Source organism: Limanda limanda, chromosome 6 (assembly GCF_963576545.1).
Source record: "Limanda limanda chromosome 6, fLimLim1.1, whole genome shotgun sequence".
Lineage (NCBI taxonomy): Eukaryota > Metazoa > Chordata > Actinopteri > Pleuronectiformes > Pleuronectidae > Limanda > Limanda limanda.
Window position 1 is genome coordinate 6,949,716 of NC_083641.1, and position 72,089 is coordinate 7,021,804.

General features: G+C 42.7%; 1 protein-coding gene across 2 annotated transcripts; it reads left to right on the top strand.

Moving 5' to 3' along the window:
* The first annotated feature begins 965 nt into the window (after nucleotides 1-965).
* Nucleotides 966-39,474, top strand: ets1 (v-ets avian erythroblastosis virus E26 oncogene homolog 1). 2 transcript variants are annotated; one of them, XM_061073208.1, is made up of 10 exons: nucleotides 966-1,047; nucleotides 2,389-2,487; nucleotides 6,869-7,016; nucleotides 27,489-27,608; nucleotides 28,346-28,546; nucleotides 28,834-28,911; nucleotides 29,323-29,568; nucleotides 30,904-31,164; nucleotides 35,872-35,990; nucleotides 36,338-39,474. In XM_061073208.1, exons 2-10 carry the CDS (start codon nucleotides 2,419-2,421, stop codon nucleotides 36,551-36,553), a joined length of 1,458 nt encoding a protein of 485 aa, XP_060929191.1. In that variant the 5' UTR covers nucleotides 966-1,047; nucleotides 2,389-2,418; the 3' UTR covers nucleotides 36,554-39,474. The 2 variants fall into 2 exon arrangements, with proteins under 2 accessions (XP_060929191.1, XP_060929192.1); XM_061073209.1 differs by lacking the exons at nucleotides 966-1,047; nucleotides 2,389-2,487; nucleotides 6,869-7,016 and adding an exon at nucleotides 15,524-15,976.
* Nucleotides 39,475-72,089: the final 32,615 nt, after the last annotated feature.

The window sequence follows — 72,089 nt, forward strand, 5'->3', positions numbered from 1 at the left end:
CTCTCATTTCGCAGAAGACTGGTCAACGCCTCTGTGCCAGCCTTAATCAGCGGCCCACATGCATTGGCTGCTGGTTGGGGTTCAGGGGTAGGAGAGTTGGGGGGGGATGATGTGATAGTCAGTGATGTACAGCAAATAAATTCTCACATGCTTCTCAGGTGCAATCAGGCAACCCTTGTGACGAATTGGTTTGACGGCTACAGCTCCTCAAATGGTTCGTTATAGCCTGGTTTGGGGCCAGGACTCAGAGGTACTTCATCCAGGACAACACTATAGAGAAAGGAGATATTTTAAAATAGGAAGTGATTGAAATGTAACTGACACAAATGTTCAAAAATGGCATATCGGTGCATTAAAAAAACACAGGCACGTCTTTTTTTTCTTTCTTTTTTTAGATGATAGCATCAAAGGGAGATCAGCTATTGTCATCACAGCCGTCTGTATGTGATGTTTTCCTCCCTCTTTCCTGCTATTTTTCCCAGTAAGACTGAGACGAGAAGAACAACAGACTGACAGATAAACAAACTTAATTCAGATTTAGCATCAAAACAGTTGCATTAACACAAAACAAGGAGAGAATAGTTCTGACTTATTTAAGGAATGAGTCTAATGATAAATGGCACTTGCACAGTACTTGCTTTATTTTTCTATCTATACATACACTGCAAAATGCGTTGAATAAACTTCCCAGACACTGGTATTGGATGAAAATACACATATTAAATGTAAAGTAAAGTTCCACGGCTAACCAAACCCACTGCTGACCACCACATGGTTTTCTACACCTGTACTGCGGCTGCATGCAAACCACAAGTGGTGCGTAAAAAAAATCCCCAGGGAGACTACATGCCAAAAGGAAAAACAGGATTTGGAGAGGATCACCGTGCGATTGGAGGGAGGGACTAAAAGTGTGCATAATATCTCTCCTCTGTGGGACTCCGCTGCTGCGAGCAGGTACAGCATCTCTCTGTGCAGTCCACCGCTCAGCTGTCACACTCCGCTGCCCGGCGCGTCCGCTTCACAGGGAAACTTCTCACCCCGCAGACGGTAGGTGCCTAAACTTTATTCTTTCTATTATTAATACTATTATTTGAACCAGCAATGAAGCATAACTCATTGATGTTTGAAAGGAAGCAGTGCTTGTCACCGGTGCTCCTCTGATGCACAGGGACGGGGGAAGTGTTGCGTTCAAAGTTTCTCCTCTTCCCGGCAGGAATGCGCGTTAAGAGCGCAACGTCCCATTTTAAATTGAGACGCGCTGCTCTCCTTACCTGCTTCATCTTGCGATCATCATTCTAATGCTCCAAACCAGAGGAACTTACATGCACGGCTTTATCTCTTTATCAATAAGGAACTTTACGTCAAGATTTGTATTTATTTTTTACACTGTTGCAGCTTGGATGTGCCTCCAAATGGCAAAATATGTACTGCATGTTCATACAGCCTATATGATGTGTTATAGAATTTAAATGCCACTACATGATACGGGTTATTTGAATGCTTACTCTTTTTTAATTTAGCAATCATTTATTGTATATTACCCCCCCCAAAAAAATGAATGATATGAAAGTAAAAGCCCAAAGGTAGAGCATGAATTTAGCTGATTTGCACATTATTCACGTTGTGTATGGGTATTTTTCCTGAAACAAGAGCCTCTCACTCTCTTTGAGCGGCTGAACATCTGCAACCATTGAGCTCTGGTGCATCCTCCCTCAGTCTGTCAGCAGCTGCTTGCCTGGAACTAAATATTCCACGTTGCTTAACATATGAATGTGAGGAAGAGGATGATGGGGACCTGCCACTGCCCATATACACTACCCCTCCTCTAATGTAATCCTTCAGCTCAGTTTCCAGGCTCTTTTGTTGATGCTGTCTCGAGTAAACAATGTTAAGTGATAAGTAAAGTGTGTAGGAGGGCAGGAACGAGGGGAAGAGGAAGGAGGAGGAGTGGGAGGAACATGTGGGGCGGCTCAAAGGAGGAGGCCGTTTTCTACATGATGAGGAGAAGGGAGGGAGACGGTGAGTGAGGAGTGATGGAAATGTTGGGTTGACAAGCCTTTGGATTGATGGATTAGCTTCAGTTTAAAATACTTTTTTCACATAAATAATCTTAAATCACAAGAAAATAACTCCTTTAAACCTTGAAACTTTCCTAGGAGTTTTCACCCATCTTAACTCTGCAGCTGATGTTACAGGTTGTTGAAACTCAGCTCAAATTTCTCACACTTTTCCTTTCTTTCTCCTCCCTCAAGAAAACCTACATATACACAAACCCCCCACCAGACACACATGGAGTATATATATACCACACACTTGCACACAAATTGTAAACAGTGTGTGATAGATAGTGCGCTCCACCCTGACACCGTGTGTTGATTCCTTCAGCAGGCCCTGCTTCTCCTGTCCACGGCGTCCGTGATGAGTTACTACATGGATCCAGTTTCTTCCTACCCGGCCCTTCACCCCAGTGACCGTCTGGGCGCGATGGTAAGACCCTGCTCGTAAATTACCCCCGTGTTAAGGCTGCCTCGGCTACCTACCACACAGCTGGGTCAGGAGTGTGAGGGAATGAGCGTATATATGTGTAAGTGTTATAGGCTCTCAGGCACATGACAGTGCAGGAATGTGTGCAGGACCATATACGAGCGCCGGGCTCGAACGTGTGTTCCTAACTCTGGATTCCTTCAGCTCACGGAAGCACACGCTATCTCTCAACATTTCTCCTGCTGACTTGTGGTGTCTCTGTCTGTACACGGCGTTCCTTGTGATTTCGTCAAAAGTTAGGAAACAGAGCTGTTGAGCCAGACGATTTTCTACAAGGCTACGAAATCACCCTTGTGAACACCCCCACCCACCCCCCGCCTGCTGTTGCACAACCGGCCACCGCCAAAATGCACTTCTCTTTGGCGAGTATTGTAAATATTGAGACCCGCAGGCCTCCAACCTCGCCACTAACCAATCGTATCGGAGTCAGACCATAACTACTGAATAACACTTTTCTCAGCTAAGCCGCCCGCACAGTGCTTTGCAGCAGTCTGTTTGCGGGAACACCAAGGCTCTAAATGCTTTCCAAATGAGAGAGCCGAACACGGAGTCAGAGGCGCTGGTAGCCGGGAACATTGGGATTCCTGTCAGGAGAACATTTGAAGGGTGAAGGCCAAGGAGCGGGAAAATAAATGCCTCCATTTGTATGCAGAGCGCTGGCACATTAGGATAAGAGACTGAGGTTATATGCAAATGGCAACCCCTCCCTGGCCTGATAGACAACATAGAAGGATACGGCTCCCCGGGTCCTAATTGGCTCAGGTGGTGGGGCTTGCCTTTGAAATTGAGACTACCGTATACCACGACAGACCTGGTCAGAAAGGTGATCCTGGGTCAGCTCGCTAGCTCTATTTACATGAATTATCAGCAAAGAGCCGAGGGCCTGGTGCGTTTTATATTTTCATGTTGACAATTTAGCCTGTGTGTGTACATAGAGAGCACCTCAGGTTTTTGAACTCCCTGCACCAGCGGAGAATAAAAACCAGAAGCCACCTCACTGCAAAGGTGATCACCATTTCCATGGAGAGAATGTATAGAACCTTCTCACACGTGTAAAGTCACAGCAGAGCACTCTTCCTCATGCGGCTTTGGTGTGGAATGATTCATTGCCGTTCTGCGTCATCACTGACACATACAAATAGATGTAATTTTTTGCATTCATAAAAAGTAATGCATTACATTGAGGGGTTGAAAGCAGGCTTACTAATGATCACTATATAGCAAATTATAGTGATTTTAGGGGCAGGCCTTTAAAGGGTACATTTGTCATTGTGTTGCAGGAAAAGAACAGTTTTTATACACTACACAGGGGGCCCTGCTGCTGAGTTACCTCTTTGAACCACCAGTTACACTTGTGTACACTGTGTATAAAGATGGACGACTTGCCTGCTCCCCAAAAGAGAAGCGAAAGCATTTTGATTGCCACTTGATGATTGGCTGCAGTATAAGTTATTCATCCTGCTTCCTCCATGTTAGTCCTTAAAGATGGTTTCAGCCATTTTAGGTTGTTCTTATCACATTGATGTTTATTCCAAGTGCTTATTTTTCTGGTGAGTTTGGTTTTAGTTTGTTGTTTTGTGGCTATACATCTGAGGTGAGAGGGCACACTTTAAAGCTGAGACTGGTTGAACAAGTGTATCAACGGGACCTCAATGCCCCGGCTCTATCCCCTACTGTTCAGACTCTGGCTCCAAATACGCAAGACGACGGCACTCAGATCTGTGACATTTTGATTTGATATCAAGAGAAAGTGGAGACGTATCGTGCATCTTTATACGCTGTCTATGGTCACAACAGAAGAATGTTGTTAATATGAAACACTTGACCATATCAAATTAAAGTGGGTCCTTAGTACATTTGGAAATTCTGTCTTTTTTTACGTGTGTTTTCCCATATTGTAAAATACATTGAGTGATTTAAAAACCCTGCTCCTTTCTATATATGGTATTGCACTTATTTTGTGGGTTGAACTGTCAGGTCCTGGAAATGTTAATAAGTAATGTTCAAATCTTAACGCAGGCTGTAAACGTTTTGGGTAGGAGGCACAACATCAAATACACTAACCTATTTATAGTTTATATAGACAGTCATAGACATCAATCAGATCTTTTCACAGGAGGAGGGAGAATTTATGCCTCAGATCTCAGTGCCTGCTTGCCTTCTCCTGTTTTAATGTACTGTATTGTAACAATGTCTCGGTACTTTCTATATGTTTTACCACGGTTTGATCATTGTTCGAATTGGGCCATTGACTCGTTCTGTCACAAATAAGTGGCTTGTAATACACTAATCCTTGTATATGAGAAATATTGGTTAAAGCTGTAAAAATTTAGCTTTTTCTCTTTAGCACTTGAAAAAAACAATATGATTCATTTTGCGTATTTGAACTTAGATAAAAGTTAAAGGTGTTTTCCTTCTGAATTACATACTGACCTCTGCATTTAAAGTTACTCTACATTTGAGCAGATCAAAGAATATCAGAGTGTCGATGTTATCTTTGCTGTTATCTATATCTGCCTAACTGTGTATTCCATAAATCACCGATGTGGCTCCCTCCATGCCTATCTAACTTTTCCGACCACCTTGCTGATTGGCCTGATACGATGTGGCAGCGTTTGGAAAGATCCAAAGAGCCTCGTAAACTGACCTGATCCTGATCTGGTCATAATAGCCATCCATGAAGCTGCATGGCCGCGTCCTGATAAATGCTGCTGTGCTTAAACAGGGGCTGGTTATCAGATCGACAGTCACTCCTTCAGCCAGCATGTCAGCTGCTCACATGACATGTAACAAATGTCGGGCTAATGCGACTTTGTGTGACGGCTGCATTGGCAAGAATAGATATGGCATTGCTCTTAAACTCCTTTGACGTGTTAAAACATAAATAAAGGTGAAATTGTCACTGCTGTTTTTATAACATTTTGGGGGGATTTCTCATCGACATCAAAAAACAAAACCCACAATCGGATACAAAACTATGAGGGCTCTCTGAAATTGTATACCTCCACCAAGGCTAATGCCCTATCTTTCCCTGACAAAGCAGTGTTTACCATTAATTATCAAGACTGCTTTATTCCAATTTGGGCCACCATTAATAATGAACCCAAAAATGATTTTATACTTCACATAATAACGTAAGAAATCTCTAACTTGGTGTTGTGCTCCGATGCTGCATTGCATATCTGCGTGCAGCGCTATTTTCTGCGTGCTAGCTCGAGCTATCATGTGCTCCCACCACAAAGGTTTTACCAACCATGCAGACAGTCAGACCTCATAGATTCTGCTCCAGTTAATACGCAAACCAATGCAATGAAACTCTCTCTCTCTCTCTCTCTCTCTCTCTCTCTCTCTCTCTCTCTCTCTCTCATGCACAACCTTGTCTTCTACTCTTTAGTCTGTGTATTAGTCACTCAGAATCTGTTGCTTGTGAGAGCGACCTTTGTGCTCTTGTGGCAAAGAAAATCAAAAAAGAAATTCCTTGGTCAGCGCATTTATTCAGATCTGCTCCAGCAGGTCAATGAGTTCTTCCCATAGACTGCATATTAAAAAAGGTTCTTGCTCGGGCCATGTCTCAGCCCTCCGCAAAATGTGACAGAAAGTTACACAGTATGTTTAGTTAGGCCCATGCCTGTGAGAAAAAGTCAATCTGCCGTTCACATCGGTTTCAAACTGAAACATCCAACAATATCTATTGAGCTTTTTGTTTGTTGTCAAATGAAGGTTCTGACATGCTATAAATGGCCAAGTGGCTATCTCCTCCCCTCAGCCCCCCCCCCCCCCCCCCGCTTACTATCTCTTGTATCCACATGGAATTTCATATCTCCTCTGGCTCCCCCTGTCAAGTGCTGACTTCAGACTTCCCCCCACAGCGCAACCTCTTACGTGAACAGCTCAGAGATAAGCAGGATAAAACAACACAGCAAAGATAAACTAAATGAGTCAAATTTAGCCGCATGGGTTATCTGTTAGGGAAAACAATGAAAAAAAAACATTTTCAAAAATCCAAGGTTGCACTGTCGTCCAAAGCCACTCGTTAGTTTGATCAAGTGTTTTGAGCCTGAGTTGTCCCTACACCCCAAGACACAGAAATAAAGCTTTTTGAATTCGTTAACAAATATCACTCATGGCTAAAAATAATTGTCACACTCTGATTTATTTTGAAAACAATAAAGCTCTGGTATGTTGTGACCTTGTTAGAAAAGTTCCAATGTAATTTTCCTCTTGGAACTCAAGCCTTAATTCAATTCTTAGCTTGAATTACATGATATAGAAATTTCTCAGCTGTGTGACATAAACAACATGCAACTGTGCTGTGTGTCTCCAGAGGCAGAGCGGTGGGGTGGCACTGGGCCCTCAGACCCATCTACCAGGCGTGGTTCACCCTCAGCAGCAGTACTACCCCTCCCAGCCCCTTTACCCCCAGGACATCCCCCTGCAGGAGGTGCCCAACGGACACGATGTGTGCCCCACAGGTAAGAGACGCACACACGAAGCCCCACCTCAAACATGGGACAAGGTTTTAGAAGAAGACCCTATTTGTTCACATATTATCTTATAAAAATCCATAACTTCCTTTTACACTTCCATCCTACTTCCATTGCACTTCTTTTTCGATCATGTTGCACACCTACATGCTTCGATGCATGATGTTCAAAATGAAACAGTCAATTGTTCATTGTGGATTTAACGGCCTAGAGCAAACAAACAAAAGACTTTGAAATGGTCATTCACACTCATGTGACATTCATGTCTGCAATCTTGACACACGCATTTAAACTCCCTAATCTAGTTTTCTAGAACAGAAACAGAAACACACACACACATGCAAACACACACACACACACACACACACACACACACACACACACACACACACACACACACACACACACACACACACACACACACACACAGACACACACAGTCTCAACTTAGCCTGTTGTTCGGCGTCTGCTGCATGAGGGATGTTTGTGATGCTGACCCCGAGGGCAATGCCTTTACCAGATACCCCCTCTTGTTCTCTTTTTACCCTCTGTGTCCTCCCTACTTCTGGGGACATTTAAATACCCTGCATATTTCTGCTTCCAATTCTGATCCTCCATTTTTCTTCTGTTTTTTTATAAATTAGTTTTATTTTAAACTGGAACATTCCTTCCAGTTCACTGCGCTTGACTCTGGCCTCTACTCGTCCTCAAAAGTGATTGATGCTGGCGGACTGGGACGCACGCCACAGGAGTTGGGTAGGGGTGCTGCAGGGGCACAAGCTTCCTTCCGTCATCTCCCTGAGCTGGATGCAGGGGGCAAGACACGGGGGCAAAGGGCGGCCATCTTTTTCCCAAGCCTCTGGTTTGGTCCCTGGAGAGGTGGAGGGGACTGAGTGTGCATGTGTGTGTGTGTGTGTGTGAATGAGAGGGAGATTTGATGGGATTTACTTATGTTTGTTGCCAGAGACACACTCCTTTTCGGAGCCCTCTCTTCATTGCTCCCAATGCTAAACCGTTGACATAAACATTGCTGAGTGGAAAAAGATGACCGAGCGTTGACCTTCATTTTTTCTTTCTCATCCTTCTCCTCAATCCTCCACAGCGCAGACCCCAGGTCGAGGAGTGTTGAGCCACCTGGAGATGTGGTTAGAGTCATTTAGCTCTATTTAGGTTTTTGAGCTGACATCATATGGCGTTATGAGTCTTTTAAAACCTCAAATGCACTCAGTAACCTCTGACACAGTCTCGACACCCTTCAGCCATCGCTTTGACTCATTTCTCTCACGGAAAAAACAAAGTCTCCTCTTGAATGTTTTGCACTTGGAATTTGATTTAAATTCAATTTGTGAGTGGAAAAAATAAAACCACTAATAATCGAGGCATCCAAGTGATTTGGCAATCTCTGCTTTGAAGTCACATGTGCATACCATTAATGCTTAACCATTGAAGTTGCAGCTGTTTTGAACAATTCGTTTTGGCTCATTAACTGCAAATTAAGGTTTTATTTAATCTCTGGCCATCAAATGAAAATTCGCTGGGATTTAATAGATTATTATGACTTCACCACTTGACGTACAGTATGTATAAGGCCCCTTTTTAAGTTTATTCTGCTTTAGTTACTAAAGTCAGATTTTCAGTGAAACTAGACTGAAAATGAAATTCTACCCAGATAAATCAGACCTGGCTAAATAGTTCACAGGCCAAACAGTGGTTTTCAAGAGGTTTCTAAAGCAAAGCAGGTAAGGCCAACATTGACATCATTCCTTACAATGTCACAAGCTGAATCCAGTGTGCTTGACATATGGGATCATATATTTTGTTTAAGTTTTAAAGTGATTTCATAACTGAGGTTTGTACAACTGAGCTCACTCTTGTTTTTCTTTAAGAGTGGATAGGTAGTTGTTAAACTGAAACGTGCGAGTGTGAGAAAGAAAGAGTACGGAGCAGATGTGAGGTCGGGGATGTTCTATGTTAAAGGACCATCGCATGTTTGGCCCAGAGCCCAATGTCACACACACTGCTTCCTGACAACAGCCATGCCACGGTAATGTTTACACTAACCCGACTCCGCTCCTCGCTGTCCACCGCTCCTCACACCACAGGAGCTGCTGTAAACTTCCATTGTGGAAATTCTCAATGTGTGTGTATGTGTGTGAAAAAAAAGGAGTGAGTGTGTATTTCTGTGCGATCTCATTGAAACCCAGGCACAGATCTCTCTCTCACACACACACACACACACACACACACACACACACACACACACACACACACACACACACACACACACACACACACACACACACACACACACACACACACACACACACATACACATCCCACCAACATCCTGCAGTGATGCACACTCCACATATTCATTCATTAAATTCACACCCTGCACTCTGGTGTGTATTGGTGGTGTGTATTGTATTACAGCATCCTCCCATTCAGTAAAACAGGCACACACACACACACACACACACACACACACACTTACACACACACACGCACTCCCAGGCACTCGTGGGTTCACTGTACATTTAAACATGCACTCCCATTCAGTACACACAGACGCAGCTGTGATCTGGCACTTGGGGACCATTGGCCTGTGTTTTATTTGATGTGATTTGACAGCTGGACAGTTGGAAGAGGAGGGGAACGGGTGGAAAGCGAAGGAGAGTGGGCGGAATACGGTTTGAGGAGAGAGGACGGATAAGGAGAGGGATAAGTCACAGGGCTCGCACTGGCGTTGATGGGAGGAGAGGAGCCGAGGGGAGGGTTTGAGGGGAGGAGGATCCTACAGAGAGAGGTGGGGGGGTTCGCCTCTGATGAGGGGCACGTCCTCACGGGCGCAGGCCCATTTTTTATTTCTAAAAGTAAACAGGCGGCCTGCGGGGGTCCAGGGGGTTATGGGAAAGAAGGAAGCAGTGATGCTAATCAGGCCGGCGCACACTTCCCCCTCCAACAATAAAACAAAACAAGAGTGGAAACACGGAAAAGCGACAGACAACTGCAGAGGAATGGGCTGCACTGCTGCCATGGGCCTGGATTTGAACTGTACAGTGGGATTAGAGTTCTGAGACATGTGGTGTTTGTTAATAGACAGAGGAAAGAGCTGAGGTTCAACTATGTGTTTTTTGTACATTTTAAAGAAATCTTAAAGGATTTGAGTGAGTTAATGTGAGAAGCGGTTGCTTTGGAATCAGTTTACAGTAGAGTCCCTCTGGAATTCCAGTCCCGTTGCTCAAATTACTGCTTTACTGAGCAAAAAGAAATCCATATTTCTGTGTTTTCATAGGACATTTATTTGAATATTTTTCTAAATAAATACCTTTGACCTCATAACATTTCTCAGGATTTTTCCCTCACTAAATGGCTTGAGGAATGACCCCATTGCTTCCTGTTAGCTTTGTAACGATTTTTTTCAAGATCCCTTTAACAGGGCTCTACAAGTTTGATTTCTGGGAAGTGTGAGCGTAGTTAGTTCCTCATGATGGCACGGTGACTAATTACAAAACCCCTTCAGTTGGAGAACAAACAGTTCTGAAACAAATGCAATCACTGACGGGGTATGATGCAACAGATTACAGCTCATCAGGAAAGGTGGCGCTTTAATGAATCCTAAGAGAGACCTCCCATTGTTTTAATGTTTATATCGTGGGCTTAGTAATATTCACAGACTGTTAACTACAATGAGTGTACACTGCATGGTAATACTAAGAGTGACTCTTACTGTGTCTCATTTTACGCATTCGCAGTCTTATAAAATCCATTCTTTAACAGTTGAGCTAAATTCTTCTATATAGTCCCTCAATAATAGAGCATTTATTTAACATTTAACAAAATACAGGAGTCGGCCTCTGTTTTTTCACAGGCAGAGCATTGTCTTTTCAGACTTACATTTATTCAGTGAGAAACAAATGAAAACCACAGAGCGATGTACTTTCCCTTCAGCTGAGAGAGGATGAGCGCAGCTTTATCTGAAAGTGTGGTGGTAACAGAGGGGAGGGAGGGCAAGACGAGGAGAGGGAGGATTGGGAGGCAAAGAGACCATGAGGGGGGTGGGGATAATTGAATTATCTTCACAATGGACTGATGGGGGGCACGTGGTGCCACTAATGGAGGAAGAGATGTCCTTTTTAGCGGAGCTAATTGTTCAGAAAAGAGCTGAGCCTTGTTCAGGGAGGCCCTGCTACTTAGTAGCGCGTGCACACACGCACACACACACGCACACACGCACACACACACGCACACACATGCACACACTCATACACACACATACTCTCAGAAGAGACTTTGGAATGTGAGGCACAGGAACAAGAGAGAGAGAGGGAGATGTACATAAGCACAGTACATTAGCGCACACACACACACACACACACACACACACACACACACACACACACACACACACGCCGGGGGTACACCGCTCATGTCCCAGCTAGCCCTCTGATCTCAGCAGGGGAGCATCCAGCCTGTGGCACCTTCAGACAGCATCCACCACAGATAGAGCTGAGACTGAGCTACTAGACAGAGGCCACAAGGACCCCACTGTTTTACTGTTTCACTGTCTGCTCTCTGGCTCTCTCTCTGGCTCTCTCTCTGTCTCTCTCTCTCTCTCTCTCTCTCTCTCTCTCTCTCTCTCTCTCTCTCTCTCTCTCTCTCGCTCTCTCTCTCTTGCTCTCTCTCTCTCTATCTGTGTGTGTGTGTGTCCCATCTGTGTGTCTGCCTGAGTGCCTGTAAATGAGTGACTGATTGATTACATGCTAAATGCTGTCCATTCACTCACCATACCAAACCTGTCGGGCCACATCCATTATCTGAGATGATTTACACTTTGACAAATTTATATAAATTTTTTTTGTAAAATGTGGAAAAGAAAATGAAGCTTAAAAAATTCAAATACTCTCTGCAACCAAAACTCTTGTGACTCGTTGCGAGGGAAACCAGGAGCAAAGACAAATATCTTTTGACAGCTGAATGGATTGCTCTAAATCGAATAACCTTTCAGTTAACTCTGTGAAAAGTAGCAGGTGCAGCGGTTACATCTGAGGATTATAGTCAGGCACACAAGCACAGATGTGCCGGTGAGAGACAGGCAGCAGGCAGGAGAGGTCGGTGAGCAGAGAGAGAGAGAGAGAGAGAGAGAGAGAGAGAGAGAGAGAGAGAGAGAGAGAGAGAGAGAGAGAGAGAGAGAGAGAGAGGGCGAGAGTAGCTCTAGCTTGGGGTGGTAGACTGCGACGCAAATGAGTGTAGCCAGCTAACTGTCAAAACCATGGCAACAGCATTTACCAGGTGAAGAAAAGAGACAGTGAAACCAAAACTTGTTTGATCTGGGACACGTGTTTCCAAGCAAACTGGTTCATACTCCAGGTCGCTCGCTCGTTGTTTATGAGAGTGTGACGGTTAACAATCCGTCTTCTCAGAAGGAAATGGTGCAATTTGCTTCGGCAATAGTTATTTTCGGGGGGTTTGCAAAACTTTGACAAAGGCAGCTGATACACACTGATCTCCATATAGATAAACTCGGTGTCAGATTTGTATGAAAACTGTTTTTCGCCGTGTCAGTGTGCTGTTCATAAAAACATGTTTGTCGTCAGGGTCACACAAGGCTGTCTCAGGGCAAGAAAGAATTGCTCCGAGAAGAAGAAATCAACTGAGAAACAGAAATGTATTCACATGTTTCCCGGCAGCAGGAATATAAAGCAACAATGTTTTCTTGCGGTTACTTTACTGCTGCCTATTTACGGGACTTGTTTCTACAATTTCACTATACCAACCCTGCACTCTGAACATTCATTTGTGAAAAAACTGCTAAAAAGTTTCTGATTAAGCTGAAAAACAATTAGTGTCAAGAAGTGGCGATGGGAAGACGGGAACCAAATTTGAAAGATTGTTGCCGTGACGCCAGCCCAGATATTAGTCAGCAACACCATTAAACCTCTAATGGCCGCCCTGAGGCACAAAGGGACGTGGGCCGTCCTTTTAAGGACAGATATGAGGGAGTTCATTAACAGAAAACAAAGAGGTCCAGTCAGATAGAGTGAGAGACTGACTGACTAAAGTGACGTGAGAGGTACTGCCCCCCCACCGCCCGCCCCCACCACCTCTTATTCTTCTCTTCGATCACCCCCCCCTACACACTACTTTGCCCCTGGTGAGGCAGCTCCTCTCACCGCAGAACCCAGCAGCGCTCTTCCCAGACGAGGCTCCTATCAGGCCAATGAAACCTGATCCAGGGCTGCTAATGGAGCCAGTGAAGTACCACCGGTCTGAAAAATCCATGTGTGATCAATATCCCTGGCTCCCCAGCCTCCATCCAGATCATCCCATTTAGAAATACATGAGTACAGTACACGCAGTATCATATTGATGTGCATCATAGGTTGCGCCCCTATGGTTGCGCCTCATGACTCACTCTAATAAGGTTGCTTCTGATAAGCATGGATCTATGGAAAATGCACAAAAGAAAGGTTGCGTTTTCGTAACATGAGTCCAAACTACGTCTCTTTGCTGGAACCTGATTTCCTTGATGTTTTTATGAAAAGCATTTGGTTCCAGTGCAACTTGTGTGTGAGATTCACTGTTATAATCTGTTATTAATGTTCCTGCTGCCCTGGGAGGTGTTCCCTAATAGCCGCAGTTTGCCCAGAGTGGAGCCGTACTGTGTCTAAAATGCCCAGTCATTCTCTTGTCTTTGTCTATTTTTTTCCAGTGACAGAACAAACAATTGATTCAATTTCCAGCAAGGCATGGTCATTGTTCCTGATTATTTTAAGATAAGAAAGGACAAATATCTGAGAGAACAATAAAGCAACGTGAGGTTTACAACAGGCACAATGCCTTATTTTAGGTTTTCATTGATGGTTTTGATGAGAACAAGTTTGTTTAACTTGTGACTTGTATTTAAACCTTGCACTTTTAACCCTCTGGTGGATCCAAAGTGTTGATATGATATGTCGAAATTTTAAAATGTATTGTCTGGTCACATATAGGCAATGTTTGGCAAGGAAAACGTATTTATTGTGGTATGTAAAGGATAAATTAACAACATCCTCAAATGGCTATAATAGCCTCAAACTCTCAAAGATCTAAATACATTATATCTACATGGGGATGATTTTACAGGTAATACTGTATCTTTTCTAAGATTTACTCTAGTACGCTATGGAGACAGTTAAAGAAGGAAAAGGACATGGCTGTTTTTTATTGATCAGTACAAGGTGAGCAGGAAATACTCTGAGGTGTTTATGAGGGTGAGCTACAAGTTACGAGGAAGCCTGGACTTGTAGAGTATGGGACACTGACAGGCCAGACTCTCCATTCAGCTTTTAGTCTGTGTTTCTTCTTCTTCCTAAATCTAAACTCTTTTGTACTCAGCAATTTTTGTAATCTAAAACCATCTCCGAAAGACATATTGTTTCTTACTCACAGAGACAGGTCCTATAATGTTCCTAAAGTGGACCAGTGTGTCTAATATGCCTGCAATATCTCTACTTTATGTTTTCTTTCCAAGTGAAATGATGTAGTCCTAGAATGAACAGCTTGCTGTTATCTCTGGACAGTAGATAGTAGGGGTTAGGAATCTCATGGTAACTCACAATACTCAATACATAACCCACAATAACAATAATATCACAATCCAGCGATACTGCAATATCTGCGTGTTATCTCTCTAACTGAAGAATACAAAATGCCCTTGAAGAGGTAAAGTGCAGGATTCATGCATTTATTCATTACACTTTGGTGTCAGTTTCACACAAACTGAGATAAAACAATGTAGAACAAAAGTCCATAAAGTGCTAGTGTCTCTTTATTCCACACACCGTGACATGTCCACACGTGCCATCGTTCAAATGTAAATTCATTATAAACTGGCAGAAGCAAAATAAAACAAAATAACAACATTTGGGATATTTGGTGCCTGCATATTGTTAATCTCATGAGTCTGGATGACGATATATCGCCTTATCAATAATTAATCCCACCCCGAGTAGACAGCACTATACATATACCCCCTCCCAGTACATGTGGTGAAGCATTACTACAGCTCTCTCTCTCTCTCTCTCTCTCTCTCTCTCTCTCTCTCTCTCTCTCTCTCTCTCTCGCTCTCTCTCTCTCTCTCACACATCTCCACAGTGATTAGCAACCCTGTAAAAAAGAGAAAAAGAAAAAAAAGAAAAAGGCGAGTAATTTGCGGGAACTTGTAAACTCCTGATGACGTGAAGAGGGTCTTGGTCCAAGAAGGTTTCTCACAGAGGAGCAGGGGGGTGGTAGTCTGTGTGTGTGTTTGTGCGTGTGTGTGTGTGTGTGTGTTTGTGTGTGTGTAGAAGAGTATGGTAGTGCTTGTGATGGTTGAGCATCGTAATTGAATTGTGAATCAACCGGCAAGTCAGCCCCCCCCTCCCAGCCTGTACACCACACCTCTCCAAACACCGCCCCCTTCAGCTGTCGTCGGCTCCCTGCAACGCAACGCCCATCAGCCGGGGAGAGAGAGAGAGGAAGGAGCGAGCGTGTGAGTGAGTGAGTGAGTTCGAAAGAACGAGGAAAAGAGGGAGTGTGCGTGTGTAGCGCGGCGTGTGTGTATGTGTGTTTGTGTGTCTGCATGTACCGAAGTGTAAGAAACTGAGGCGGTTCACAAGAAGACAGCGAGAAAGAGACAAGAAAGAAGAAGAAGAAGAAGAAGAAGAAGAAGAAGAAGAAGAAGAAGAAGAAGAAGAAGAAGAAGAAGAAGAAGAAGAAGAAGAAGAAGAAGAAGAAGAAGAAGAAGAAGAAGAAGAAGAAGAAGAAGCGGGTCACCACGGGGACGAGAAGAGAGCCCCACTCTTTATTTCTAGCGTGTGGGGCTGTTAGAATAAACCGAGAGGGACGCAGCGCTGATCCGATGATCATGACGGCGGCTGTCGATATGAAACCGACGCTCACCATCATCAAGGCTGAGAGGATGGACGGTGAGTGACATGAGTCTTCTGTGTGTGTGAGAGCTTTGACAGTTGATGGTTGAGTCTGTGGTGCTGATGGTTGAGTCCCGGTGGATCCGTGCGTCAACCCGTCGGTGCTGGAGCCGGAGCGGGACACAGAGTCCTGATGTGTCAGAGGCTGACAAGACGCTGCCGGTTGCTCAACATCGGACAACACGCAACACTTCGAGGAGAAATGCACGCCCGAGGCTCCCCAGTCATGCAATAGGCTATTTATGTGTGTGTGTGTGTGTGTGTGTGTGTGTGTGTGTGTGTGTGTGTGTGTGTGTGTGTGTTTCTCATTATTATTGAATGAATCAGGCTCCAAGCAACCTCTGCTTTTGCAATACACAATGTGATGCTGTGTGTGGGAAAAAAGTTCTCAGACTCCAGTTTTTACATTTTCATTCATCATAGAGGGTCTCAATGACAACACAGACACACGTTTTAATTCATGATCCTGTGATTCATATTCTTCCATGTGGCTGATAAACTCTGAAAAGACTACAAGTTATCCCCGGGTTTATTAACATTGATTACATGATCAGATTTGCTCTGATGTATCTTCATATAAGTTGAGCTTTGTAGGTTTTGTTGTCCATATGCATCTCCCTCTCCCTTTCATCCTGCTTTGATCTCACTGGGGATCCAGACCATCTGAGCACCCATGTCTGACCCATATATATTCAGCGTCATACTTGGAGAGCTGGGGTTATTCTGCCCATGGAGCCGGCAAGGGAGTCAAACAGTGTTGCTCATTGCCTCCCTCAATCCTTTCTTCTCTGTCTCCCCCTCCTCCCCCTCAGTGTTTGAATCTGGCTTTCCAGAGGGGAGGAGAGACAGACTGAGGTGATGAATCTGCAGTGCTGAGGCTCGCCTCTGTGACCCTGCTGCCTGGAGGACTTGGCCTGCTCCCGGGGTAGTCCAGGGCACAGACAGGGAAGCCCGCAACTGGGAGCTGTGTTTGTGTTGAGCTTTACAAACTTTCGGTGGTTTCACTTGTCTTTTTTGCTCCTGTACACAGACAAATGCTACAAATGAGGCCATGTTTGGAATGGATGATTTGCATAAAGCAGCTCTGTACAAGAACTTATCCCGGGTGCTGGTGCAGCTCAGTTGCCACTGAGTCTGTTGGTAAATTGGCAAACTGCACCGGTGCATCATTGAAAGTCGATACTAAATGCTAGCGTTGACCCACTAAGCGACTGTGACTCACCACATTTACCACCTTCTCTTCACTGTCGATACATGCCGAATAGAGATTCTTATAAACACATCTCACAAATCGCATGTAGAAGGTGCTGACAGCTGCATTTCGGGTGCCAAAGCGTAGTGCTCTCTTGCAAAACCCTTTCGCAATGCGTGCTCCTGCTCACTTGGGTGCATTCAGGTCAAGTTGAGGCTGCCAAGGAGGAGTTCACAGCTTCACACAAAAACACATTTTCTCCACCTCTCTCTGACTCAAAAGCACACTTTTAGGTTCACTCCTTGATATCACCATGCTCAGAAGATAAACGCAAAGTCCAAGGCTGTTTGCTATCCCTATAAGACGCAATATTGATATCCCTGTGCACTGCATGCATTTAACACACATATGACTCGTTGTTAGCTTACAACTTTGTGATAAAGATAAGCATCTCATACAGAGTCTGAACACATGCGTTGATTTGTTGGATTGTGAAAGTAGCCAACCTCCCAGTGGACATGACTATTCACAGATAGGAACTAGACTTTCTTTTTTCTTCCTTTACACTGGTTATCACATATGTAACATACATAACACCAACAGCCATAAGTGGTCTCCAGCCACCCTTACTTTATTGTTTGTTTTCCTTTGCGACGGAAGGACAGTCAGTGTCAGCTTACCTGAAGCCTGTCCTCCCTCTTTCCAGCAGAGGTAATTCCCTCTAAAGCACTCACACACTGCCAGGGTCAGAGGTGCAACCAAACAGGACTTCTCATGTTCCAGGAGGGTTTGATTCCTCTATTTAAAATTGTAGCAGTCAATTCCTGACACAGCACACTCACTTCAGGGTGACCCATAACACGGTAGCTTATTATTGAAAGCATTGTGTAGCCATAACAAAACCGCCAGCTCTACAGAGACACATTTTAATGATGGGGGACATCAATACTTAACACAGGAAGGGTTGGATTTTGTCATTATAGGCATGCAAGGAGAAAAGTGTTCTCCGTCTTCTACTTTTGTATAATTGAAATTCTTATTAAACGCTATTGTATACCCAGCTACCGTTACTCTGTGGTTCAGTATAGCTTTAATCAAAGAGCTGTCAATCATTTACAGGTAACATATTTGTCAGATTGAGTGAGTCGTCTCTGTTACTTTCCTTCTATGTTCCTGAGATCAGGCTTCAGTGACTGACAGGAATGCCTAGAGGGCATGCCCTGCTGGGTGGCATGCATGGAGGCATAGGAGGAGCTTTCGTGGGAGGCTCACTTTTTTATCTGATCAAAATGCTGCTGTTTGTTATAACTGGCATGCCTGATGCTTCTGCCGAGAGCCCTTATCAGCCTTCGCGTTCCACGCCCGCCACATACCCTATGCATACAGGCCATACCATACAGATGATAGCTAGAGAGGCCTCACTGGGTGTCTCTCCCAAGGTGCCTCCCTTGTTGGTACAGTGTGAAGAGGGGTAGCTTATGCCAGGACAGAGTTACAAGCGTCAGGTTTTTGCTCTGCTGTGTTTGTGTCAGCACTCCTCCAGTAGTGCAGGGTATATATGTCAATGTTTGAGGGTGCGTGGCTGGCTGGCAGCTGTGCAAACACTGTTTGGGTGATCCAGGCTTCTCTTGATGTGGTCCGTCAATGAATCGGGGCCAAACGGAGCAAACAGGTCCGTTTTTCATGGGATGTCAAACCGAGGGGTATTTCTTTGCCAAATCGAAACTCGATTAATCAGTCCAGTGTTCGGTGAATCATGCATATGTTACAGGGAAGGGTTTGACCAGACCATGTTTGTGAGGGCGCGACAGATAGCAACTTGCTCAATGGGCCTCCCTGTGATGGTCAGAGTGGTCCATTGACTGGGTGGATACTAGTGAATTGGAGGTCTGTTAGTTTCCACAATGACCTTGTCTTTCTTTCTTCCTTGCCCTGCTCAGTGATACCACTGTGTTACATCAGATAGGTATTCCCCCATTCAGCCAGTGTGTCATTCATTGCTCCTTCCGTTATCTACTTTGTTGACCATATAAATATAAAACCATAATACTGCGTGGGTCATATCTAGACACCTCCCAGGTGGATACACACCCTAATCTTTGCTTATAAAGCTTAGTCATACAGTGAGACATGTTAGCGCCAGATATCAAAGTCTGCCAAATAGCAAGCATATGGTGAGGAAAAAGGCCTGTTTGAGGGAAACCAAAAGACTGATCTTCTAAGGTGCATTCCCTACGATGGTAGTAAATATTCTTAGCTATTGTAAAAAAAAACGGGATCACAATGCCTATCCCAGCAATCTGTCTTCAACAGCTTCTCATTTACTCACATTCCACAAAAAAACAACAACCAAAACAAAGGAAAACATGTTCCTAGGCCGAGGGAATAAAGCATTAACAAGCTTTTTTGTAAAAGACAACTCTTTTCAATCATTCACCCACCCACTCACACAGTTCCTCCCCCGGTTTTCCTCCCCCTCCTTTCCCTTTCTTCCTCCGCTTCCATGTCTTTCTGCTGGCCACATGAGTTTCTATCAAGCAACCTTGATGTGGTGTCGAGTGCGTTCCTGGGGAGTGCACTTTGTCCCATCCCCAGTCATTCCTTGCTTGTTAATCCCTGAGTCATGGCACTAGACGCCTGCTTCACCACACGCCACTACTGGCTGTCCGACTGCACGTCTGCTGGGTTTGCTGACTGGTTCTGTCCACCACAGGCTTCTCCACTCTCTACATTACCAGTCTGACTGTGAACCCTAACTGGCCTGACTCTGCATCTGGCTTCACAACCGCCCACGCAACTCCGCATAGCCCTGAGTGCTTTATAACTTTTTTTTCTTCTCATGCTCTGTTGCCGTTTCCATCATATGGCTCTACATTTAGGACCTGTGTTTCCTATTGTGGAATGGAAACTGTGCAAGTTTGGGCTGTTTTGAGAATCTGTCCACTGTCCTGAAAGGCACAAGGTTTGTTTCACCATGGATGTTTCAGTCGTCCACAACTAGGCCATGTCAGTCATATTGTTCCGTTTATGTTCCAGATTTTCCTCACTTGTTTTCTCTTCTGTTTGCTGCACGCCACCTGTTTTTGGAGTCACTATTGCGTGCTGGTTTTATAATCAGACCAACAAATGGGACGCAGCCACAGATTTGATGTGTATCAGACACGCAGCATCAGATTCATACTCATAGTTGGCCTGTTGAAGCCCAGGAGAGTAGAGAAGGGTGTGTTTGCGTGGGTGTCAGGCTCTGTTGTGTAGGTGTGACCCTGTGGTGCTCATGACGAGTTGGGCCTCGGTGATACAGTCAAATAGTTTTGAGTTTAAAAGCAGCTGGATTCCTTAGCTGTGTGCTCTGTGATCTGTGAGCTGTGATCTCCCTGGTATCGGCATTTACACATATTAACATGAGTTGCCTTCAGGCCCAAATGTTCAGAACACTTACAATTTGACATTGGCAGTTTTCTCTTTGAGAAATGTGGTTGTTTTTCTGGTATATTATTGTTTTGGCTTCAACTAAATCCTCATTAGAGATGGTCTGTTTGCTATCTAAAATGTGTGATCGTCGCATGCATATTTAGAAGGTAACTGAGTCATGGGGCAGGAATTTTACAAGACATGGTCATTGCTCTCATCATGACCAGACGCATTGTCAAACGAATTAGCATGATATTCTCTGAAGTCCAGTCATTCTTCGATGGAATGAGTCACAGCCTGTCCCTGCTTGCGTATATGAGTGTGTGTGTGTATGAGAGAGCGAGAGAAATAGGGAGATTGAGAAGACAACGTAAGCAGAGTTTTCACAAGTCTTGGCTCAAATCTTAGAATCAGCACGGTCAGCCAGACCTGATTCATTTTACCTGCCATGAAAAATAACATGTCTTGAATAAGATAAAGGAAGAGACATGTGTTCAGTTATTTGATGATTTGTGCCCCTGTTGGCAGTAGAGCCTACACTGAGCTTAAAATAGAAGGGCAAGTAATCCCTCTGAGCTGAGACCATTTTGCCACTTACACCACAAGTCATTTTTTGGTCACATTAGTGGAAAACAAGAAAGCAGTGTGAAGCACATTAGCGATTGTAAAACAGAGGTGGAATGCAAAGCACGCAACATGAAAACACTGTGGTCTGGCGGGGAATTTATTTTTCAAGTATCCATCTGTCGTCTTTAGTTTGCCTTCGCACAAGCAACACACTCTTATATAGTGTATGAATGATGCATAATTGCATCCAGCCATTACAAGATGCGTGCATGTGTTCATATTGCACAAAAGGATGAGGGTCGGGGGCAAACGTTCCGGTGAATGTGTGCGAATGTGTGCGAATGTGTGGCTGTGCACTGTCCCACGTGATTCACACTTATATCAGCAACCTGGTTATGGAATGTATCAGTTTGGACTAAAAATGTGGCAGGCACCATGTTTTGTGGAAAAAATGCAACACGGAGAGTAAACTGTTTGTCAGATATGTCGTGTGTTTGGTTTAACGCCTAAACAGTTCCCCCAGAGCATCCCCTTTTTGTTTACAGCAGAGATGGAGCCTGGGAGAGCAGCTAGCTGGGATCTAGCTACACTAGCACCACCTGCACTCACACAAGTACAGCGCTCGCATGTCAGTTCACTATTCTCGTCACTATGTGGAGCAATGACGGATTTAAAATAAGTCAGTCAAATCCTTTGGACTAAAAAGTGCTTTCATTATAAATATTTAACAAACAGTATATGGAGGTCACGGAAAACGCTCAAGTTGAGTGAGATTCGCCCATTGTGTTTGTGTAGAGCTTTAGCGCAGATTTGTCTTTTTACATTTTTTTTTTTACAGTATCGGAGAATTGTGCAATGGGTTTTTGTGAGGAATGCATTACTGTTGCTCAACATTTGTACATAGAATCCAGGCTGTTTCACACTGTTTAACATCATAGCTGCAACAAAACATGTACACAGTTAAATATGCAGCAAGGAGCCAAATCCTGTCTTATCGCTTTTACCCTCATTCTTATGGAAAGACAAGGATGTTCATCTAGCTTCTAGCCAAAATATGTTAAGTGTCTGTTGGCAATGATGAGGGATCATTTTAAACTCAGAAGTAATGTCACATTGAGCGCTGAGACGTTGACATAAACAGCAGAGTTAATGCACTTTCACATCATAAGCTAATATGATTTCAGAGATGGAGGCAGTGGAAGGAAAAAAAAGCAGCAAGGCAGCAATGGGGTATTAGTCTCACTTATTGTCTGTGTCAGTAGCCGTTGTGTCTGTGGCAGTGATCATTCTGGACAACTCCAGTTTAATGACCAAAGACGATGTCTGCAGTTGTGCAGCTGCTTTACATTATCCCAGGTTTTTGCTTCACAGGGGCCGCCAGCAGCCAGTGGTGAAGACTAAAGAATACAACTAGTGTTGGAGCACTGTTGTCAGTGATGTTGGGAGGGTCCTGGTATGTGTGTGGAATTTCTTTAGGTTAACACTGTTCAGTTTTGAGCCGACTTGGGTCAAGGTCTGGTCTGGCTTCGTCAAATAGGCCTTGCTTGACCCGGACCTACACATCTATTCCTGGTCCTTGGCATTGAGATGGAAATCTAAACAGCGAGCCAGCTGGCTGAACAAGCAGCCCTCTCAAAGCCAGACTGCCACCCTGTCCTCCTCCTCTTGCTCCACTGCAGCCCTCAGCCACCACTTTATCACCCAGTGCCGTTGAATGGGCTCCCTTCATGTCGGTCGGGTTTATGACCCCGTGTTCTCAGACCAGGGGTCCAGACACAGATCCACATCAAAGGCACTCTTAGATGCCAATGTCACCTTTGGTCTGCTGTGCGTGGACTGGTCCGACTTAAAGAGCTGATTATACACGTATGCCCCTGGCAATTTACCAAGACCTGCACCTTGCTATGACAGTGCAGATATGTAAGCATGCAGAGATATTCTGAAAGGGTATGAGACCTCAGTGGTGCATCTAAAACATTTAACCCTCACCTGAACCCACACATCACCTCACATCCCACAGGAAGCGGCAAATTAGCCACGGGAAATTGACTATTTGAAACAAGTCCACCGTACACGCTGCTACAGAAGGGTATACATGAATAACCCAGCTTTGTATAGCCTTTTAGATCTCACCCTCACACACTCTCTGTAGGGCTATTTATAGCTCAATTGCATGATACAAAGTATATTGTCCCTTATTTGTTGGGTCTGGTTGCCTGCTCTACTTCCAGCATTGCATCATTCTGAGTGGAGGCAGAAGTCGAAGCTTTATGAATGAACCGAGTCTCCACCGAGGGCTGGGAGATGGCACTGGTCCCACTGTGATGTCACTCCACAGACAAGGAGAAGAGAGGGAGCTTTATGAGACCTCCCATTCATTCGCCTCTCTCTCTCTCTCTCTCTCTCTCTCTCTCTCTCTCTCTCTCTCTCTCTCTCTCTCTCTCTCTCTCTTTCTCTCTGTCTCTCTGTCTCTCTCTCTCTCTCTCTCTCTCTCTCTCTCTCTCTCTCTCTCTCCATCTCTCTCTCTCTCTCTCTCTCTCCTTGCCCACCCCCAATTCTCTTGTCCTGTGATGGGATCATATTACAGACTGGTGACTCACCCCCCACCTCACCCCTCCTTCTTCCCCTGCCTACATTATCAGCTCTCATCCCACCCAATCTCCCCCCCTTGGCCCAACCCTGCCTGTTTCAGTTCCATACACATTGGAACCAGACGCAAAAATCCCAATTTCACACCCACGCTCTGCTGCACAGGGCTAAAAAGACCACTAATTTTAGTGTGTGTGTGTGTGTGTGTCTGTGTAATTATGTGTGTATCCGTTTTTAACAGCCAACGGTGCCAAACAGAACCTCCATCTCTGGTTGAGTTGGTCCAGAATCTGAGAGTGAGAATCCCTGTGAGATACATCGCCGTCGCACTCAGCAGACTGTCCATTGATCAAATCACGGAAAAGGGGGGAGTGGTCAATCAATACACTCTACTGTACGTTTACATCCAGACTAAACATCACTCTCACTCCATCAGCGATTCCTAGAATAGATGGATTCATAATTCTCTCTTCTTCATTATAAGAAATTGGGTATATTTCAGCCGCTTTACTGCAGAAACTCTTTTTAGTCGGTCTTGTTAGTGAAATGTGGACTATAATGTTGCATGTGATTTACACCCACTCCATCATCTCGGGAGCTAAGTGGATGGGACTCATTTTGCGGACAGACCAACACCGTCTAATGTGGAAAGTGATGACTTGTGGATGCTCTAACTCTCAGCCCATACTGACCATTCTGTGTCTAATGGGACTCCCAGGCATAGAAATCCTATCAGGACTTCATCATTTACTAGATTGTCTAGATCCAAGCTTGCTAATGGATGCACAGTGAACATTAGCTCTGCCGCAGACAACTTTCATATGGGTCATTCACCATGGAGACTGCTGTATTACCAGTGCACATTTAAGTCTTGTGTTTGCCTTTCAGTGTGGCTGCTTCACATTTTTAAGATTTTATTGCAAATTCAAAAAACACAACAAAGCAATTTACACATACATATAAAACAAATTGTTGGAAGTGTAATTTCCCTGCACCTTACAGTCTAAACTTAGAAGATATTCATTGTTCTTTGTATTGATTTAAGGCCCTCAACAAAAATACCACTTCAAACTCATTTTAAAAGTATGAAACAAGTAATTCAAAAGAAAAACAAAAGAAATCACACAAATTGCAGTTCGCATTTGAATTTACTCTATAATCATGGCTGCCATATTTCTCTCTTTCGATTGGCTAATGGTAGTTCTCATGCAAGATGGTGCAGAGTGTCTTTGATGGAGGATTTAGTGCTAAAGTGGGTTCAAGTCTGTATGGGCAAGTGTAAGCTGGGGCAGGGTTGATAAAAGCGATGGGGAGGGAGCGGCATAAATGGTTCGAAAGTGCAAAGAAACTCCACTCGATCCAGCTTAAATAAACTGCCACATTTCGCCTTTGCCTTCACATCAAAGCGCAGACTGTCTGAGCCCCAGTCCCATCTCAGTTTGCAGCGGTTTGCAACACACACGTTTTTGCACCAGCAACACTACTTAAAAGAAAAATGAGCTCGGTAGAAGCTTCGACAGCCTCGGTGTCAGGGGCACCTTCTGCTTAGCGACAACTCGCTCAGGTCTTATTTTCACTGTGAAACTGCGCCGTTTATTTTGATGTGCCGTCTGCGCCTGACAGTAGTTTAACGAAGGTATTTTGTGAGACTGTAAAACATCGTTTGCCCTCAGCTCTTCTACCTTCTGCTCGTACTTGTGACTGGAATGAATAACTTTCTGCTTGTTCCCCAGTCTAGCAGAGAGCCATTTGTTATTACAGGCCTATCTGAATCACATGAAGAAGCACAGAGCTCCTGTCTCTCCTCTGTCTCCGTTTCTGCTGCGAGGTTTCTTTCTTTAGACAAAATAGAGGGAAAAAGTCAGAAAAAAGAGAGTGGAAGACCTAATTTTACAAACGGCCAGACAGACATTGGTTACATGGGCGAAGGAGGGACAGCTGCTGTGCATTCCAGACGAGGTCGAGACGTCAGTGAGTGGTGAAAACAAGCATGAACTGTATGTTGCGCCAGTGATAAAACCACCAGCCAGCAGAACATCTGGGTTAGACCAGTTGTGTTGCTGTGCGAGGAGTGACACAACTTTTCCTCACTATGTTTGTTAACAAGAATTTAATGATCTGGTTTTTGGCAATTTTAATTGACGGATAAGACGGATGAGATGAAAAGAAAGACACAAAAGTCAAAGACAGATTAGACCTTTGATCGTGTGTGCATCACAACTTTGGTCGGTTAAAGTTGTGCCTCATGCACATTACCCGATCAGACTAGATATGGCTATTATGTCATGTGTGTCTTCAGACTCAAACAGATCATGATATACTGTATGTCGGCTTTTGTTTTGCAAAAGCAAAAAGTGTGCATGCTTTTTGCACATTAAATAATAAAGACATGCTGGTCAATTGGAACTGTGTAAGGCCTTTTTGTTTCTATTTACAAGTAATTTCTTGAGTCTTGGCCTAGTTAGTTTTTAGCAGTCTATTCTAGTGTTAGTATCCCGAGGGTCTTTCCCCTGCTCTTCTCTCATCATCTCCCTTGTTTTGCCCCCCCTCGTCCCACACTTCTGGTCAATCTAATTAGATGAGGGCGAGTCATCAGGCTCTGTTTAAAGCCATCAAAGGGAGCTCTGTTCCCCATTGGGTGCCTACTGGCTGCGAGCAGAGAACAGTAAGCCCAGTGTGCGACTGGGACCGTCGAGACAGCCCACCCCCCATCTATACTCGCCACCCGCCGGCAGCTAAAGTGACATCATCACCTCATCCCTCGACCCCTGACCTCTCAGAATGTTTGACCCCATGCTTGGTCTGGTGACAGTCGGCCCACTGTGCAGGGGGAACTTTGTTGGAGGGCTAGCAGGGGTCATGGTGTCGCTGATGGGCACCAGGCGCTGCTCTCCCACCCAGGATTTGTGGGTAAGAGAGGGATTCAGTGTTAGTAGTATTTGATAATATACTTGTGTTTATTTTAACGCCACATGAGTGGGATATGCCTCAGGACCCTGTGTGAAATCCCACAAACTGCAGACATTTGGTATAAAAGAAAGAACAGCAACGAAAGCTGTTGCATGAGAACTGCCCCACTGCACTAAATGCTCTTTATAGCCTGCACTGATTTATACTGTCTGCTCTCGTAGCCCACTGAAACGTGCATGGCTGTTGCCTGCACAAATACCACACATGCAGTGTTTCCTCAGTTTGATCCACTGAGATCTGACGTAGTGACACCTCTTGTTTAAATAGCTTGTCACTGATATGGAGACCGTGTCTGTCTGGAAGGGAGGTAATTGTCAAGCCATGTTGTTGATCACGATGCAACATTGTTGTGTGTGTGTGTGTGTGTGTGTGTGTGTGTGTGTGTGTGTGTGTGTGTGTGTGTGTGTGTGTGTGTGTGTGTGTGTGTGTGTGTGTGTGTGTGTGTGTGTGTGTGTGTGTGTGTGTGTGTGTGTGTGTGTGTGTGTGTGTGTGTGTGTGTGTGTGTGTGTGTGTGTAGCTAACTGAACCACATTCGCTAGTCTCTCTTTCCCACCCTCTTTTTGCCTCGATTCAATTTTCCATTCATTGAGCTTTATTGGCATGGAATATATAACACAGGGTGCTTTGTATTAGCTTGGGTTGTCAATAATAGTTAAAGCAGGGTACGATTTCAGCATGGTAATAATTGAAATCCTAAATTAAATTGTTATTGTTATTGTTCAGAATAATATTATAATAAAATATCATATAATTATTTCCTTGTAATTTTGTGATTGGCAGATCCAGAGTGCGGAGACGTCCCCCTGTTGACACCAGGAAGTAAAGAGATGATGTCCCAGGCTCTTAAGGCCACCTTCAGTGGTTTCACAAAGGAACAGCAGCGGCTGGGTATTCCCAAAGGTAAGACCCTAAGCTGCCTGTATTCTCATTAGTCAGGTGTTGAAATCTGCTTTAGGGAGATGAAATGTTAGTAAAGCAGGAGCCATCTCAACAAGTGTATGTATACTCACATCATAGCCTGCTTTAGATCACTCAGTGACAGTGTCTCTCACTGAAAAGCAGGAGACAAGACGCATTCAAATCCCTGTCAGTCCAGGCAGACTGAGCGACTGAGTGACTGACTGCAGCATTCAAAGAATTTAGACACAGAGACACACAGAGAAATTAATGAGTTGGCTTCCTGAATCCAGGCTGAGCCTCTTCACGCTGTTTGGAAACAGCAGTTCTTACAATATCTGTCTATGCAATTTTGCTATATTTATAAACTATGGGTTTGGCTTGTGTTTACCACTGCTGTTTACATCCACCACTGCCTCCCAGTAAAGCTGCTGATAATTGACTTGCAGAAGGTACATACTGTATGTTTACCACGGAGGTAGTGTGAATGTCGGAAGCATAACCAAAGGTTGGAGTTTTTCTCACGGTGAAAACACAACTTAATACAGGGATGTGCTGCAGTTTATAGTGTTGCAACCAGAAACGTTTAAAATTCAGTCTACATTGTCATGTCACTTGTAGGTAGGGTCTGTCTGAGTGCACCTTCATGCACTCATAATACTTGCATGGGTCACTTAAACCCCAAAAAAAGATATACAGTATCAGTGCATGTAACCATCTCAAATTGTGTTCCCGTTCAGATCCCAGACTGTGGACAGAAAACCACGTGGCTGAGTGGTTAACATGGACCGTGAACGAGTTCAGCCTGAAGAACGTGGACTTTGAGAAATTCTGTATGAACGGAGCCTGCTTGTGTGCGATGGGGAAGGAGCGCTTCCTGGACTTAGCACCTGACTTTGTGGGCGACATCCTTTGGGAACATTTAGAAATGCTTCAAAAAGGTAAGGCCACTTTCATCTAAAGACAAGTTTGATATTAGTGTGCATTATAGGATGCTTTTAATACAGAGGCAAGAGGCCAAAATTTTTTTTTTAATTCACTTATAAAAAACAGTGTGATATCACTGCCTGCTCCACTTTGGGACTGGGCGTTTGCTATACAGGAGCCAAAACAGGAAGACGCATTTTAGCTCAGGTCATACATTTTTAATCATAACGCCTGATGCAGTTACATGATACATGAAATCAATGAGGAGGTCACTGACGCTCTCTATCTATTTTTCATGAAGAGGATACAAAGCATTATCCCATCAATGGATTGACCTCCAACTTCCAGGAATCCCGTTATACCTCAGACTACTTTGTCAGTAAGTACTCCTCACACTCATTGTTAGTCACTCAGCGTAACAGCTTGAGATACACGCCTGAAATATGAATGTGCATACTGCAAAGAGGTTAAAGGTTGCGAATGAGAGAAGACTTGGAATTAGTGTTTAGCATGGTGTAAAACTGGATTTTGAGCTCCATGATATGACCTCACCTTAAGTATTGCTGATGCAAGGTCTAATCAATAATGTTTTCTAAAATCTACAACATTCCTCTTATACACTGAGGCTGTTTTACATTATGGACTATTCACACATTAAGCATTTGGGGCAGGAGTTCAGCACAAGAAGGACAATGACTCGTCTGAGTCTGATCTTTTCATCCCTTTTTTTTTGCTCTTCGCTTCCTCTCTGTGCTTCTCTGTCTTCGCTCATCGTCCTTCGTGTCTTCAGGCTACGGTGTTGAGCATGCTCAGTGTGTCCCTCCTTCTGAATACTCAGAGCCCGGCTTCATCACAGAGTCCTACCAGACGCTTCATCCCATCAGCTCGGAGGAACTGCTGACGCTCAAGTACGAGAGTGAATACCCTGCTGTCATCCTGCGGGACACGCCCCTCAACCCGCTGCAGGGGGACTACTTCTCCGTCAAGCAGGAGGTAGTGTCCCCCGACAACATGTGTGTGGGACGCCTCAGCAGAGGTGAGGGGTCATATATGAAGAATACACTGTAGTTGTGATTAGGTATTTAACAGTATAGGATTAGTCTGCAGAAGCATTGCAGTTAAGAAGGTCGCCTACTGAAATCTGCATTGAGTACTTGAAAAACGTGTCCGTCTAAGTGTTAAGAGGTTCTGTGGGTGTATGTGTGCCTGTTACTGTGCTGAAGCTACCAGAAATCGTGTCAGACCACATCAGTGGGAACGTATTAGTAGAGAAGAAAAGCAGGCCCTCTGGTTGATTTGTGGTCCAAGCAAACCCGCGTTGTTCATTCTCGACTGGCTTAGGAAAAAAAATAGAAGAGTCTATTGTTTTTGTCAGAGCGATACATGAGGCAAAGCCACAGCGTGTTCTCTTCTTGCCGCTCATTCTTTATGTAAAACAGCTGAGGTGCTGTAACCTTCAAGACGTTTTTTTTTTCTTCTTCTTGTTTTCGTTGGCCTCTTTTTTTCCTTGACTCAACTTTTGGGTTCTGGGTAAGGAGATAGAGGTGTCATCCTCGGTTAGCGACGGTGTCGTTTTCTCATGAAGCTGTTTGCTTTCCTGAATGCACACGGCTTGTCTTCTCTCCCACTGATAGTTTACAGAGGAATTAGGAGCATGGTTTACATTTATAGTCACAAAGCTAGGATTTTCTTCTCACACATCCCCAGCTGTATAAATGAATAGCATGTGCCAAACGCATTATACAAGCCCCCTTATGGTGCTTAAAGCATTTGCCTGCAACGTATGAGGTCCGGCCCTCATGCATCACACATACCAAGGTTCTGAGCGTGGCGTTGTGCTCTCCCAACGTGGGAAAGTATTTGCGTAGCCCAACTGATATCCACATGTGGCTTCAATTTCAGCAGTTGGAAGATTCCGGCATCAATCGAGGCGCTGCATTATCTGTCATTTGTTAATGACTCACCATTGAAAGACTCCTCTTATCTTTCCCAAGGCCAAAAATAGCAAGGCAATTTGTGTGACTGTCTTCCATTTAAAATCAAACTCAAGTGGTGGTGAAATGAGGTGTTAAATGGAGAGAGCTGTGTATAGAAAAATCCAGCTTAGTGAGGAAGAGCGTAATGTAGTGCTTAGCTTTTGTTTGTCTTTTTCATACATAGTGCTCCTTTGTCAAATATTAGAAAAAATTGTGGAACAAATTTCATTATTATGCACTTAAGTTTCACCTTGAAAAAAAGTCATGTTGTATAAATGACCAATTTTCGCTTCATTAGAGAGATTATAAAATGTGATGTGCTCTTACATTTAAGGTTTATAGTTTGCTTCTTTTTTAAAACCTTCAACTCTGTTTCCATCTCCGCTCGTTCTCAGGTAAGCTCGGCGGCCAGGACTCCTTCGAGAGCATCGAGAGCTTCGAGAGCTGCGACCGGCTGACCCAGTCGTGGAGCAGCCAGTCCTCGTTCAGCAGCCTGCAGCGGGTGCCCTCTTACGACAGCTTCGACTCCGAGGACTACCCCACTGCCTTGCACGGCCACAAGCCCAAGGGCACCTTCAAAGACTACGTGAGGGAGCGCACAGACCTCAGCAAGGATAAACCCGTCATCCCTGCAGCGGCGCTGGCAGGATACACAGGTAAGATGTCCTCGAGGTCATGGTTTACACATTATCATACTGTCCTGCCTGGAAAAGTGCCTTGGCCTTTTTCACAGCAGACATTTTCAAAATGTCACAGGAGGAAAAGCACATGGTAAATAATTACATTAATCGTAGCTCTGTTCCATTTGGGTTGAACTCTATGGCAGCCAGCATGCACAGTCCCTGGAGCCTAATGGGGGGAAAGGGAAATGCATTCATTACACATTTTGATGGTCATAGAATATAACAAAAATGTAGAACTATATTATTTCATTATGTACAATTATAATTATCATTAACTCTAAATAAGCAAGTGAAATTAAATATAGTGGTTTTCATTGAAAGACTAATTCTGGTCAGACGACTTTTTCAATATCATATTCCTATTTGTTGCCACTCGTTCTTGCCTGAAAAGAAAAAAAAGTTTCCACAGCCTTGAAAATTGCTCTGTAGATCCATCATCTATGCAAACATAGACAGAACAGCTCAATTCAAAGATTCATATACTTTGAGTCTCTGAATGCAGTGCAATCAGGGCAAAAGCTTATCTAGTATCTGCATTCTTTTTGTGGGAGAAGTATTCTATCATAGTGCAGAATTTGTTCCACTAGTTCTACGATATATGTGCTGTAACACACTTCTGGTTCTCTGCAAAAGCCTCTGATGTGAGGAGGCCTTAATGCACTGCTTTTAGACCAAATGAAAACACCCCCTCTATCCAGACAGCCCAGCTCACGCACATTACAGGAAATAAAACAACATTTCCTCCTTCTTCTTCTTCTTCTTCTTCACCTTCTTACACTTCTCCTTCCTCTTCTTCTTACTATTCTTACTCCTTTGTTCTGTCTTCACTTATCATCTGCCTCCCTTGTTATCTGCAGCCTGCATCTCAGCCTACTTATTGTAGGTCGTCCTAGCAACGGCGGTGAAACTGAACAGAAATCGTGCCTGCCCCTGCATATAACACCGGAGTAAAATTATCTCTTCATCTCATGAAACATCTTCATACACGCTCAAAGAGCTGGTTTATATGCATTCTACAAGTTCACGAGATGTTGAGATATTTGCAAGCTCCTATCAAGCAGATGCACTACTTTGGCATCTGTAATGGGTTTTGGTTGAAAAGGTGCATGCAAAAAGCTGCTGATGTAACCACTTGTTACACTTCATCATTATATTAATAGCTGTATTTACATAGCACCTTTCAAGCAGACATTAAAAAAAGTGCTCCACAAAGATGAGACTGAAAAACAAAAATGGAAGAGAAGTAAAGTAAAGAAGCAACTAAATAATTTGAATCAAAGACAAAAGCAAATTTTATAATACAAAAACAATTAATTAAATAAAAACTACTCTTAACTTAGCCCTGGCTGTTCTTATAAATATATGTACAATGATAATTTAACCTTCAGGCTTTTCCTGTATGTTTGTAACCTGACTCTTCATGTTACTCACCACACGTGTACAACATACTCTCCAAATCAAGTAGAATACCTAAATCAAACAATTTCATTTAAGGTCAGTATTCATGAGACACATTACTATTTAAAATCTGGACTGTAAAGTGAGTAGTGTCACACCTGTCGACACTGAATCGCCTCTTAACGCCAAAGTATTTGGGACTTTTTCAGACGTTTTTTAAATTACAGTCACAAAGCTGCAGGGTTGCCAGCGTTCGAAAAAAAAAGGGGGAAATCCATGTTAAATTCCAGTGTCACTAACGATCCATACATCAGGACACAATAGAGTGTCCTGAAGGTGGTATGCACAAGTTAATCTGTAATCTGTACGGTTAAAAACGGTCAAAACCCGCTAACAGACCAATGAGTCATAAATGTGTAATAAAGTAGGAAATGTGTCATCATGTGCACTTATAGTCAAATAATGAAGAGGAAGACATGGGCTAAAATCCCTTCTAGTCACGTCATGTGGTTGTGTTGTGTTGGATTCAAACATGGCACTAATAATGTGATGCATAAGTAGCTTTATCTAGAGGTACAAGATATGACCAAATCTTTCCGTAATGACATTTGATTTGATGGAAACCTGTGTCATCTCAAAACATCAGCGCGAGCTAATATCCTACTCCACCACTTTTACATCAAAAAAATGTCTTGACTCCATTTTCCTGCGATGTCTGTCAGGTATCACTTATTAATAAACGTGTCTCCAGCCAAATACAAAGCAATGTGTTCTCAGTGAGTAGAATGTGCTTCCTCTGAGCTTTAATACAAGAAGAAAATATCACACTAAAACAGCCAAACTTCTCCTGAAAGAGGAAAACGTCGAGCTGTTGTTAAGAGCAGAGTGAGGCGAGTGTCTTAGAAGATGTGGCGTACATGTGTGTGCGAGCCCATGTGCATAGGCGGCGGGTGTGGGTGAATGAACACATGGAGGGAGAAAGGCACAGCGAGGAAGAGAAACCTCAACCCCCCCCTGCCCTAAAAAATCAGACCTTAAAGTAAAAGAAAAACAGGCATTTGTAAAATTCCAAATTGATGTTTATGACAGCTTGACAGCTCGCTGTGCTCTGCTTCCTGTCTCAGTCGCGAGCGGCGGGTGACACTTGTAGCGAGGACAAGGAGCCAGATAAGGCTTCGGAGAGATAGGTGAAGCTCGGCTTGTCGTCGCCGTGGTTTCCTGTGACAATTCGCCATACACACCTCAGTCAGCAGTAACATCATGGTGAACTCTGTAGCATGATACTGTGCTGTCTCTCTCTCCACCCTCTCTCGCCCTGTCTCACACTGTACAAACGCACAAACACACACAGGTTGCATTGGAGCCAGATTTAGTCAGGTGGTTTAAAATTGGGAACAATATTGATGATTCATAGTTTAGGTCGTTTTTAAAATTCAAACTTATTACCTTGTTCCATCGTCTCTAACATGCTGATCATAACTTGAATTATTTTGCGATGTCCATTTTTATTTTTTACATTGAAAAGAAAAGATTAGCCCCAGTCATGACCCTGATTCAGGGTGTGACTGGCCCTTGACGTGCCCCTGTAGTTTTTAATGTCTCTAATAATTTTTATTTTCTATTCGTTTTCGGAATACACAATGTGCTTGAACGAGGAACGATTTTCAGAGTCTATTCAATGACGTGTGGCTCTGCTGTTGGACATCTAATTGGCTGTGTAAATTGTGTCCCCTTTATGGCCCCTGATTTAAAAAAAAGTCCCAGATCCGCCACTGTTGCATATATGCTCAAGACTCACTATTGTACCATGGGTCAAACACTCAACACTGCTGTGAATGTGAACCCAACCCTACCCACCCCCCTTTTGCCACACTGTATGCTTTTTCAATGAGGCCCATTGTGCATTGGAGACTTGAAACATATTTTTGGAAACCTCTTTTTTTTTTGTCAAAGGGTCGCCTGCATTCTGTCGTGAGAGCTGGTAGACGGGCAATGTATTACCCTGATGTGGGCTCGCTGTTACAGTAGCAGACTTTTGGAATGCGAGTCAACTCTGAAAGAGACTCAGTGTTGCAGAGCCACTTATTTCCCAAAGTTGGGGTTGGCTGTTGTCATGCACCTTCTCCGGCTTCGCGGGAAGAGAGAGAGCTCTGAAACGCCATTTCAAGTGTTCAGCCCACGCGCCCGTTTCCCTGAAAGCTTGTGTTTGTGTTGTATATCGGGTTTTTCCTAAAGCAAGAGAGAGAGAGAGAGAGAGAGAGAGAGAGCTAGCTTTTGCCTCTAGCCTCAGTTTTGCTGAGGCGGTGTGCTGCATAGGCAGGTGTGATATCAACATGCGGGCCTCAGAAGTGGGTGGGTGTATGTGCTGAAAAACCACAAGATCAGAGTGCACTCTTGTGAATCTAGTTCAGAAACAAAACCAAGCCTTTGCTTTTGGTTGTTATTGTTCTGCTTTTCCCTCCTTTTCCTCGAGATGTAATAACACCGAGGTTTGTTTTTTTTACCAGGTAATTATATTGGTCTCAATTCACGGTAAATGCTTTCCAGTTACACATAACCGATGACTTAACAACTGCTCCTTTTCTCACACACTCCCCGACTCTTCAAGTCCCCGAGATGTGTTGCTGAAGGCGGCTTTATTTTAAACTAGTGATTTCATCAGTGGGGAACTCAGACTCTAGATTCACATACTGCACAGGGCATGTGGCAGACAAGGGAATACATGATGAATGGGACTGTTGTATTTAGGAGGACATTCGGTTCCATTGGTCTACTTCAGTCCGACCCAGATTAGAAGGTTTACTTTATCCCTCCTCATACATGAGTGATGAATATTAAACAATGTCACAAGGCAAAAGTATGTAAATATATATAAATATATATACAGTATATATCTATATATATACACACACACACACACACACATAAGTACATTCCAAGTTCCTTTTTTTCAATGAGATATATTTTGTATCTTTGCTTTGCAGCAACAATAAATAGATTTGGTATGATTTTACTTTGTTTCACATTTGTAACCTGACGGAAATGTTCCTCTTTCTAAACATGCTTACAACAGATGCAATTTGCTTTCTCTTAATGTATGTTACAGTACTTTGGACATGAATGCCTCCTCAATCTGGATTTTGATATCTTTGCCGTGAACTTACACTTTGCTAATTTTACACTCCCACATCCAGCCAGTGTACACAGTAACAACATGTCTTCTTCGTGTAGACAGCTTCACTAAAAAACACACACCTTCTCCCCCTTTCCCTCTCTCTGCAGGCAGCGGCCCCATCCAGCTGTGGCAGTTCCTTCTCGAGCTGCTGACCGACAAGTCTTGCCAGTCCTTCATCAGCTGGACAGGCGACGGCTGGGAGTTCAAGCTCTCTGACCCAGATGAGGTGAGAGGTCTTGACACCGCTGGTCACGAGCCCACATGCTGGGAGGTCCTGAGTAGATAACCAGATGAACAAGATGTCTTCTTAGGTTTCAAGAACATTTACCAGCCATGTTTGGCTCTATTCATATTTCCGAGGGTCATAACTTTGTAGGGTTGTATATCAGTCATTGTTTAATTGCAGAATGAACTGCACTTGCACGTGAATGTAAATGATAGTATTTCCTGACGAATGTGATGCTTTTTTTTCTTTTTATCAATGCAGCAGTAATGAGCTGCATGTTTAGTGTGTGATTTCGTAATTTCAGTTTTGGTCACATCTTGAGCGGTTTATATCCTGTGTTGTTTTAGGTTGCGCGGAGGTGGGGCAAGAGGAAAAACAAGCCCAAAATGAACTATGAGAAGCTGAGCCGTGGCCTGCGCTACTACTACGACAAGAACATCATCCATAAGACATCGGGGAAGCGCTACGTCTACCGCTTTGTCTGTGACTTAAAAAGCCTGCTGGGGTACACTCCCGAGGAGCTGCACGCAATGTTGGACGTAAAGCCCGATACGGACGAGTGAAAGCAGATTTGAAAAAGGAAGCGGAGACGGACGTTGAAAGAGCCGCATGGACTGGGGCTCATAAAGTGGTCTTAACTGTTTGATAGTATTGGTAAACCATTTTTTTGGGGGGACCAAAATGTTTTTAATGACTAACTGTGGTCTTTGTCAACTTCGAGCTCTTGTCTCTCAGACCCTGATTTAACAGGAAGGCACAACCCTAAAGCCTGTATTCATACCCTGTTGCATTTGAAATGTGTGTGTGCGAATGTGTTACCGGTATTATTTTGCAGCTCGTGGCAGACGGAACGCTGTCGGGTAGAGTTGAGGTTCCGTGCTGCCGAGGTAGCACAGTGACAAGAGGACCAAGACAGGAAGTGTTAGAGAAGAAAATAAAATGATTCATTTCATTCTTGGGGTAAACGGAGAGCAGGCAGAGAGCTCCGGCTAAGAAAACGGTTGCCAAAATGTAAAAACCCAAAGGAGGAAGGTATAATGTCATATTTAGATATATACGGTATGTTCACTGTTTCTGAGAGTTTTCAGCTTGGACCAAAAAGTATTGTTCATAGTTTTGTTTTGTTTATGCTTGTGCCAGTATCGTATTACTGATCTTGAGAACACCCAATGTAAACCTACCTAGCAGGCATATATTGGAAAGATCTCATGTTGTCAATGAAGGTATCACAGTTGGAACCAAATAATGGGCTGCCGTCAGAACTGTTCTCTTTCTCTTGGAGCCTTAGATTAAAAAGTGCTGATCCGTTATCAGACAACATCACAGACACCGGCCCTGTGGTTTCATAGTGTGCGAGGACCTGGTGAGATTACTCATAGCTCGAGTCTCTGATAGACAGACAACTGAAAGCAGCCGTTGCTTTTGAAACTGACGCGTTCACCTTAATGTACATGTTTGCCACTTTGTTAGAGACACATATTGTGAAACTTGTGCATTTTGCATATACCACCAGTATTAGCAAACTGTAGACAATCAGGAGTCCTCGGTGAGAAGAGTTGTTTCATGTGCTGATTAGATGCATAGTTTCTCGCTTCACTGTCCGTGTTTGTTGCTTTAGAAGTGTTGGAATAATCTATATGTCTGTCTGTATAATAAAATCGCAAGTGAAGTAGTTGAGGGGCTGGTTTTGCAAATTCCTAAGAATGTCAGGTTATTCTTTCTCTTGTTATGCAGAGTGTTTTGGCCACGAGGAAGTGGCCGCAGTATAGTGTGGAGATGCAGTAAAGGATAAAGGGACAGGCAATAGAAAAGTGTTGATGAAAGAGAATCGGAAGCTGCTTTGGACGAAAGTGACTGAAAGGAATCTGTGGTTCCGGTGAAGTCTGATAGGAATAGACAGACAGAAATGAGAAAGTTTGGATTTTTGGGATTACACAACCTGTTTGTTTAATTAGCAAGTTTAGACACTGCTTAAAGCTGAAACCTGAATGCAAACAGACGTGTAGGACTAGTGACAGACATTTTTGTTTCATTTGTATGTTGTGTGTTATTTGTCTATGATCAAAATAGCATTCAGTTCATATTGAGTAACTCTCTCATATGATTTGTATAGTTTGTGCAAAAAACCACATGAAGAGATTAACTGCTAACTTTGAGCGAATTGGCAGCAGTTCCTTTCCGACAGTGGGAACCGTGGCTTTACACTGGCCTTATGGGAAATGCCAAAGTCCAAAAAAATCATCTTAGAAGACAATGTTATTGTTTACAGTGGCTGAATGTTACCCATATGGATGCAAATAGCTTTTGAGATGTCTGTTTGTACAGATTGTATTTCATAATGCTTTATTGAGACCCAGATTACACAAATAAGCAAGAGACAAAGCAGTAATAATAACCAAAACCCATGTGAGGTCTTTTGGCCATGGTGCCTCGGGTTTCGTCCACAACTGTGGAAGACAGGGACCAGAAATCTTTCACATTCACAAGTGTTGACTCGTCTTTATCTGTTAATATGTTGGAAAGCACACAGCTTTAGGACCAAGAGAAATCGCCGTCACTGTTCTGGGTTTCCCACTGAAAGGAGATGCTGTACGGGATGTTGAAGTGGTAACAAGCTTGTGTGCGCCATCACCGAGCGCTGACTCACAAACCTCCAGCCATGCTCGTCATCCGGCACAAGGAAATTAATTAGTAGCTGTACTTTCATCCTTTTCTGCACGTTAGAGTCAAGGTTTCAAAACACTGTTTTTTTTGTTCAGGTTGTTTTTTCTGATGTCGATGTTTTATGTTAAAGAGAGCTTTACAGATTTTTAAATATATTTGTAACGGTTGCCAGTGCCCTATTTTTTCTTCTTTCCATACATGGTCATGATGTTAGTATGGTTGACTCCATAAGATCAATGTGCTAAAAGAAAACGTTACTTCAAATGTTAATATTATTTTGTCAGGAAAATATAGTGTTGTTAACTGTCAGCAAATACTGCAGGTCTTATGTATTAATGAATCGTAGTCAGGCAAGTGTATACACACCAATAGATTGTGGCATATGCATATCTCAGAATGGATTCAGAAGGAAAAAAAAACGTTTTTTGTTTTTGGATGTTGTTTTTTTGTACATTTTATAGTGTCTCTGTATTTTTTTTATGAGATAATTTTTATTGTATTTAGTTCACAAACATTTGAATATTTTTCAATAATTTATATTTTATAAAAAGACAAGAGATGCAGACAGCTGGTGCTTTCATGGGAATATAAAGGTAGCGCAGGACAAAATAATGTAGCGACTTTTTCTGTTTGTTTGTTTTTGTTATTTTTATTTCAATTCTTTTTTTGTATAGAAAATCAAGCTGTCTGCTAGAGGAAAAAAAAGGCTGATGCTGGCCCATCAATGATTTCTGCTGGAAAGGTTTTATAAACTGTAGCTTCTATTTCTAAAATGTACTTAATGTACTTCAAAATGTTATAAAATATATGTGAACAAAGATTTCATAACTGTGTCTGGTGTTACTGTATTGAGTCATGAACATACACCATTATGATGCTAAAATGTTATTGGCAATTTTATAGCATGTTATTGGCACATGTATTAATATGCTATTATACTTGATTTGGTTTGTTTTAGTAGATGGATAGATAGATAGATAGATAGCTAGATAGATAGATAGATAGATAGATAGATATATGGATAGATAGATAGATAGATAGATAGATAGATAGATAGATAGATAGATAGATAGATAGATAGATAGATAGATAGATAGATAGATAGATAGATAGATGGATAGATAAATGGATTGGGTGTGTCTCACATGCACTAATGAGGTGACGTCAAATCAGAAATAGCACACTAGGGCCCATTCATGTGCTTGTTACCCCAGGCTCATATAAATTCCACTGTAGATATAAAACATACAGCACCGTGGCCTGCTGCCCTGAGCTGCACAGCTGTTTGGCCCTGCTGCAGCAGTGAAGCGCTAAAGCCAAACTCCAATAAATCAGGTCCAATGGATCAGGCTGTTTTTCAGTTTAAGAAAATAGCATAGTAAAGACGTAGAAACATGAAACTTTTTTTAAAGACAGACACAATAAAAAAAACAACTGGATATAGTTTGCGACAAATTTCCATAAATGCACCATGTGCAAAAGCGATGTGAAAGTGACAGTGACGCTGATCACGTAAGACGCACATCACATGGAAAATAATTCACATGCATGACTGATTTCACATACTTCACATGCAGCCCTAAAGAAAACATGATAGAGCTGTCTTCTGCTAAAAATCAAAGCCACATTCTCCTGGGGGACCTGTTGGTGGTGTTGTTGGCAGAGGGCAGCCTGAGGTTACCCAGGTGGCTCTTCTCCGATTCCACCTCCCTCTCTCTGACTGGGCTGATGATCCAGACCAGACGGGGTTGGCTTGCCAAGTTTCTTTTTTTTTTCAAACACTTGCCCATGCAGTGCGTGTTCCAGCAGACATGGAGCAAACTCCAAACCATTAAGATAGCACTCATATTCTGCTTATTCCACAGCCAAACCCAGACACAAAGCTGGCTCACGCAGGTACGCTTTGCCCAACCTTTTATCCCCCCCCAACCCGCTTTGTGCTTCATTCAGAAAAAAATCCACTTCCACTGATTTAAAGCAGAGTTCCAAATTGAACGACAGCTGAGAAAGACATGTAGAGAAGAGGAAGTTTGTGCAGAAAGTGAGAACTGTCACACCTGGCAGCCGCCAAAAAGATGTTAGATGATTTCTACCTCTCCAGACAAAAAAGTATCACCCCCTGTCGTCAGCAGCTTACAGCTCTCTTGACACTGGAGTGCGGCTCGTTTGTCAGATTTCAAACCTAAATATTTATCTAAAGGGTCTTGCCGAGCTACATCTGTCTCCAGCATGCAGTCTTAACATGACTGAGCAAGACAGGCAGGGGGATTAAATGATGAACTAGTGTAACCACGGACTTGGGAAATAGTGTCCATGTTAGGGACACTGTTGCAATAAAAACCTGAACCTATGGAGTGAATTTATTAGATGTAATTTACAAGACACCATTGCTTCTGCCTGGATCATTGGACCAGTGTATCACATCGAAGCATTTAGTCTGGTTCCCCGACTGGAGATAAATTCTAGGAGGCCAAAAACATTATGGCTCTCCTGTACTATGATATATAATGGGTTAAATAGTGCTTGTCTGCACCTTTTTATGGGGCCAAATAGTAACCAAATGAGTTTAGAGTTGAAGCGATATGTATTTCAGGACATACCTGTGTGGGAGTGGAAAATATGAGACAGGGAAGGGAAACTGACTCATAAATGATGACTGACCACTGCAGCCAAGCACACTGTGTCTGTGACTGAAGGTCTAGGAGCCCATTATTAGATTTTATTTTTTTATTAAATTAGTAACCCTTTAATCATGCTGACAGCATGATTATACAACACTGTTTAAATATTTTGGGCTCAGTAGCAGAGCTTTCTGTTGCGCTCTGTTGCCATCCAACACATCCTTCGCCTGGGATCAAGTCTTAATTAGCAGCATAACATTCAAATGAAATAATAGAATGTGCTGTGGCTGGGCCAAATTACAGAATCCGGCTTAGCAAATACTAAATACTAAATTGAAACCATGTGGGAGCTCGCAGCACAAGGTTTTGTGGTCCTCGGTGTAATTTGTAATAGATTAAGTAAATCTATCCTTGTATCTCTTAAACCAATCACACTCGTCAGGGTTGGTGAATACCAGAGGAAACTGCTTATGCGGTGGAACTGAAGTGTGTGCATGTTATAAATCTCCAAAGCTAGTTACATAAATCTTCGTATGAGAATGTTACAGTACGAAGACATGTCATCTGAATGAATTGTAAAAATCCTTGCAGCAGCTGGTAACTGAATGGAAGCCTGAAATGTTGTTAAACATATCTTTAAGATTTCAAAGTTTTTGCCGAATATCACACTTTCCAAATATCACCATTGCAAAAACTTTTGTCAGATTGAAATCTCAGTGGTCGACAGTATTTAGATTTAGCTTTCTGCTAAGATACAGACCAAGTACCAAACTATCTATCTCTCCCTGCCTTGAATTAATGTCCTCTTCATAGAAGGAGAACCCTGTGACGCACAAGAGACCAACTCAGTGGTTCCATTACGTAGAGGAGTTGTGAAATATGATTGATGTGTCCCTGGGGGCCCTGATGGTCTGAGCTAAGAATCAGTGCCATAGGGATGTTTTCATGTCCCATTGTACTTCATGGTTAAGCTGACCGGGGCCAGTATGGACTCCAGTGGTATCCAGGGACTACCCTAAAGAGAGTAAGAAGCACAATGTCTTCTCAAATATGACCCTTCTCATGGAATTGTCCTCTGCTGATCTGGTCGGGGGTTTTGAGCACCAGTGCACTGGGCTTGAATGGATCATGTTTAGATTAGTCATTTTGACTCATTTCATACTCCTGCTTGGCTAATGTACATATTTTTATTACTATTTCAATGGGAGAGTGATCGTCGTGGTCATTGAATTTAAATGATGTAGATGGGGAATGAAGAATGAGGAATCATCAATGAATCTGCGCAGATGACACCCAGCTGTAATGTATCCTTGAAGCCAGATGAAAGTTATCAGGTCGTCAAACTTCAGGAATGCCTTAAAAACATGGAGGCCTGGAGAACCTGTACCTTTGCTACTTAGTAATTCAGCCTAATCAGACGTTATTGTAGTCGGCCCTATAATCCCCAGTACAATGCTGATCATGCAACAGGATTGCATTACCTTAGTATTTAGTTATACTATAGGGAACAATAGACCTGCACTGCAAGGGGAGATCCCATGGTGCACTACAGGCACTTCTCTCCCTCTGTGGTTAAATGGTCTGTATTTATGTAACACTTTTCTAAACTTGACTAGTTTTGTCATAAACCCATTTTCACACATTTTTTCTGCAGTTTCTTTATCACCTATCACTCACACATTGCCTGTCAGGGGTTCATTCATTCATTATGGGTTCATATTCATTTAAATATATCACAGCTCTGCACATAATTAGCTTTTTGTCTTCTTCTGTGGTTGGCACTTTCCTCTCCTCGCTCTGCAGGAATCTCTCACTGCAGGTCTGCCATTACTCAAGCATTATAATTGTTAATATTAATACTATTGTTATCCTAATAATTATTACAAGCCCATTATTTATTTACTATAACAATTATTATTATTTATTGGTGTTCCTACCTTTGCTGCTGTAATCATTAGTAACATTATTACATCTATAAGTATCACTACTAATATTACCATTATAACAACCAGTTAGACCAGTTTAGACAGTTCTAAAATATATCAATAACCCATCTGTCCCTGGTCCATTTTACTCTTCTTTCTCTCCCCCTCTTTCTGAAGAGTTTTGGGATTTTGTTGAACACTCTTCGTTGTGTTTAGATTTGTGTTCATTCTGAGTTTTGTGTTGCCTGTTTAATAAACATGTTGCTCCTTGTGTTTCTGTAGCTTTATTTCCTGCCTTTGTCCGGTTTCCTGCCCTTGGGATCTCCTGCACCTGTTCCTCATGTGTTTCACCTGTGTTCGATCATCCCTACCTTCGTGTTTCCAGTGTCATCTTGTTTTCTGTAACCATAACCAACAACATCCATAAGCTGAATACAGTAAGCTGACTTGTTTTAACCCAAACCACGATGCTTTGGATCTAATCAGGTTGTTTTTGTGACTAAAATCGAACCAAACCTTAGGCATAGCATTGGCGTATAGTTAATTAAAGGTTAGGGACAAATGACCGATAGTCTTGACTTTTTAACAGATAACACTGTCGGTTGATGGAGTGAACATTTGAGTAAAAAACTGAATAGTGTGCACATAGAGACAGAGAGGGCACGTGAAGCATTCCAGCCTACGATGTCAGGCAATGGTGGTTTGCCCACCATTGATGTTCATTGGTCAAATTGTTGTTATAGTCAATCTTATCAAATATCTGATTATGCAAACAAGTAAAAAAATCATTTAAAATGAAATACCAGCCAAGGTTTCTGGGGAGGTTTCCTTCTAACTCAAGTGTTGTGTGGTACCAACAGACTCATAATTAGCTTCTTTACTTCCATAAATATCGGATGCTTGTCATCAAGAAACACCAGCATGAGTGGCCGACAGAGCACTATTGATCAGGCCCAGATTTGGCCCGCACTCTCACACTGCCATTATGTCATCCAAGCCACATAATGCGTGGAGTGATGGCACTTGGGCGGTCTGCTGCTGTTGCCAGATCTGGACCACATGTAAGACCTAGCAATACTGCATCTGAACCGAAGGTGCCAAAGGTGGCCCCTATTTGTTTTATGCTATTTGGGCCATATTCCCTATTTACCACATGGGTTAACATCCAGATTATATATAGCCTTTTTTAAATTCAACATGAATAACTGAGAAATGGTATGTATGAACTAGACTCTTCAATAGCATAAATTAACTTTCTTATTAAAATCATACAATAATGGGAGCTTTTCGAAAAAACCCAACCAGACTGACACAGATAAAAATATTCACTTTCTTAGCTGAAGCACCTTTGGTATGAAGCTTTGTCACAGACTCTAACCCTCTGCTGTTCCTCCCCTTCCCTAATTCATTGAATTGTTGTGTCTGAGATTTGTTGAACCACATGGCTTGGCAGGTGTGGTGACTGTATTATCCAGGCTCGTGAAGGGCAGATCCAGGCCATCCCCTGCTTTGGCTGGTAATTTGCATTTTTATTGCCATTGTCGCATCCTCAGTTAATACACCATTGACTCCCAGAGCCACCCCTGGACCTGACGGCATCACCTTGCTATCCAACCTGAAATGAGTGCGCCTGCCAGCCGCCGGATCCTCACAGGCTGAGGCTCGCGTACCAGTCGACCTGGCATTCTGGGACGGAAATGGGGCGTCCTCTCATGTTAATGTGGACTTTCCATTAGGAAAGATGATTGATTTGCACTGTGCTGTTGCTGTGAATGGGCAATAGAGTGGTACAATAAAAGAGTAAGATGGGGCTTTGTGTGCAGGTGAGGCTGTGTGTGAACTAGAGTGTGACTGAATCAGGGTGCTGATGAAGGCGGAGAGGAGAGGTGAAAGGAGAGGAGAGGGGGGGGTTTGCGGACGGATACGAGGAGAGATGACGGATGGAATGGAAGCTTGAATTTCGGGGGTGAAGGTTAGGGGGTGAAAAGGAGGAGTGGAGGGATGAGGAGATGAGGAGTGGGAGAGGGAAAAGGTGTGGAAGCTCTCGCCCGCATTGATTTCAGACAATGTCTCCAAGATGAAAGAAGTCAGCTTTCTTTACCTACAAAAGATTATTCTTAGGCCTCTTTTTGTGAAGCAATTTAGAACCCTTGTATTTGAGCTGATACATATTCAGTTCAGTGGCATTCAGAAATATTGGTGAAGTGTTTATATAAGCTCTATGAGAGAGAGAGAGAGAGAGAGATAGAGAGAGAGAGGGAGGGGGCGGGAGAGTTTGGCTGGATTAAAACAAGTTTTGGTCCATGTCCAGTTAAACAAGCAAATGTTTTCACTTTTCTTTTACAGTGGGTCGACTGGGATTCAGCAACTTTCCCAGGACATCTGCTCCCGACGCCCACGTTTGAATATCCACCCAATAGGAGGGCTTCTTTCACCCCTAGGACGAGTGGGTGCTGTGTGGCGATTGGCTGCCCGGGCCAGGGCCCAGAAAGGGAAGCCTGAGCCCTGAGAATTTTCCGAAACATTTTCTTCTCTGTCTTGGCTTTTGCCAACATCTGCTTCCAATCAATGTTAGTGAAAAGACTGCTTCTCTTTCTCCCTGCTGTCTGGGTTACACACACACAGACCTACACAAACGCACACATACACACACACTCGCACTCGCACCAGGCATCCCTTCTTCCTGCAGCGTTCCTAGTTTGTCATATAGTTTATAATTGACACAGACCATGCATCATGTGAATTATCTCACAGACCCGAGTTTAATTCAACGCATGTTGTAGGCCTGACATGAAGTGATTAACATTTCACTGCAAAGAATTAATACGTCATTATCGATTATCCATATGAATCAGATCTGACTGATTGGGAGTACAAAGAAACTAGTGAAGAGAGAGCTGTTTTAATGTACTGAAATATGCAGTGGAGGTCTGCTGCCCTCAGCACTTCATCCCCCCCTCTTCATGAGAAACACGTAGCACAGGTCAACTCTCTCCACCACAAGCGTCGGCTTTTGCTTTTCTTACTTTCTCACTCCCTTGCGTCTTTTCATTCACAGCTCAGCCCTCCTGCATGTGTGGTCATTCCCGTTGCTCCTGTTGCGTGACTTTCAACTGCAACAAGTCAACAAACTGCAGGAGACCTTTGCTTATTATAGCAGGTACTTTCCACAGATATTCAGAAATAAGCATGGTGATTCACTGTAGCCAAAGAGAAACACACACACTCAGTGTAAGCAGCCGTGTATTCCACTTCTAAGCAATAGCTTGCTATTATCAGTAAGGCTGACTGTGTTGTTTCTGCCAGCACACTGCTTAATGGGCTTTGGCCCCCATGGCTAAACAATCATGGGAGAAATAACTTGGAGGTTATGAGGTTGGTCAAGTGAAATTTGGGAGTTATTATTAACGGCTCTGTGCAACAGCTGGACCAAAGTGTAGAGGCCAGGCCTGTAAAATGTAAACACGTTTCACACGTAATGAAAGATAGTAATGAAAGATAATGAGCCAGATGTTTGATTATGATGTATGATTTAATACGGCTGAGCCTCTAGGAAATGCACAATTGGTCAGACCTCATAACTGCTATTCTGGTACTAGATGTGCATTAGTGGTGTCAAAAACCACACTGTGAAACTGTGGTCGATGACGGAACTGTGGCTTCCAGGATAAATAAAGATATTGCAAGTAGCTGTCCCCCCCTACACACATTCCCTTTTTCCGTTGACCTTTGACCTTTAACACCACTGTCTTCATAGTCCTGCTCCTGCTGGGCAAAGCTTGATTTACAGCCCAGTAGTTCTGACTGGTCTTCATGAGTAATCCTGGGTCAGACTGAGCTAATAAATCTATAGTGTGACATTGGAGGAGAGACCCGGACCCACCTAAACTTGTTTGCAGTTACGATTTATGAAAAGTTTTTCTTTCCTTCTTTCTTTTTCTCTCAATATACTAGATCTACTTCTTTACTAACATTTTATTCACTACTGCTCCAATGACGTTTACCTTGGTTTCTAATATAATACTATGTGTACATTTCTTTTTACTACCTGTTCACGACTGTGACAAACTGTCTTATGTCAATGTCGCAGAAGGCTGTGATAACTCCAGCAGGATGTTATTATGCATTTAAGATATGCATGTTTACATAAGTTTGAATACTCCACATGTTTTAATTTGATTATTTCTGATATAAGTATGACATTATTTGTGTTAAGGTAATCAGAAAAATGCTGTTTATATATCATTGTCTTTTTCAGACTACTAGCTTAATCGGTTGGATATTGGAATATTGATTTCCATGTAAACATGTCTATTGCAATAATTTAAATATCTGCAAGACTGCATTTAAAGAGAATAAAAGCCAATCAAAGTTAGGAATACATTTGTACAAGAGATAATTGCATATAAGACTGCTTGCTTCGTAGAATCAAATATACAAACATGCAAATCATACATCATAATTTCACTCAGTCTCTCTCCATCACAGAAACATACATTTATTTTTTCAATCTCAAAAATGTTGCAGGTTGGAACAGAGAAACTTCAGGGGATGCAGATGGAGGATACAAAAATAGATACAAAAAAAACAATGGGTTCGGGAAAAACTGTAGATGATGAGCGATTGCAAAGATGAACAATGTAAGTTAAAGAAAGATTTTCTGCAAATAAACAACCCAGACATCACTGCTTACATGTTTTGTTCAAGTAAAGACACATAATGTATTTGTCCCCCTAGTACTGTTTCAATTCCCCTCATAGACCCTCTTTTCCCATCTGTCTCTGCATGCTCTTCACTGCAGACTGGATGCTTCCCAGACCTGCACAGCAAACACAAAATACAGAGAAAAAATAAACATTAAAAAACGGTCAGTGCAAATATGGTTTAGTTTCATGTACAGTGAAGGGGGAGGCTGTGAAAAGCCCAATCCGAGCACCTGCTGTCCCAGTGTTTGCAGTGAGTCATGAGAACTGGCCTGACGATGTGCTTCGTGACATGTTGCATGCTCTGTTTTGGCCTACCTTGTGGAGGAGGTGCCTGGGTAATTGCTCCACACAGATGAGCTCAGACTCAGACATTTTTACAAGATTAATTTGAAAGGTCATCCAGGTTGTACCCACGGGGAATAGTGTTCCAAGTTGTAACTGAGTGCTTTGGAAAACTGTGTGTAAGTCTTTTTCCGATTACAGAAATTAGAGAGCTACTAAATGTCTTGTCCCCATGAGGAATTTAAGTACAGCCCCTTGGGCAAAGACCACAGTGAGTGAAGTAAGCTGTTGCAACCTTTGGCACTTCAGAGGTTAAAGTTTTGTGGGAAAGCACGGAGAGGAAGAAGTTTGTGTGAAGGCACATGTATACAACAAGAATTAACTATTTTTGTTCCAATAACAGTAAGTACATTCGCTTGGTCTTGAGCTATGAGTTACGAAAGTAGGGAGAGAGAAATAGTGAGAAGAGAGAAGTGCAGCTCCCCTGGCTCTGACAGTGACGGCCAGAGGAATGATCATAGAAGTGGACAGATGAAGAGAGATGACTAATAACAGGAATATGTGACACAGATCCAACACTTCTGACTAACTATTCAAATAAATTTGCACCATTCATTTGTATTTCTTTGGTCCGAAACATCTCAACAGCTACTGGATGGATGAACATTTAATACAGAAATTCATGGTCCCCGGAGGCTAGATCCTAATTAGTTTGGTGAACTTGTTGACTCTTCCTCTGGAGCCAGTGGTGAGATGGATTGCAATGAGCTTTGATCCAGAATGGAGTTCCCTACCGTCATGACTGTGACTCAGATACTTATTTGCATTTTCCCTAGTTGAGTCACAATCGCGATACTTCCAGGCTAGCACTTGCTTTTAAGGGCATACGGGCGTTCACACTGACAGTATGGCAGTATAAAATGTTTTTTACATACATATTTATAACATATTTTCATATGAAAGACATTGGCACAGCTGGCAGATTCTATGGCGGGTGAGAATCACAAAGATACATGTTGTGATCATCTTTTTCTACAGCCATGTTTGATTTGGAGCGACGGAACAGTGTTGGAATGTACATACTATGCCATTGAGAATACTGAGCACACGGATCTCCTGACACTTTGTATTGGGTTTACCTGTGATTTTAATTGTGCCGTTTGTTAAACCTCTTTTTCTAGCACCCAGTGACCAAACCAGCTCCTGGGGCCAGTATCCCATCATTCACTCAACTGGTCAGCCTGTCTTTTCTCTGCCAACACCTTCTTTTTATCTTCTGCCATTCACGTTCATATTTCAATTATTATCAACCACATTTAAGTCTCTGTGTCTGTTTCTGGTTTTTGGTCCAAAAAGAACAAGATGAAATGTAATAACTTTGCCCTTTACACTGGCATTTTAATTTGTCCAATACGTTGGTTAATGAGAAAGTACTCTGCATTGACATCAGTCGTAGCCACATTTTGTCTTTAGAACTAAATTTCAAACATAAGCTTGATAAGATGGCAAATATGGTGAATAATAAACTTGCTTCACAACAACATGTTATCATTGCCACTACCAGGATGTTATGGTAGTATAAGGCTAATCTCTATAAACAGATTCTGGATGTGAATATGTCAAATTTTTAGTGGAGGGACAAGATTTGGGGCCAGATGTCTTCTGGTTTCTATTTTGAGTTTGACCTATCATGTTGAGCCGCCTTTGGTTGCATTACCAATTGGAAAAATAGTCCGTGTGGAAAACAAAACAAGAGGAGCTCAGTGACTGAGAGCATCGGCAATCAGCTTTTTATTCCTGCATCCATGTGCAGATGGCCTTTAATAGAGGTTAGCTAAAATTTTGTCTGAACAGCTACAAAAATTATCACAGTTTGTGTTTTGTCTGGAGAAACATTTAAGACCCAAATAGCAAATTAGGTCTATTTCAATAAGTGTGGAGCTCATGTACATATTCAAATTCATTTCAGAAGAAACTTGTAATACAAAAAAAGTTACTTTTCATGTATACTTTTACCAAAGTTTTGTTGTGGTAGGAGTAAAGGAAAAAATTAAGCCTATATGGGTGTATTTTGGGCATATTCGATTTGTGTATAGCTCATTTGCATATTCAAATTTATTTTCAAAGAAACTTGTTACACAAACATTTTTACTTTTCATGGGTTCTTTCATTGTGTAAAGTTTCATTTTGATAGGAGTAAAGGAAAAAAATAGCCCCATTGGGGTGTATTGGTGCCTGGCCTTATTGGCACACATTGATGAGAATTAAACATATTTCCTCAACTAGGATTAATTAGAACTTTTAGTATGTTGTTCTAGACACCTCATAAAAACGATCTATGCTGAAAAAATTCTTTGACAATTAGTCGGTCGTAAAACGCTACTTTGCCTGGACTATTATAGCACTACTGTACCACACAGCCAAAGAGAAGTGAACTGAATTATTGTTTTCATTGTTGTTAAGCTTTTATTGACATTAATGTAGGTCATTTACAACCATAGAGACATTAAGTCATTCTGGACCTGTGTTGAACCATAAAAAGACACCTTCCTAAGCTGATAATGTCTCTTATAAATTATTGTATCAAGCCAATCCAGGATTTCTGATCATGTTCTTGTAGATGATCTGTTACCATAACGTCAACAATTTCCCCTCAAACTTAATGCACAGCCCCTTGACTAAACCACAGTGCGTATGGCTGTGTGAGTTCTGTGTGGCCGAGGGCCCCCGGTGCTTATAGAAGCTGACAGGTGTGTGGTGGACCTGTGTAGCACCATGGCAGCTCCAGCCCTCTCTCTCTCCCACAATACACACCAAGCCCTGAGAATGACTCCAGGCCTGAGCTGTATCAGATGTGGTTCAGTGATATCACATGCATCTCCAGCACTAATGCTGTTTGTGTCTGTGCTCGGCAGCGGAAAGAGTCGGGAGGACAAAAGAAATTGGTTTGTGATTTAGCAGAATATAGAGAGCTCCTGGGAAACTGGGGTAGAAGATATTTTTAACTTGAGTATAGTAATCATCTATGTGTTTTGTTCTCATTTGGAAGTATATTAACAATAGCTGGTCTTTACATTTAATTGCATGGACAATCAACATTTTATGAACTTCCTGTATTAGCATGACCTTGACTCAAGTAATCCGTCCACCTATTTGATTGAGGACAATATTGACACTATTCCTTTATAATATATTCATACTTTGTTCAATTTTATTCAAAACATTTTGTCTCATTATGTCAGATTATCTTCTGTATTTTACAGCTTGAATTAAAACCAATGCTCCAAGAGGATTTTATGCCTTTACATTTGGTTTAATTACCTCTGGTTTCGTCTCCATTTGTTGGTTTGTGTATTAGTTTGCAGGATTACACAAAAATGGATTTGTATTTGGTAAATGGATTTGTATTTATATAGCGCTTTTCTAGTCTGATGAAGACCACTCAAAGCGCTTTACAGTACAGTTTCACATTCACCCATTCACTCACACATTCATACAGTGCATCTACTTGCAGCACTTTGTTATTCTATGGGGGGCTATTGAGGGTTCAGCATCTTGCCCAAGGACACTTCGGCATGCAGATGGTTCAGACTGGGGATCGAACCGCCGACCTTGAGGTTGGAGGACGACCACTCTACCCCTCAGCCACAGCCGCCCAAAAACAACATTACATGACAGAAGGATGTGGTATGAGTCAGAGAAGAACCAATTCGATCAGGACATTAGGTAGGCACTCCTTTTTAGTGCCATTCTAGTGTTATTTTGTAACACCTACCTGCCTTGTAAGTGCCATTCACACATTCTGTCGGTGATTTCTGCAGAGTATTTCTACCTGCATCACAACCACAGGAAAATCACATTGCTATATTTTCAAATGAGCTGCAAATTTACTGGAAACCCCGAGAGTAAATAGAATCTCACCTATATTTGCACAAACCGGCTTAAAAACTCTCTGTGGTTGCCATGTTTACTGTGACTCTGCAGCCGTGATCATTTTCCACAATAAAACAACCTGTGAGCTCACATCACCCCTTTTCTCTCACTGTGTGCGTTAGAGAGAGAGAGAGAGAGAGAGAGAGAGAGAGAGAGAGAGAGAGAGAAGTCATATGATGATGTGCCAAGAATCTCTTGCTCACGCAACCACAAACCATCCCCCCATGACCTACCCCACAATCTCACTCACACACTCACACACTGTGGCAATCCTTGCTTACGCTGCCCCCCCCCCCCCCCCCCCCAGTCTCTGACAGAGCATGTATCTCACAAGATCCAGGATGAAAAAATGAGGGCAAGTTCTCCCCTGGCTGTTTTCTCAAGTGCTCTTGTCTCAGTCAGTGTAAACAGGGCTCTCCCGGTGACTCGCAGCTAATGTAAAGCAGACACAGGATGCCAACTGGTCACCGCTTTTCCCTGAGACAATTAAATCTAAAGATGACAGTAGAGAAAAAAAAAGAATGCCTTGTTTAGCATGAAGGGGTGGAAGGCCGGGGAGCGTGGGGAAACACGAGGGAGGATGGTGGCTGTTCACACGCTGAGGAGCAGAGAAGCGCTCCTCAGGTCACACAGTTTCCCATACAGAGATCTGCCCCCTCACATATGGACTCTGAATCAGTGCAATGGGTTGGCTCAGCTGAGAGAAGGGTGTGCATGCGAACATATACCAGTGTGATTTATGCTTCTTTGTGTATTTTGCTCTGCTTGATCTCCTCTCACATGAAAACATTGTGACAGAGGAGGTGTAAGCTGTGGAGCAATATCCCTGTTCCCATGGCGAGGACTTCTACTGGAGACATGCAAGGATCTTAATGATAATAATGCTTCCCCAAATCCAGATGAAGGTCGATGATCCGTCTTTTCTCCTCAATTCTCCCATATGTTTGGTGCTCTCACCCTCCGTGCTGATGTAAAGTTGTTTTATTTGGACACTGTTCATGTCTGTTTGGCTTGTTAAAGATTTTGACACTCATGTTCCACAGTTGTGACCTGAAGTAAGTCGCAGATTATAGCCGCTGCAGCTGGAGTCTTTACAATTCAGTCGTTTTCAGACATGATCTGCAGCGAATGCCATGTCCAAACTTTCTCCAGAGTTTGACTTTCACACATGAACAAGAGCAGAAGATTCTTCACTCAGACTCGTTCATAACAACATAAAAATCTAGTGATGGGCAGTGCAGCAGCCAGAGTCAGGACTTGACATTTTAATTCTGCTGTTGAGATCATATGTTTTGTTTACAGCACATTGATACCCTTGTAAGCAACATGAAAATGTAAGGAGTCGAAAGTAGATAGATAGATAGATTGAGTACTTTATTCATCCCCGAAGGGAAATTAAGTTGTCATAGCAGCCGGTATATTTGAATACAATAAAATACAATACAATAGAATAAAATAAAAAATATTGAGGTACAGATATGTGTGTTAAAATGTGGGGAGTAAAAGTAGAAAAAATGTCAAAAAGAAATACTCAAGTAAAGTACAGATATCTGAAAAATCTTGGCTACTTCCCACCTCTGCATTCAGGACCCCTCAGTGAACTGCAGGATATTATCCTTAGTTTAGTGCACGTCTTAAAGCAGCTTTACAGTGGCTCTTACTAATAATTTGAATCTAACTGATGCTTGAAAAACCAAACAACCAAATCATTTACTGTAACATCTGAACTGTAAAGGTGGAAAACATCTCTTCCAGCCTTGTCAATCACTGCTCCTCTCGTGACTGCTGCGCGCCAGCCACACAGATGTTTACACGGATCTTTTAAAGTGGTAACAAGAAGTCACGACTCACTGGTGCGACTCAACCTCACTGACTCCAACTGCAACTTGTGTGGCTCTTTCTGTTTGGTCTGAGGTAAGGTGGAACAACACGGCAAAGAAAAACACTCGTGAAGCAAGCTGTCTTTAACAAGCTCGGCCCGGGGTGGTAGGTGCTGCAGCCTGCAGGGATATAGGGTTCGGATCCTGGAGACCACTGCCTGAGCACGGAGCTCCACTCAGCGGGACACCCTCCCTGGCTTTTCCCACATCACTTGTGGCCAGGGGGCCGGGGGTGGGGGCCGAGGCGAGAGGTGGGCTCCTCGCTCCACAGCAATCTTCTGGGCTGTGGCTGGGAAAGGCTACGGCCCACTGTTCTCATCATCTCCCCCTGTAGTCACTAACCCAGCAGAGAGCGAGAGACACGGGGACAGAGGCAGAGAGAGATGGACAGAAAAAGGAAGTAGTACTGAGACATGATGTCAGGTGATACCAGATTGAAACAAAGCTGAACAGACTGACTGGCAATAGTTACACTTCTCCCGACTTTGGATCAAAAATCATGTTTATTGTGATCTTGTCGAGATAGCAACCGAATTAGATTAACATCAATGTTTGTAAAAGTCTTGTTTATGTCTATTCCCATATCCAAAGATAAACTGTAGTCATCCTTTTCAAATGACTCATCAGACAACTGCTCAACATTAACAACTCAGCGTGCCTACACACCATGTGCACATATTTACATACGTTCTGTCCTCTGGGAGAAGAGAAGTGCACTTTTGTAATTGCATAATTTGATTATGTTTCACCTGCTTTTTTGATTCTTTTGTCTGTTGGGTTACAGACACACACACACAAACACACACACACACACACACACACACACACACACACACACACACACACACACACACACAGACACACAGCTTGGAGGTTTGAACACATCTCGCCACATAAACAAGCTCAAACACACATGCACATGGATACACACACATACAGTCGTGTCCCCATGACTTCAGGGGACATTACTTTAACTTCCACTCACTTCCTGGAGACTTATTCTTAACTTACTGTAACCATAACTACTTGTGGCGTATCTAAATTGTTTCTAAATCAGGGGCCATTACAGGGCCAGAGTTTACACATTGGGGCCAATAATATTTTCAACATCCATGAACAGTTCCCGATTCAGTACAGTACACTTTCAATTGTCATTCCTTGTTTAGGGTTGGCTCTATAGCTTTGAGGAAAGCCACACATTACTGAACATATTTTGAAACTTGTTCCTTGTTCAAGCACATCGTGTTTATTCAAAATCACTTATTGTCACTAGTGTATTAAAAAAAGACTATACTGACAGGACAGGGGCACTTTAGGGGCCAATCAGAATGTATTGGAGCCCAGTTCCTCCCTGGTTCGCCTTAATGACACATCAGCATTCTCTCAGCAGTTGAACTTATACCTGATTATTATGAGCAGGTCTCGTTATGACTGCTGTATTCAAACTGATTGCAGGTACTGCACATGTGTCGTGTCAGTATTGAAAGATCACGTGCAGCAGCTACATAACTTTAATGAAGTTGATTCACTTCTACTTTTTCTCTGTTTTCCTTAAAAGCCCAACAAATGTGACAAAGTGTTGTTCGATGTTGTAACAGCTACGACTCAGGTTTAAAAAGAAAAAAAAATACTGTGAATCTCAATTTAAAGTAATAAATACTTGAGAAAATCCACAAATCCACAGAGAGGACGGCCGTCTTACTCTTGAAATCCTTTAAGTAGAAATCAATGAGTGAGCAAAGTAACTAAAGCTGCTTCAGTGCTTTCAGTTTCTGCACACGCAGTCCCCCCCCCCACTCCCTGTTAGCAGAGGAGAGTGAGTGGGCGGCAGAGGTGGCACAGATAAGGGCTGCTGAGCAGGAGGAGACAGGGCGGAGGCAGTCTGTTCTTGAGGGTCATTGACCAGGCAACCATTAGCAACTTTGCTCTACAGCTGTAAACACAGTGCATTAGAACTGGAGCGGTCGCACATGCATGTCAGCACGCACACGTACCTCCACACACGCACACACGCACTGAGCATTGGAACGAGTGAGAGGATGCACTCTGCTGATTTGACAGTCCTCTTCACTTTCCGTTTAGCTGGAACTGCTTTCCTCTCACTCTCTGTCTCTCTCTTTCTCTATCATTCAAACACACACACACACACACGTACAGACACACACACACACACACACACACACACAAACACACACACATACACACACACACACACGCACACACACTGTCTCTCACTAAAAGAAGCAAATACAGGAAACCACCTTTATCAGAAACTCCACCCAATAAATAATGTTTTGCTGCATCCGCAAAACCTCTGCAACGGGCCCTGCACCACAGTCCTCTAAACAAATGCTCTGCAGAATAAAACACGCACACACATGTAAACCAGGACTGATACAAACTTACTACCACTGCCTGTCATACACTGTCTGCTAGAAGGAGAACAAAAAACCTGACTTGGCCCACTTTGATAGGGCTTCTTTTTCTGTTTGTACTAATTTGGTCAGAAGTGAAACAGAACAGTTTCTATTTTTCTCCATAAAAGTTCAAAGAGCAGCATATTCATTAACTGTAAGCGCAACAACATGGTACAGTGCTTGTGTCAACACAACTTTCCAACACAATCATCCCCGCGCTGCCAAAATGGGTTGGTTCTTTCCGACGGGCGCCTCAACAGCAACAATGGCAGCTGCTTTGAAAGTGAACTTTTCAGCTGAAGGAATCTTAATGATGGTAGACAAACACTGCTGGGAAAAAGCTACTTCAAAATGTTATAATTTATTGCTCATTACACAAACAAAAGTACAGTGACATTACTTGTTACATTACACTTTACATTTCCCAGCACTGTTAACAGTGGCTCCTTACGAGTCTCCACACCCATATGTCCCATTTCCTCTATTTACAGCCCGGTCTATTAGACATTATGTTCATTTATTACCAACATGAGCTGCTGCATTTGTTTTGGAAGAAACTGGATTATCTCTAATTGGAGAGGAATGTTTTCTTTTTCCACAAATCATTATGTTCTTGGTCAGAGTGTTCGGACAAAGAGCAGGAGTGAACATGGGTCTTACGCCCTCCATCCAACAAATGGTTAGGTTTTATACGACCCAAAATACTCCGGCTATGATGAGGTAAAGATGTTGGTTTTTGTCGAATTAAGAAGTTTTATGTCATGACAGTTTTCTACTTACCAGCTAGTTGACTCAACATAAGATAACATAACATGCCACAAATATATATATATATATGTAAAGAGCTTAACTGCATTTTTTATAAAGTAAATTACCACTAGGACCTTGGACGCTCCTAACGGTGGAATATTGTTCTTGTTTTACCCTATAAAAAAACATACCATAACATAACTTAAGATGAGATAAGATAATACTTTATTAGTCTCACAATAGGGGAATTTGCCATGTTGCAGCAGCAACAAGGTACATCAGCCAAGTAATAATGGTAAAAGTAATTGTGTAGTACTTCTGAGATAATATTAAGTTCATTTATATCCACTAGATTCAGATTTTCATTTGGATCTGGTGGATTTAAATGTTGTCTCGTAAAGGGACTGTTGAGATATGTGCTTTACACTCAGTGCCAACCTAAACTGACACCAACATCCAGGTCTGTGTATTGATAATGGATGACTGGATAACCGGGGCAGACCTGAGCAGTTGAGTGAGTGACGAGATGGTGTAAAGTTAGTCGATCTCATCTGGGTAAGGTCTGCATCCTTTCTTGTGTTGACATTGAAGGCATTCAGTGCACATGATGACTTATTAATAGTGGCTGTATAGCTCAGAGGTAGTTAACACCCACCGGCCCAAGAGCATTTTGTGTTAGCAGTAGTAGTATCTGTACTATCTTAGGCCCATCTGCAAGCAGGACTCCAGACCTTTGTGGTTTACACACATTTTAAATGATGGTGTTTCTCATATGCAGCTTAGCTCGCCAGTTAAGACCTGAGACACCTTCACAGAATTCCTCTTATACCTGCGTGTCCACCACCCTCCTGTCCCTCGACCTTACTAACACATCCAGACACCACAGAAATGAAATTTGCATAAAGCTCTCATCCAATGTCTCTGGTAAGACAGTAAGCAAGCCCCCCAAAACGGCAAAGTGTTACTTTGCCATGGAATTCCATTACTTGTTACTGTATGAAAATAATCACATTACAGTCTTGAAATCAAAACAAGAGCACAGCAGCTTGCTTCCACATTCTGTCAAGCTGGATCCAGCTCAATTGTATGGATGTGCATATGTACATGTATACAGAGAGATGGTGATGAGAATTAATAGAAACCATTGCTCGAAAGGGAAATTTTAAACCCTCTTGGGTAAAATGACATAAGGCAATTCTCACAGAGTTGCATTTTTCATACCTCGTTAGATGTATTTAGAAAACCATTTACAGCATGACTTTCTGCCCAACACACATTCATTACTGCCATGAGATCATATACATATACAAGATTGATAAATAATGATCACAGTGTTGTGGAGACTGTGCAGCTGCTGGGTCTGAACCTGTGCGAGCAAGTGTGACTACTTAGAGCAGTTTGTTTTTAATCACGATTAAATGTCATCAGATGGGCTTTGTCACTTATGAATGTCAATACAATGATAGTGCTGACATAGAAGTTGGCTGCACGGCGAGGATGTAAATGAAAGACAAATGGGATGGTCTCATCTAATGTGCAGCACAGAGAATAACCAAGGACACCCTGGGTGAGCAGCATTCCTCCACATGGTTAGTTCTGGAGAAGTAAGAAAACAGATTGTGAGACAAAAGCATCAGCACATTACTTATTAACAGCCAAAACACACATGATGAGAAACATAAAGGTGAGAATATTCAGCAATACAAACCCACATACTAGACTCAACTCAACTTTGCTGCCGCTGCTACAAGTTTTCTGACCTCTTGTGTTTGCAGCTCTGATTGACTGATTGACTCTGATTTTATCATTACCTTTCTGAAACTTACCAGAACTGATCAAGTTGCATCGGGCCAGGTCCTGGTCCTCTGTCAGTGAGGTAAAACTCTGCACCGGCACCAGTTGAAACTCTGTTCAAGGCCGGCCTGACTCGAGTCTATGAGTCCTGACCTATCTCTGTCCTCCCTTTTGGAGTTAGAGGAAGCACCATACTACCAACAATGGAAGGCAGAGTGACTGTGCTTAAAAACCTATGCCCTGCTTTCTGGCATGAGTTTTGAATGACTGATGAGCCAAAGTGAAGGACATGCAAAAAAGAAAAAACACTGCCTGATGAATAGAGCACATTCTTTGGTCTGAAAAAACTAAATACATTTATCTGGATTAGTTGGGGTCCTGCATTTTTCAGGTGAACTAGGCCCAGATGGCCACTGTGACTGAAAGTTGTCAAAAACTTTGAGGTGGTACAGACACAATATATGAAAGGGGTTACCATCAGGAATCCTGGCAGGAGAGTAATTTACCAACATGACAATGATCCCTAACACACAGCAAAAATTCCATAAAAAAGAAAATGATGAACCTGAATCCAGAAGAACACCTCTGGATCCAGCAAGAGCAGCTGAAAACAATCATCTGTAAAGATTGAGGGAGCAGATTTGTGCCAGACTGGTTATTACCCATGCACATGAGGATCCAATCGGTCTTCAAAAATAAAGGCAGGATTATAAAATTGTGTAAATTACAACAATACAATCTAATTTATGAAGGCAATATTGACTTTTGTTGCTTTTGGTACTTTCATTATAGTTTAATTCATGACAGATTTCTTTTTTTTTTAATTAATTGACTTTGACATTAGCTAAATGCAAATGGTCAGGGTTTGTAATAACTGAGCATGTTATAAATACTGTATACCTCTGCTATTCCACATCAATCACAGCCAATCAAATTAAATCAAAACATAAACTCTAAAGAAAACTATAGTCTATATTTTATCTATTTATTTTATATTTGTAAAGGTGTGTTCGATTATTCTCTGAACACATTACGTTTACAATCTCTCGTGCAGCAAGTAGACACATATGCACGTGAGTGCAGCAGGGATAAGATTCATCCCTGGGGTGTGCATGTAAAAGCACTTTATAAATTATCGTCTTAGAGTGAAGCCAGAAGACATTAATGCAGAGCATCTGTGGGTGTCAGGGGGGAGATCTATGTATTTCTGAGCACTGCCATGTTTTTTTTATTTACCTGTGATGAATAAAGAGATGATTTATCAATTCACCTCTTGTGTTCCCCCACTCTCTCTCATTCCACCTCTCTCCTCAGGGGAATTAATCAGCTGTCTGACACATGCACCGAGGGAGACAGGGAGGGAGATAGGAAGAAAGATGATGGGGAGGGGGGGGGGCGGCGAGGGAGAAGGGTGGCACGAGTCAAATTGGAAACATATCCTTTCAACATGTCCTATCTGAGCATTTTATCTGTGAAAAGAGGCACAGGGGGGGACAACTCCCATGGTTCAAAGGCCTAACTCAATTCAGTGATGAGACCGTGGCCGTCTCCTCGCCAGGCGAACCCACTGCAGCAGCTGTTGAGAAATGAGATTGTAGCGCAGAACTCCTCCTCTCCCCAACACCTGCAACCCATCCAGGACACAGACCAAACCGGGGGGGGAGGCCTCCTACAGGATCGCTTTCTCTTCGTTCAGCTGTCATGTCAAATAAACCTAACGTAAGAATTGATCATTTTGAAATTTAGTGGTAGATTGTGAGTCAGTCTCAAGGCCTCTACACACCTCCTCTGACTAACCCCTTTGAAGAAGAAGGAAGAGTGAGCATGGTGCATCATTCGCAGCCTCTATTTCTATCTTGGCCCAGGTGGGATTGGATCCAGATGGACACCTGATCACCTCTCTTTTTCTCTCTGAGCTCTGAGCTGGAGTTTCCTGTGCTCTAACCTTTTCAATGGCAGCCGCACTTCATCCCCCGGAGGCTGTGCAAAGAGCTGGGAATCAGATCAAACGATGAAAAAGTGTGTGCGCATCTGAATGAGTGTGATTCCTGAAATAACCCTAGCCTGGGTGACAATTATTCATTTCCTGCTTATACTTTACCACGTAAACAGTATGTTAACAGTAGGATCCCACTCACACATCCGTGAATAAGAAGGAAATGTTGAAGGTCAAAGTTAACAAAAGTTGAACTCTTTGCGAAGCAAATCTGTGATTTGCCTTTTCACACTTTGCAAAGGGTTTAATCCGCCTCCTCACTTGCACAGAGTCAAGTGAACAAAGGACCACGGCTGCTTCATGTGACCATGCCCACTGTGACTTGTTTGGAATGAGATCCTCCACAAATCACCTCACAGATCAACAATAGTAACCGCTGCAGTAAAATAGCTTTGGTTTTGTGGGTCATGTTGCTGTAAAAAGCACAGTACAAAATTACAACACAATACAGTGAGAAAAAAAACATGTTCAGTGGTGACTTTGCAGCTTGACTGAATTATGGGCCCATTCAATGCAAGTGTGAGGGCAAGAGGGGGTCGTGTCTTATGATCCAACAGCAAGGTAGAACACTCCAGACCAAGTGGGTTAACCTAACAGGAAACCTGGAGGATACACCCTATTAGGCCTGTACTTCCTGCTACTTTGAGGCATGTACAATTTATGAGCCCAGAGGTACAGTGCACCACTGCAGATCTGATGGATTTCCTCTTTCTTTTTTCTCAAAAAAGGACTGAGTCGGAGCATTTTATGAAAGAAAAAATGAGGGGGAAAAAGGCAGATAAGGTGAATAAAAGAACCATCTGCAGGGCACTCGGCGCAGGCCCGTGCCAAACGGTCTGGGAAGAATCACACGTCTTGGCAGTACATGCTATAAATATGCTCTGATCCTTATAATTCAAATGAAACGTAGGAGGATATTAAATAGATCCCGTTGCCTGAGAGCCAGTGTATATCAGTGCCAGTGGAGTGAGCACTGTAACTCACCAGGAATAGACCCTCTCTAGAAATAACTCAAAATTGATAACATATTTAAATAGCGAGCTTAAAAAAGGCTGCAGTTTCCTTTGCTACAACCACACAGTGTATCTCACCTCTTTGTCACACTGAAGACACTTGTAAAGGTTATTGCTGTCAGTATTTGTCAGTACATTTCCAGGTGATGTAACTGTGCTGCCAGTCTCTTTTCTCTAGAAATGAACAAGCAGCAGTGACGCAATGGTGAAAAACCACACTGGCAGCAACGTCAAAACAATGCAACACTTTGGCTCCTTTGCCAACTTGTTTTTCAGCTGTGGTATTTCATAGCAAAACAACTTATCATTTGAGTCCTTCTCACAAAAATCTTTTTCTCTAGGTTTTGGATAAACGGTGGGGATGAAAAAAATAATCATAGCGATCATCGGTCTGGTGGTGTAGGGTTCCGGGTTTGTTTGAGTGTGTGGGCGAAGAGAAGTAGCACTTACGCATTCGTGGAACCATCAAACAATATGTCTCTGCAATCTATCCGCAGGCTTCAGACACTCTCATTCATGAAGTAATACGTGCTACGACTTCTGCAGCCCAGTGTGACGCAAACGTCGTGCCCTACATGTTACTTACTGAAAGCAGAGGTTTGAGGTATGACACATCTCACTCATAGGGACGTGTCAAGAGAGTTGTGTGTGTTTCTTCTCTGAGGAAACAAAAGGAACTTCTTATGAAATGAACGAATGATCACTTATCGAAAATGATGCCGTTCTATTGCTGCACACGGGCGTTGATTCAGACAGAGACACAAAGCAGCGATGAGATTTGATAGGAAGAACACGAGGCATGAGGTTTGGATGAGTTGGGAGGTGTGTTAGCAGGGAAGAGATTTGGGAGAGGAAGTATATCAGGAAGAGGAGGATGAGACAGAAGATAGGCAAGCAGTCTCCACTGCTGTCAGCCATGATAGAGTAACTCAGCATCTTGTAAGAGACCGTCTCTGACTATTATCACGCTGTGGTAAAACCTTGAGCCCTGCACTGCTCAGATACAGACCTTGTTGATCTCAGTTTTTGCCACTGAAGCAGAAGATCAAAGCTTGGACACGCCCACAGGGAGACATTACTAGTTTATATCAATAGCAACTGGGGGTGGAGATACATACAGCTTCTTAGTTCATGACCCAAACCATGAGATAATGGTTGAGGAATGTAAATGTATTAGTTGACGACCAAGTGAGCCACCAATAAAGTCTGGGGAACCTAACATTCAGTCTTTATTAGTATTCAATTTAGTTTTCTTACTAAATATAATGTAGATTCTTTGCATAGGATATAAAAAGGGAAAATGACAAAATATGTCAACCAACAAATGAACCACTCACTCAAACAACCAGAGCAGAGGTACTGATTTCAAAGTGCTACTAAATCTAATTGTCATGTCATTTATTATCAACAAAAATATTGATCCTAGACGAAATTCCTTTAAGTTTGTTCTGATTGATAATAATCTCACACAGTGTTTCTTCAAGTTATTCTTACTTCACTTGGTCACGTGACATTCGGTAACTTCAACAACGCCTAGTTTCCATCAGCACTAGTCTGACAAAGATTCTACACGGCAGGATTGACTCATGATAGGAGGTCTGTGTACGTGTCTAGACTCTGGTATTGTTTATCAAATATTACAGCAGATATACAGTGGACTTATTGTTCATGTTTCAGCCTGGACTTGTACTAAGTGGAAAGGTGACTTTGGCTGCCATCCAACTATCTCTCAAACAAAACAAAGGACATTATTAGATACTAAAATAAGCGCTGACATAAGTCACGTAGGCCTGAGTGACTAATCTGCCGTTGTCAGCTAATCATATTTGATTGACTATTTTAAGCGTATGTTAGTGAAGCAGACACAAAGAGTGCACTTGCATAATGTCCCTTGGATAAGAATGTTCTCAGTAAAAAATCCTCCCATTAAACCTCTCTATGGCCAAAGCACTTGCCTTGTATGAAAAACAACTTGCCTCTCCCTCTAACAGATGATGACATTTGGAATATGATTTAGCCTTGTCGCCAAGTTACTATCAGCTTGGGGCCTTAGGTAAACACATTTGATGGGACCCAAAGGTCTAGCACCAGCGCTGGGCTGGGAGGACAGGCAGGTGAGCAGGCCCTTGGCCCTGCTAAGAATCAGCAGAAGCCGAGCAGGAAACATCTGGAAGACCCAGTGCAAACAGATGTCGGAATGAGATAAGAGCCCATGAGTTAGAGTTCAGCCTCCCATCTCAGTATGATGAGGCTTTGTAACATCCAGGTGGGCCGCAGCCTTGGCTGCAGCAGCTCAAAGGTCCAAATAATCAAACTGCAGGGCTTTTTTTCTCTTTTTTCTCACACCAGCATCTGGTGGAGGCTGTGAATGTTGTCAGTAACTTGTGTTCTATTGTTCCTGGTCTCATTTTGATCCATTGTCAGCCAGACTCTCATGAGACCCCCTTCATACAATGTTTTCGCCTCTCCAGGTCACCATTTACATCATTTCCTGCCATAGTTTTTAACATCGACCGATCAACAAAGTCAAGTTTGAATCAGTGGTAGCCATTCATGCGTATTTGCCCACACTTCAGCCCATTGTTGTGCTGCAGATTGTTTGATATTGAATTGCAGTGTCAACTTTATTGTTTATTTTCAATTTCTCATCTAAACACTTGAGGCCATAGTCTCTGAAAAACAAAAGACCGGCAAACAACTGTCAGAACTGTGCATACACATGATTGTATTGTGGAGTGCAAGCTATAACATGTTGTGCTCCAGTTTTTAACCCTTCACCTCACATTACCACAACAAAAAACATATATATTCACCCCTCCCTTATGACTGCTGATTACTTTATGTGAGGAAGTTAAAACAGAGGAGAAAATAACAGAGATAAATTATAAAGAAAACTGTGTCATTCGCACAGATGAGTAGAAACCACAGGGGAGGGTTGGTTCCTGTTAAACTATAAAAAGGTCTCTCTAGGGACCCGAGATCTGAAGTGGAACTCACAGATTGTTCTGCAATCAGAGGCGACTGCACACTACCAGCCTGGATCTCCATAATTTGATAAATAATAGGTCCTTGGCGGCAGTGAAAAGTTAAAGAAAAGTTACACACAGTGAGAATGAGAAGAGATTATTTCAAATGAGGACTCAAAGCAGCGCTGATGAACAGCAAGCATCTGTATTACTGCATTGAAGCAAGAAACATTTTTATGAACTATATATTCATTAACTATATATAAAGAAACAGAAACTACCAAATGAACTTGATGAAGAAAACCTTTTTCAAAAGATCCTGGGTGTAATATATTGGAGGGAATTTGCATAAATATGTGTAGCTGCCAAGGAGGTTATGTTTTCACCCCATGCATTGATTTGCTTATTTGGTCCAGACAAAGGGTCTCAATGTGATTAATTTCTTATTTTTTTGGTTTATTGTACTTTTCACTGATTTCCCGGGAAATAATAATAATAAAAACAATAATGAAATCTGGATGGAGAAAAATGAGGCATATTTAGGAGACTGATATCTATGTGTGAAATTTGATGCAGCTTGATTTAAAGTAAAAGGAGTGTTTCCTCCACTGTTTGTTCCAGCTGAACACAACAGTGAATATGGAAGTGTACCAAATCTATTTATAATGTATAGATTGATCTTCCTTATGAATGAGTTGTTACTGCCTCACCTCACTTCAGTTCAGCAGGACAATGTGGCCCTAAATCACAGGGGATCCAGACGTGACTCAGACTGCATCCACTCCACATGCTGTCTCAGCCGCTCCCCTTTTTTCAACATTGAGTAATTAAGAGAATTTACAAAACTACCCCTGGGATGACCACTGATTCACCGCACAAACAGGAAGTAGAGAAGAGGTCAGTGAATGAAAGGAGGAAAAGCTGGCAAACGGCAACAATACAACAGGAGGAACCCCCCCCCCCCCCTCTCCCCTTTTATAAATAGGTACAGACCCCTGCCGTGCGGCGGTCGGGGTCATAACTGGAGGAATCGGAGACAATGGGGGAGCAAGGCCAGTGGCTGACGAGTATAGGTGTGATGTGTCTGTGTGACTGAGATAGTGGAACGTCGGGGGTCATGGGAGACACAAGAACATAGTTGCAAAACAAGACCAAACAGCCAGTAAGAGAAGAGAACAAGAGATTGTTAAAAAGGTGATGTAGTTGACAACAGAGAGTTAAGATGTGGATTTAGGAAGAGCTGATGAAACGTACATTACTTCCTGTGATTGAATAGAAGTTGCACATATGGGGCATCACTCATTAAACTGGCTCCTCGTGCAGTGTGTGTGTGTGTTTGTGTGTGTGTGTGTGTGTGTGTGTGTGTGTGTGTGTGTGTGTGTGTGTGTGTGTGTGTGTGTGCCCACCTGTGTTTGCGTGTGTGTGGGTGAATAGGGTCATCCTGCTCTACACCGCAGTGAACCTCCACCCAGTTTTAGCAGAGCATCATTTTGACTGCAGCCTGCAGACACTTCCCAGAGGAAATCCTCAGCCAGGCCAGACACAACAGTGTGAGTATTTTTCACAGACCATCTGCCAGTGATGTTGTGAACAGGCTGAGTCAGATCGGATGTATATTTAAAAAAAATTTTTTTAAACTATTAAAAAATAAAAATGTGTGAAATAAATGCAGGGAAATTAAACTGTGAATATTATATTAATTGATAAGGCAGAAACAACCTTTGTTGTGGCTAAATTATTGACTTTCTATACTGCTGAACAGTATCGTTTATTTATTAGGATAATGGGTGAAAATCTAACTTTGTGTTTTCCGCATCAGAGTCTGTTATTGAACTACACTATGGTGAAAACATACCTGGTTAGAATAGGCTGTTTGTCTGGCTTGTAGTAAAGCTGGTTGTTTGGCAAGTTAAGACCAGGTGCTGGAGTCCACAGAATCCTGAAGCTGCACCACCCTTGCTGCACATAGAGCTAACCCTAACCCATCTGTTTAGTTCAGTGAAGCTCAACTCAATACACAGAACCACAAACTGGTTGTGCATACAGATTTCTAGAATTTGAAACACACATGGAACAAATAACAGCTTAACACTTAATTACATTTTCCAACAATAGTATTCCTGTATATAAACTGTAACACAAACCTTAACGGTTAACATGATTAAAGGAAAAAGGAGGATCTGAGGAGTCAAATGGAAATGACAGGGGAGACAAATCACACCTGTGGGAAAAGGAACAACTGTTATCTTGAGAGGCATGTCCTCAGATAGAAAATGACAAGTGTAATTTTGACAGAAAGAGCACAGGGTCTTTAGGCCTGCGACGGATCACACGTCAATTAGAGCGGCGGGATTGATTTTGACAGGTTTAAATGTGGTACATAAGCAGATAATAGTTTGAGAGATAATGGAAATTTCACCGAGCTGAAACGCAGACACACTGTCAAAAAGATAAATTGTCGGGTCGGGAGAAGAGGTGAAACAAAAGCTGGATATTTAGATGACAAGCGTGCGTGCAAAGTTCACTTTCTCTCTTCTGCAATCCATCATTTCTTGAGCGGGAAATAATATTCATGGCAGTTCGGTGACATGTGAGAATCAAGTCAGCACTGCTGGTAATTGTCTGTTACATAAACATGTATAATCATGTTTGCATTTGAAACAGTACTCTTAAAACTAGGAGTATGTTGACAGAAGTTTAACAGTGTTCCCAAGCAGTTATATAATATCCCTAAAGCCAGGAACTCAGAAGACATTTCACACCAACAGGAGAACCCAGAGGAGCCTGGCTGAAGTCTCCCAGGAGTTTGCTCTAAGCCAGGGGAGTATGGAACATGGAGGGCTTAGGGCATCGTCCGAGGCCCTTTCACCTCGGAGCTGTTAACAGTCAGGCCTGTGATCCCCAGGCCCCTGTTAAAGACCCCCATGGGTGCAGGACTGTAACCGGAGAGCTGGAATAACAGAGGACGACAGCACCACACAGAAGAGCCCTGATGTGGGACGGTGGGCTCGACCTCAGCCTCTGCCCGGGGTCTGGAGAGAGGTCACAGGGTAGGAGAACTTTTTTTTGTCTCTCTCTCTTTTCTCTCGGCCTCTCTCTCTCAAAGATAGATCAGATAGGCAGGAGGTCAGAGGGAGGTGGGCTCCCTGGGGCCTGCGCTGGGTGGATGCAGTGGCTAAGGTCAGACGCCCACCCCCCCCTCCTGGTTGCAAGACATTTATCAGAATGCCTTGGATGTGTGAATAGAGCAGCAAGAGTGAGGTACATTTGTGCGTGTGTGTAGGTCAAAATGCAAGCAGGGTGTTTGTGCTCGAAGTGGCACGGTGGCTGTGTGGTAAAAAAACAAAAACGCTGCATGTTCCTTTCTGTGTTACAGCTTGTTTTTAAGTGGGCTGCTCAAACTAGAAAGTTTTAATTGCCGTGTGGCGGTGACAGAATCGTTCGCTTGTTAATATCATAATATTTTAGCAAAGCTCTCAGCACTTTTTAGAATTTGCCGCCCAGTGTTGATGTTTCTTTGTGGCGGAAGTTCTCCCCCTGCCACTCTCTGCTGTCCTCCTCCGTGTGGATGACTGAAATGCTGAGCTGTGCAAAACCCAACACCTCTCGTCCAAACAACCATCGGGACCACTCTCCGTGCATATTTGAGATTATACGTGAGTGTGTGAGTGTCAGACAAACAGGACTTTCTGTTATCCAGGAAGAATAAAAACCCAGCAGGTCCCTTAGATGTGAGAGAGGCAGACAGCTGGTCGTGTCTCCGGTCAGAATCAAACACTGCTGCTGCCTATATTTGGAGAACACTTCCTGGAGCTTGAGCCACTTTCAAATTTAAATTAAACATATCTCTATTACACTTTTTTATTTCCGAATTGATGCAACTTACTTAAAATGTACTACTACACTGCCACATCTAATCGTAGTCTACTACTGCAACGAATTACCTCTGACAAAGACAATACCTCTTTGTCTGTGTTTGTTATTAGCAGGATTTCCCAAATAACTACAGGACAAAGTACTACAAAATGCAGTACTACTGTGAGTTACATTTTGTAAATCACCCTGCATAGCAGCTACACAAACAAACTTGTCCTTCTTTGCCTCTACGGCTTTCATCACTTGTTGAATCTGAGAAAAACATGTCATAAAGCATCTCTGTGTTTACTGAGACCATAGCTGTCTCAGTAAATATTTTAGACGTGTGAACCCTCTCAGAAGGAACAAAAAAACATGAACATTTAAAGATAAGATAACAGAACTATTATTATTTCTGGCAAATAACGACACCAGTACATTTCCTCTCTGAAGTTGATTGAGATGTGGTGAAGCTCTGTGTAGGTGTACGGTCCTCAATGCGGAGATCTCTGAAATGTCAGTTTGGTTTCTGAAGATCTGTGACGTCTTTGCATCTGACATTTACAGTTTCTCTTATTCGCTTTGGCTAAATTCTTGAATGAATTTTTTTTTTCAAAACAACATGTTGAAATCTTAGAGTTTCTCATTGGTTCAGTCAAATTGCACTTGTTTTGACAAACGTTTGCTAAAGAGTTCAGCATCTTGTTGTCTAGTCTTTGCACATTAACCACTTGCACGTGACTTACTGATCAAAACTGATGAGTTTATTCTCAGTGAAGTTGTCATCCTCTTCACAACCTCTAAACATTCCTTCATCATTTTAACCATCACATTCAGAAGGAACCATTTAATTATCTAAATCTTTTAGACATTTTCTCCATAAATATCTATGACATGGTATATCTGCTGCATTAGCAGATAAACCAGGAATCACAGTCAACCAATCATAATCATACAAGCCGACAATGTAAACAGAAAAAAAGGTTTCCTGGGTCGCCTGGTGAACCCCCCCCCCAAGGTACGATGGTCTGTATTAACCACAGAAGTACTTCACAGTAAAGTTCCTACAGCCGGCACAGCAGTGTATGAATTTGGAGTTGAGTATCCTGCCCAACAACACTTGACATGGAGAATACAGGAGAAGGGGATCGAACCACCAACCTTTTAGTAAGTGGATGACCCGTTCTACCTCCTGAGCCAATTTATTGACACAAAAACTAGAACACTGTGTCACGAAACACAATTGAAATGTTTTGTGTGGGTTCCTACCTTTTGCAAACATGCTGTCGAATTCTGATGTCTCATGAAACAGCTGTGGCAGTTGCACTTACAGTTGTTTCAGCAAATGAGCCAAAGTTATCAAGACAAACTGTGAATTGATAGTAAGTATGGACTAGGTTGAAGTATGGACAGCCGTTGGTTTGATAACACAGATAAAAAACTGCTGTTTGTGAAGTCTCATCAGAGTATCTCACCTGTCTCCCCAAACCCTTGTGCATCAGTTGAACAGAGGAATGGAAAAACTGAAAGGTCACATTGAGCGGCGGTTGATTCAGAACACACAACATCTTTGCTTACATGATTTTTGTTCCCCCTCAAACCTTATGTGAACCAAACTGAGGTTTAAAGAACTATGTTTTTTTTGTATATATCTCACACCTTCTAGGTGGGTCGGTAAACAAATGCTATGGATCCCATGGGTGTGCAGCTCGGCGAACCGCAGAGCCTTATTTGCTCCTGCTTGTCTCTGCTTGCGGCTGTGTATTTCTGTCCCTGTGAAGATGCAAAGGTAGCATGGTAGGACGCACATCAGCACGCAGACTGTGTGCATACACCCTTACAGATGTGCACACACACACACAAACACACACACACATGCATGCACGCACACACTCACACACACCAAAGGTACTTAAAAAAAAACATCACCCTGCAACAAAGCCACCAAAAATAACAGGCACCTGTTGCTCAAACCACAATGTCTACTGTGAAGCCAAATTAGAGCGTTTCCCTGGCAACAATAATTTCAATTACAAGCCACACAGCAGCAGCGGCCTAGAAAACAACTTCACTTAAACAATGTTGCTATGTGAGTCACCGGTAAACAATGAACTAAAAAATGTGTGTGTGTGTGTGTGTGTGTGTGTGTGTGACACGCTCATATCCTTATGCTTTATACGACTTCATATACGCCCTATTGTTGAATGATGTTCAATGGAAGACCTCTATGACCCCACTGACTGTTTGAGGGTAAGACTAGAACACATTATTCACATTAGCCTTCAGTGGCTGGAAGATGATGCAAAGTTGATTGCAAGGATTTCAGTGTTACAAATAAAAAGCCTGCGTCTCTGCAGAGTCCTGCTCGAGTTGCAGTTTGTCACTCAGTGGACTGTGGTGTTCATGTGTTGTAGGGGCTCCTCTAGTGGTCACAACCAGAACTGCCCACTGAGTGTAAGTGAGTCACAGTAGTACAGTAACAGTTCAATGAGACAACAATAATGACTTTCTGTATGCTGACACATACAACATATATTTGCATTGTCTAATGAACACTTAGTGGTATGAATAGAGAACATCCATCAGACTTCTGAGGAGGTATTCAGAGTCTTTGGAGTTGTCTGTGTCCGTTTCTACAATTAAAATATAAAATCAAAATGTTAGATTTAGTGTGGAGTTTTCCTCCGGCTGGTGCTGTTGTTGTCCTACGTCATAATCCTGCTAAAATTATGTAATTACCGGTGCAGTGAAAATGCGTAGTGTCCAAAAATAGTTTTTTTCTTTTGCAGATGAGCTCACTATATAGTGCTCTACATAGAAGTCCCTGTGTAGTTAGGTAGGTGTTAGTGGGTGAGAGGATGACTTCAGACACAGCCTTTGTCTTATTCTAAGACTGAGCCCTCATGATAATCCTGCCGAAGCCCCAACCTCCCTTGATTGAGGACTGGTTATAGATCATCAAATGCATATTATAGAGAAGTTGACACCAAAATGTATTTACCAGTTCTTATTGTGTTGTTTTATTTTCTGAGGCTCTTTGTTAAGGTCTTTACCAGAAACAGTTGACGCCAACAAAATATGCAACAGTTTTGGTTATGATATATAACTTGTCAAACCAGGAATGAATTAAAACAATTGTAATTGTGTTCTGTAAAACCTCTTCAATGAAAAGCAAAATGATAAATAAAAGGAATGCATATACAGAGATTTTTGTGTGTGCATTGCATATTTCTGAATTTCCTTCCTATTTACATCTGCTAACATCTGACGAATCCTCTTCAAACACTGAACACAGGG

Excerpts from the sequence above, each read along its gene's own strand:
- ets1 (XM_061073208.1), top strand. The coding sequence starts at position 2,419 with ATGAGTTACTACATGGATCCAGTTTCTTCCTACCCGGCCCTTCACCCC. Across the intron at positions 27,609-28,345 it reads GCGGCTGGGTATTCCCAAAG|ATCCCAGACTGTGGACAGAA; the intron begins GTAAGACCCTAA and ends GTTCCCGTTCAG. Across the intron at positions 28,547-28,833 it reads TTTAGAAATGCTTCAAAAAG|AGGATACAAAGCATTATCCC; the intron begins GTAAGGCCACTT and ends TTTTTCATGAAG.